Source organism: Corylus avellana, chromosome ca8, assembly GCF_901000735.1.
Source record: "Corylus avellana chromosome ca8, CavTom2PMs-1.0".
Taxonomy (NCBI): domain Eukaryota; kingdom Viridiplantae; phylum Streptophyta; class Magnoliopsida; order Fagales; family Betulaceae; genus Corylus; species Corylus avellana.
Window position 1 is genome coordinate 11,841,178 of NC_081548.1, and position 72,089 is coordinate 11,913,266.

The 72,089-nt window shown below is 35.8% G+C and overlaps 2 protein-coding genes across 7 annotated transcripts; one reads left to right on the forward strand and one right to left on the reverse strand.

Annotated features, from left to right (window-relative positions):
• Positions 1-27,143: 27,143 nt before the first annotated feature.
• On the forward strand, positions 27,144-40,686 carry LOC132190309 (uncharacterized). Of its 6 annotated transcripts, none has more exons than XR_009441121.1 (7): positions 27,144-27,433; positions 27,703-27,829; positions 30,567-30,635; positions 37,092-37,199; positions 37,884-37,931; positions 39,507-39,593; positions 39,861-40,686. XR_009441121.1 is itself a non-coding variant. In XM_059605261.1 (6 exons), the coding sequence occupies exons 3-6, from the start codon at positions 30,567-30,569 to the stop codon at positions 40,346-40,348; spliced, it is 408 nt and encodes a 135-aa protein (XP_059461244.1). In that variant the 5' UTR covers positions 27,144-27,433; positions 27,703-27,829; the 3' UTR covers positions 40,349-40,686. The 6 variants fall into 6 exon arrangements, 1 of the variants encoding a protein (XP_059461244.1); XR_009441117.1 differs by lacking the exon at positions 37,092-37,199 and having other exon boundaries at positions 39,861-40,031; positions 40,145-40,686; XR_009441118.1 differs by lacking the exon at positions 37,092-37,199.
• Positions 40,687-47,394: 6,708 nt separating this feature from the next.
• LOC132189642 (probable beta-1,4-xylosyltransferase IRX9H) lies at positions 47,395-56,986 on the reverse strand. Its single transcript, XM_059604391.1, has 5 exons — positions 56,747-56,986; positions 55,241-56,394; positions 49,143-49,392; positions 48,547-48,755; positions 47,395-47,651 (listed from the first exon to the last, which is right to left on the reverse strand). Exons 2-4 carry the CDS (start codon positions 56,140-56,142, stop codon positions 48,585-48,587), a joined length of 1,323 nt encoding a protein of 440 aa, XP_059460374.1. The 5' UTR covers positions 56,143-56,394; positions 56,747-56,986; the 3' UTR covers positions 47,395-47,651; positions 48,547-48,584.
• Positions 56,987-72,089: the final 15,103 nt, after the last annotated feature.

A 72,089-nucleotide genomic window follows, 5' to 3' on the forward strand; every position in this document is an offset into this window, starting at 1 on the left:
TGTGCTTGCTCTCGATCGTGGTTGCCTTGCATGTTGCCATCCTCGCCTGTAGTGCACTCAATCGCAGCTCCCCTGCGATCGATCGCTCTACCAGAGCCTTCCAAAATCCAAAATTGCTCTTTTTAAGTCCAAAACTTCTTAGATTGCTTCTTTTTCTTCCAATGACCTACAAAATCAAATAAAACACATAAAAGAACTAAAATGGCCTAATTAACTAAAACTAAAGGATTAAAACATGTAAGTTAAGGGCTAAAAATATGAATATTTTAACACTTAACACACCCCCAAACTTACATATTGCTAGTCCTTTAGCAATGCAAAACTAAAAACAAAAATGAAGAACAAATAACAAAAAGATAAATCCATCTTTCGTGGGATGTACAATTGCATTTAGCATATGCAACAAGCCTTTTAAACCACTAGGAATTCCCTACAGGACGAGTGAAGTCTCGTGAGGGTTTTCCATATATGTTACCCACAAACATTATGCACAGTTCATGTTATCCCAAAAATTAAAGCATCACTTCAAGATCATGATTTTCATTCACTAGCAAGCTTAAAAAGATGAACTCCATCTTCACAATGAATTGGAATCTCAAAATGTAATTACCTACAAAGGACATGCTAAAACATCACAAGTTTGAAAAGAGTGTAAGGTGAATTAGCATAAAATTATGAGGCTTCCAAATCTTTCCAATGTGTAATGTCTCCATATCTCAAAATTTACTGAAATCCCTAGTAGAATGAACAACCATGGCATATTTATTATTATTATTATTATTATTATTATTATTATTTTAGTTTTTTTTTTTTTTTGGTCAAGTTGTGCAATGTTTGATTCCCTTATGCTTTTTAATTGACCCATGTAGCGAGTGTTAAGTCAATGACTCCCAAACCAGATGGTTTAGCATTAGGTGTATAGACACCCCTAAGAACCTACTAACTCGAGTCAAAAAGGCTACAAAACCAAACTAACCTTGACATTGATCAAATCCAAAGTTTTCACATTTTGACATGAACACTCAATGCTTTGAGGCAAGAGATCTAGTTACTCAGTGAAAAGCCTATCAATGATCAATTTTTTTTTTATTAACATATATATGCCAAAGTGTCCATCTAATAAATCATCCAATTTCATCCAAGATACAGAAACACACAAATCAGACCGCATGTCATACCTCACAAATTATGTACTAATATGCTTATGTGATCAGATCAAACATGTGATTCTTCAACTGTCCTAAACAAGTAACCAAACTAACAAATTCACTCATCAAATCATGTGTTCAAAATTTTAAGCTTACTGATGAATTCAAGCCACAATTTTTTTTTTTTTTTTAAATAAACAAACAAACACACAAAACAAATAACATAAAATTGGGACAAAGTGTGTGTAAACAACATGTGTGCCCATAACCCCAAACTTAAATGACACATTGTCCCCAATGTGTCTAAATTAAGGAAAGAGTGTACCAGGGAGATGGACGACATAGTCTTGGAAAGCATGGCTCAAAGCATACCCCAAAACTTGGATTGAAGTACACTTGTCCCTGCAAAATAAGAAAACACAAAAAACAAGTAAAAAGAAACAAAACTAAAGATAGATAAAAAGATTAACTTAAAACACACTAAACAAAATAAAAATAAAAAGATAAACTATGGGGTAACTCCCATGAGCGCTAAGTTTAACGTCTTCAACCAGACGGTGGTCGTTGCTCAATGCTGCCCAAAAGATGATGCTCCAGATGTTGGTCGCAAACGTTTGAGAATGGACTACATCAATTCTTCTAAAGCAGCTAATCTTTTGTCCATCAAGAATTTATCCTCCCGAGCCTCTCTTCTTTGGTCAGCAAACTCTCTCCGAAGGCCCGCCATTTCTTCACTAAGTGAGTGGTACTGTGCTGCACGAAAAATGATTGGGACCTTTGCCTCCGCTGCTGCCGGCTCCGCTGCCGGTTCATCTTTTGCCATTGGCTCAGCCTCGCTCTCTTCCCCACCAGTTACTGGTGCTGGAGGTGCCCGGGGCATATGGGAGCAGTTCTTGTTCCATTGGCGAATGCCAAAGATGGGGGTAGTACTGACTGGCTCATCAGTTGTGGTGCCCTTGATGCCTTTCTTCCAGAGAATGTAGGTGATTAAGTATAGGAAAGGCAATCCCCATGAGTGAGTAGACTCAACTCCTCCAATGTGTACTCCATTCCAAAATTTGTGAATTTGGTTCCAGATGATATTGGGAATGGAGTACCAAGCATCTTTATGGAAGGCGTAGAGTGTTTGAAGAAATTGATCCTGCCTCTGAGTTTTGTGCCCTAAGGGAAAGACATTGCGGTGCAAGATGGAGTCCACAAACCAGAGCCGTGGAGGTAGCTTGGACCGGCTGCCAGCATTATGATGGGCATCGGCATATTGCCCTTGGCACATGTCCTCAATGATTTCCACCACATAGAATCTAGGCGGTTGCTCGGCAAGTTATGCGGCTTCTGGAGGGTGCTCATCATTGCATTGAAGTGCAGCAGCAACGTCGGCTCAATAGCTTGGCCTTCCACTTTGGAAGAGAGAGCAGCAGACCTGTCGGAATCATGGGACAAGTAGGCATAGAACTCAATCACTAGCTTTCAGTAGGCAGTGGAGGTGATCGGCTTGAAAACCTTCTTGAGCCACCGTCGCTTGAACTCGGCGACCGCCCATTGAGTCGCCTCAAGGTTTTGGAAGTCTTCGCGAATGGCGAAGGTAGTCTCAAATAGCAGCTCTCGCTCCTTAAAAGTGGGCAAGGGAGAAATGGCTTGGGTATCGGACCCCCGGGAGGATGAAGCGCGAGTTCTTGGCATGGTGGGCTTGAGTGGAAACTTCTGTCAAACACTTGGTAGGCACTTGTGATGATCAAAGTTGTAAAACACAGCAACTCTGCTCAAAAACCCCTGCCAAACAGCAAAACCCAACACAGAGAGGCAATGTGGGTGGATGAACACCCACAATTGCAGAAAATGATGGAAAAAATGGAGGTTGGGGTTAAAAGAGTTAGGGTGTTGATGGGTGATGTTGTGTGTGATATGCAGTGATGGTGGTGGCCGCAGGGGAGAATGGAGTCGTGCCGGTGCGGATTCGGTGCTGTGGTGGTGGTTGTACACCGGTGGAAGTGAAGAAAAGTGGTGGTGTACCGATGGAGGTGTAGGTGTATTGAGTGGTGTGTGTACGGCGCAGGGGAAGATATGAGGTGAAAGTGGGGAAACAGTGACCTAAAATAGGTCACGTGGCCTGCTGTCCGAGTGCGCTCGATCTCACGCATGGTGCGCTCGATTGCACTCGCACAGGGATGTGTGTGTGTGGGTGATGTGCGCTCGACCGCACGCATGGTGCGCTCGATCACACTCAGGGTGCGCTTGATCACAGTAACAGAATGGAACAAAAATGACCAGGGACTTGAAACACTAAAATACTAAAGTAAAATAAAACACACAGGAAAACAAAAACAAAATAAAATAAAACAAAAAACAAAATAAAAAGGATATGCTATGGGGTGCCTCCCACGAGCGCTAAGTTTAACGTCTTTAGCCAGACGGTGGTACTTTAAACTTGAAGCACCAATCTTTCCTTCTCTTGCACCAAAGGGAATGGATCTTTTCTACTGCAAGGTGATTCCAGATGTCTATAGATCGGGGAGGGCCACTTTGAGTCTTCTCAAACAATTTCTCATCCGAAAGGGAATCATGAACTGGAATAAAATAAGAAGAAAACTCAGGGGCCCTTTCTATCTTGATGTCCTCAATTTGCTCATCACATAACCCCAACAGACTTCTCTCTTGGATTCTCAGGAATTCGGGAATAAATGTTGAAGAATTTTCAGTGCTTTCTTCCTTTTCCCGATGAAGCTTCTCTAGAACCTTGGTTTGCTCCCCATTCCCCTCTTTCACTTGATTTTCAACCACCTCTTCTCTCCTCAACATGACAACTTCGCTCATGGTAGTAGGTGCACTCTTCCTCCATGTAATGCGCATTAGGATTGGGCACCAACTCACTTTGACACTCTTCTTCTTCTTCTTCTTTAAATGTATCAGATTTTTGCTTGAGGTGGGCCTCCATCCATTCAAATGATCGCTCTCTTTCCTCCATGCGGCTAAGATGAGCTGCCACATGTTTTGTAAAGTCAGCATACTGTTCTACTAAGGCAGCAACTGCTTCTTCTAAGGCAAACCTTTTTGGAGGAGGTGGTTCTTCTTGACATTGTTGATGTAGAGAAGAGTTCAAATGATCATATATGGGAGATGGCTCCTCTTTTGGTATTGTGGAGGCCGATAGGTGGAAGATGGCTCCTCTTGATATGCTTCTACTTCTTTGAGACTATTGCCTTTTGGTTTGAAGTAGGTCTTCATCTCCTCAGATGCTTGCTGTGTAATCTTAATCAATGTATTTATCATATCCATAAGAGAAGGTGGTTCAGCCTGACATTGCTGTTGTGGAACTGATTGAAAGGAATATGCATGATCATAGAATTGCTGATATGAGTGATGTTGCAGTCCATGAGATTGTTGAGCAAGAATTCCGAGAGCTTGAGCTTGCCAAGAGAGATTTGACTGTTGACTCCATGTTAGGTTACAGGAATCAAAATAGCGGCCGTTCCCCGGTCTAGAATACGATGTGTTCTTATGCCCAAAAATTTTGTTAGAAATTTGTCTTATTGAAGGACATTCTCTAACATGGTGATAAGGGTTGTGGCATAAAGAACATGGTCCATGGGGCATCGGAATGCCTCCCCATATATGTGAAATTAAAAATAAAATAACAAAAAAATAAAAGGGGAAATCTAAAACAAAATTTAAAAAGAAAACTTACTAATATGCAGACTCGAATGACCCTGCATGAAACAAAAGAAAAATCAGATCTATACTTAGTGTAGTAATTGTGTTGCTCTCTGGATGTGCGATCGATCGCATTGTGAGGTGCGCTCAATCGCCCTGGTTGGGTGCTCAAGCGCACCTCTAGAGGCAAAACAGGAACTGCGGAAAAAAAATAGAAAAACAGAAAAATTTAAAACAAAAATAAATTAAAGGAAATACCAAAATTGAAAATTGAAAATTAAAATAACACAACTAAAGGAAATTAACTTTAAACAAAATTTGCCGTAATTCCCCGGCAACGGTGCCAAAAACCTGTTGTCACAATTACCTACTTAAATTAATAGGCAAATAATTGGATGTTTTACCCGCAAGTGCACGAGGTCAACATAGTAGCATAGTGTGCAAATACGGGGTCATTCTCATGAGGATTGCTAAACTTTGCTTAAAATTAATTCCAAAAGTAAAATAAAACAAAGATTGGTTTTGAGTTGATAATGATAAAAAGGTAAGGCTTTGATATTCACCACTAATTATATTTAGCTAATATATCAATATGCCAATGTTTTGATCATGTTATGAATATCTAATGTTTGTCAACCTAAAAGCATTGGTGTCTACTCCTTAAACTATTGATTTTCCTAAGCAACGAATTAGGTATGGGTGTCTACTCTAATTTTTTTCTTTCTTAAAGGATTTAGCATGGGTGTCTACTAAGTTGTTCTTTAAGAAAGCATAAAACTGTGAAAATCGACAAACACATGAGGCCTAGGGCATGGGTGTCTACTCTAAGTTCCTCATGTTGATTAACCCAAGAACCCGGTGTGGATTTTTTTTGTTACTTATGTTAAACCCAGGACTCGATCATCCAAATTGATTTAACTAACTAGTCCATACCACATGCATATGTTGATCAGGCACACACATATGAGGAATTCATGAAAAGAGACATTAATTAATTTAGATATCACAACATGATCATTACAAGGGCGCCAATATTGAATATCAACTAAACATAACTAGGGCTTCAATCTAGCCCTACTAAATAAATTAGTTACACATAAGTTTGATGTTAAACATCTTCATAAAATAAAATAAAAGAAAGGAAAAGAATAAACCTGAAACTTGAACTTGAAGAGCTCCAATTCTTCTCCTTGCAAAGTGTGTCTATTCTAGAGGCTTAAAGGTCTATTTATAGGCCTTTAGGAATACTCTAGAAACCCTAAAAATCGTAGGGTTTGAGCCCTAGTTCGCACTAAGCTTCAAAACCCTAAAAATTGATCTTTCCTTATTAAGGCTGGCAGCTCTTAGCCATCACGCAGGGGTGTGTTCGATCGCAACCCATGTTCGATCGATCGCAGGTCTGTGATCGATCCTCCTTGTGCTTGCACTCGATCGTGGTTGCCTTGCATGTTGCCATCCCACCTGTAGTGCGCTTGATCGCAGCTCCCCTGAGATCGATCGCTTTACCAGAGCCTTCCAAAATCCAAAATTGCTCTTTTAAAGTTCAAAACTTCTGAGATTGCCTTTTTTTATTCCAATGACCTACAAAATCAAAGAAAACACATAAAAGAACTAAAATGGCCTAATTAACTAAAACTAAAGGATTAAAACATGTAAGTTAAGGACTAAAAATATGAATATTTTAGCACTTAACAGTTCAACATTCTAAGTATACCAATAAAATTCAAATCCCACCTTTTAGATCAACCAAAGTCTCAAGAATAACATGAACATGCATTTTCAAAATTAAAAATTTTTGGACAAAATGTGTGTGTGTCTCTCATACCCCCAAACTTGAATTGCACATTGTCCACAATGTGTAAAGAAAATGGAAAGATCATACTGATAAGTGCTGAATGTTACACATTCTAGCCCCTTAATTCACATATATTAATCTCTTAGTTTTGTTATTATTATTATTATTATTATTTTTTTTTTTTTTTGTGTTTTGTAGCATTTTTAGGGTACCGATCTATCCTTCCAACTTTGCAATTGCTTAAGTGTTGGCCATGGCGAGACCTTTCATCGCCATAGTGGAATTATTAAGCTCTTGTATAGTTTGACTATTGACCATAGTGGAATTCTTAAGCTCTAGGAAGATTTGTCTATTTGACTGTATGAACACTTTGAGTGTGTCTTCCAATGATAATTACGATTGCGGCACTTGTTTGCATGATGAAGAAAGGGAAGATCGGTTATCGAACTGTAGATATTAAGGATGGTGCAGGTCATGAAATTGGGGAGCATAATTTCTAGTAGCTTGAACTTGCCACAAGAAATCAGAATGGTTGCTCCTTCTCGGATTGTAAAAATTGGAATTTGCTTCAAACCCTAGGTTGGAGAAATTGATGCTCACTTGCTCATATGAAAAACCAGAAAATTGTCCAATGAATGGACAATTCCTAACATGGTGATAAGGATTAGAGCAGCATGACCATGGTTCATGTGGGTTTAATCAAAAGGGTTTGGAAAATGTGCCCTCCCATGAGTTGAAACATATTGCACCCAATTTTTGTTAAACTCATCCAAAAAAAAAAAAAAATTATCAAAAGGATACATGATCACACTCACTCCTTAACATGCAAATATCCCATATAAAACATTAACCATTCTTTTCTTTTTTTAAAAAAAAAAAATTATAGAAAAGTAAACAAAAACAAAAACTATTAAATCAAAAATTACTACTAACACAAAAGCATAAACAACAATACCAAAAAATTAAAAACTAAAACTTAAAAACTCATGAAAAGGACCAAAAATATATTTGGCAAAGTTTTCAGCTACTACCAGTCTATTGGTGATGTCCTTTGTGTTGGTGCGCTTGAGCGCAGGCTAGGTGGGATCGAGCACAGTTGCACTGATCCTTCAGTGATGTTGCCTGTAACGTTGGTGCACTCGAGCTTGCACATGAATTTGTCGAGCGCAGGTGCGCGGGATCCTCTGCTAGTGCTATCTGCTGCGTGGGTGCACTCGAGCTTAGGAAGGTAGGGATTGAGCGTAGGCCACGAGTGCGCTCGAGTGTACCAGATGTGCGCTCGATCGCACTTGTATTGGTGTGTGGAAGGCTAACCGGCAGAAGCTAGAAAACAGTGACCAAAAATAAATAAATAATTGCAAAATTTAAAATTATAGCTATAACTAGTAGAAAGATAAAACCAATTTAGAAATAAATTGTTTTCAAAAATCAAACAATTCCATGCCAATGGCGCCAAAAACTTGTGAAATTTTACATGTACTCGCAAGCGCACGAATCGTTTTGCAATATAGGGATGCAAGTGCGAGATCGAACCTGTTGTGCAAATTTATTTAACTCGCAAGTGCACGAATCAATTGTAGTTTAATGGATTGCAAGTGCGAGGTCGATCCCACAGAGAATTGTATTTTTGAAAGAGCAATTTATATCTAAACTAATTAAATCCTAATCTAGTTCCAAAAGGGTTTTGACTTTTGAGTTTTGAAAATTAAAGGATAAACATAAACTAAATAAAATAAGTAAATCTAAGGATAAAGGTACTAAGGTTTGGGAATTCACACTCACCAAATCATAACAACATACTTTATGTTCATCAATATTAATCCGAAGTTCTCACAAATTAAATCATAGATATGTTTTACTATACTTCAAAGAATTAATCAAAACCATCCCATGTATCCATTCATTGACCAAATCACAAAAGGAATCCAAATTAAATTGAAACACCAGATGTATCCGTAGAACAAATCACAAGGGATATCCAATTTTTATGAGTTAAAAGCCAAGCAATCAATCATATGAAATTATCTCAAATCATCAAATGTATCCTTGAATCACAAGAGATATCCAAGAATCAATCAATACAATTGATTAAAAGTAAAACAATTGAAATAAAAAACCCAATAAAATCAGAATAATAAAAACTTACATAAAGGTGATGTTGTTCTTCATCGGTGAGGCTTCATCCCCAACCTTAGTTGGGAATTTAGCTCCACATAAAAATAAAATCTAAACCTAAACCTAAACCTAAAGAAAAACTAAACAAAAGAATTTTGCTCTCTGGGATTGTGTATCTTTTCTTGAATGCAAAGAAGTCTATTTATAGGCTTAGGGAAGTCCTAGAAGCCCAAGTAAACCTAGATAATTCGGAGGTCTGTCTCCCAGTCAAAATAGAAGTCTGAAATCGGAATAGGATTCGTCTAGATTTGTGTCTTTTAATTGCGGGGCGATTTTGGCATAGAAACTGTACGAATTACGAAAATCCTATTTCACAAAAAATTGTAGTATTTTGAGGTAGCTTTCTAATGCCGTTTGAATCACTTCAATCCGATATTTGAGCAGAGAGTTATGATCAAAATACTAAGACGTATGCAGAATCTGAATTTGAATCCGATCCAAAATCTTATCCAATCTGAACTTTAATCTGATTTAACCTTTTCTTGGATTTGGTTAGACTTAACCACATCATCTAGGTCTTCTCAAAGTATGCTTTCTTCCAAACTTCGCATTTTTCCCTTTAAAGCTGTAGTTTTTCTTCAATGACCTACAAAATACTAAAAACACAAAACTAACACAAAATATTAAATAACGACACAGCTAAAGGATTAACTAATGTAAATAAAGGGGTCCAAATATGCAATATTTGGCACTTATCAGAACCCATAGAGAATTGTGTTTTTGAAAAGCAATTATATCTAAATCAATTAAATCATAACCTAGTTCTGAAAAGATTTGATTTTTGGTTTTGAAAATAAAACAAAAACTAAATAAGATAAAATTAATCAACTAAGATAAGGTACTAACGTTTTGGAATCCACACCCACCAAATCGTAGCAACACATTCTCATGTTCGTCAATATATATCCAAAGTTCTCACAATAAAAAACCTTATATATGTTCTACTATGCTTCAAAGATTAATTAAATCATTCACTGAATCCGTTCTTTACACAAATCACAAAAGATATACAGTTTAAATTAAATCATCAGATGTATCCGTAAATCACAAAAGATATCTAATTTAAACCAAATCATCACATGTATCCATAAAATGAAACACAATGAATATCTAATATTTTGATAAATAAAAACCCAAGCAATCAATTAAATGAAACTATCTCAAATCATCAAATGTATCTATAAATCACAAGAGATATCTAAGAATCATCCCACTAATTGAATTGAAGTAGAACAATTGAAATATTAAAACTCAATAAAATCGGATACTATTAACTTACATGAAAACATTGTTGCTCTTCATAGGTGAGGCTTCATCTTCAACCTTAGTTGAGAAATTAGCTACACATAACTATGAAAATAAAGGAAAAACTAATCTAAAGGGAGAACTACTCTTGAAATTTCCTACTTTGCAGCCTCTGTAGCCTCCTTCCCTTTCTTGAAGCTTAGGGATCTATGTATAGGGAGCAAACAAACCCTAGAAAAAAATCGTACTTTAATCTCCTAGTCAAATTAGGAAGCAATCCTTGTACAAATCGAAATAAGATTCGTCCAGATTTGCGTTCTTATATTGTGGGACGATTTTGGCATAGCAAACATCCCAATTAGGAAAATATTATTTTGATGATTTGTAGTATTTTGAGTTAGCTTTCGAATGCCGCTGGAATAACCTTATACTTGATCTGAAATATATGGTCAAAATACTAAGACGTGTGTAGAATATGAAATTTAATCCAATCCGATTTTGATTCCAATTAGATAAATTCCGATTTAATCATTTCCTTGATTTGGTTAAACTTAACCACATCATCTAGGTCTTCTCAAAGTGTGCTTCCTTCCAAACTTTTCATTTTTCACCTTAAACCCTCAATTTTCCTTTAACAACCTGCAAAACACTAAAAATAAAAAACTAATACAAGACGTTTGATTATAGTATAGCTAAAGGATTAACAAATGTAAATTAAGGTGCTCAAATATGCAATATTTGGCACTCAACAATACCTTAGAAGGGAGATTCTAACCTTTCAACAAAAAGGAGACCTTTTCTTCGAAGCATGAGAGCACTTTAACGAGCTACTTTTCAAGTGTCCACACCACAATCTATTTCAAGATGATCTGGTACAAGCTTTTTATGAAGGTTTAAATGATCCTAACAAAAGTCTTGTACATTCAGCTTGTGGCGGCATGTTAATGGAGAAAAGCAGTGAGGAAGCCATAGAACTCTTTGAGACTTTAAGCAAGAACTCCCAACAATTCTCATCCAGAGGGGGACAAAGACCCAAAGGGAATGGTGTATATGAAGTGAGCACAACTGGTTGAGTTCAAATTCAGATGGCTACCATGGAAAGAAAGCTGGATATGCTCGTAAAAGCCATGACCACTCACAACATTTCCCTCGTTCAACAAACTGCACAAGTCGAGGTATGTGCCATATGTTCCCATTCTAATCACTACATGGCCAATTTCCTTTATGTCTCCAATTGACACCCTATGGCTTCTTTATGGTCTCTCAAGACATCTAGCAGCTTCTAGTCTTGATCGTTATCCAAGTCAAAAGCAATGATCACTAGCCAAGATTTAGTAGGATCTAGATACATGAACTTTAGGGTGTCTGGTAGAGGCTTCAACTCCTGCTTTATTGGCTCAGCTACTAATGAAGATGGATCAAGGGAGGATGTCTCAGTGAGAGGAATCATGGCTTGCCAATCTCTCCACCATCTGATCAATGAATGGAAGAGGAAAGTGATCTTTTCTTGTCACAATATTTAGCTTCCTGTAGTCAATGCACACTCTCCCTCCTGACTGAACACGAGTTGGGACCAACTCATTGTCCTTGTTCTTGATCACCATAATCCCTGCCTTCTTGGGCACCATATGGATGGGACTCACCCATTTGCTGTCAGAGATTGGATATATGATTCCCGCATCCAGGAGTTTGATCACCTTAGCTCGGACTACCTCTTGCATGGCCGAATTCAACCGTCTCTGTGGCTCACGAGACGTTTTAGCATTTTTTTTCTAGGTGAATCTTGTGCATTACCACTACATGGCTAATTCCCTTTATGTCTCCAACTGACCACCCTATGGCTTCTTTATGCTCTCTCAAGACATCTAACAGCTTCTGTTCTTGATCGTTATCTAGGTCGAAAGCAATGATCACTAGCAGAGATTCAGTAGGATCCAGATACTTGAACTTTAGGGTGTCTGGTAGAGGCTTCAACACTCGCTTTATAGGCTCAGCTGCTAATGAAGATGGATCAAGGGAGGATGTCTCAGTGATTTCTCCAGTCTCAGTCTCTATCTCAGGAGTTGAGTCTAACAAGGCATCAGCTTGTTCCAATAATGTATCCATGTTCCAATCACCTCCAAGTGCAATAAGGCATTCTCCCAAGGGGTCTTCCATACTCGATTCATTGACAGTCTTCTCCACTATCTCCTCAATCAAGCATGTGCTTCTGACCTCCTCATACTCAAATGGCTGCCTGCTGGTATAAACAATGTTCAGCTCCACTGTCATATTCCCAAAAGATATCATCATGACTCCAGTTCTACAGTTGATTAGGGCATTAGTCGTAGCTAAAAAGGGATGCCCTAAAATGATTGGAACTTGAATCTCCACATTTACAACCGGTTCTGTATCTAAGATGATGAAGTCCATAGTGTAGTAGAACTTATCAACTTTGATCAGAACATCTTCAATGATTCCCCTCGGGACCTTCACAGATCTGTCAGCCAACTGAAGTGTAATTGAAGTGGATTTCAGCTCTCCCAATTCTAGTTGAACATATACTGAATATGGCAGGAGGTTTATGCTAGCCCCAAATCCATCAGAGCTTTTTCAACTCGGTTGTCACCAATCTTGTAAGCAATGGTAGGACATCCAAGGTCCTTATATTTGATAGGCATCTTGTATTGCAAAATAGAGCTGACCTGCTTAGTCGGGAAAGCTTTCTTGGGGACATTCGTCTTCCTCTTGATGGTGACCAAATCCTTCAGAAATTTGGCATAAGAAGGCACTTTTCTTGATGGCATCTAGGAATGGAATGTTGATCTGCACTTACTTGAACACTTCCAAAGGGTCATCGAACTTCGAGCTTTTCTTTGGTGCCATCAGTCTTTCTATATATGGAGCTTTGGGAACATACTTTCTAGAGGGATTCTCCGCAATCATAATGGTAGCATGGGATCCAGCATCTCCTGCAGGCTTGTCCTAGCTTTCCTTTTCTTTTACAACCTCATTGGCCTCTTCAGGCATGGCCACTTGGTTATCCACTTGTTTGCCTGACCTCAAAGTGGTGATGGCATATACATGCTCCTATCCATGAGTAGAGTTGGAAGTTTCCAATAACAAATTTCCCTTTTGGGTTAGGCACAAGTTGACTTAGGAACATTCCTCTTTCTCATTCCCCTACTTGATTGGCTAGCTAGCCAACTTGTATGTCTCTGCTATTGGCCATGGTGGAGTTCTTTAGCTCTTGTATGGCTTGGGAATTGAGTATGTTCATTTCTTGTATGGCTTGGAAGTTCTTTTCAGCTGATTGCACAGACTGGTCGACAGTTTGAATGAGTGCTTTCATCATGTCTTCCAATGATGACTGTGGTGCAATCTGTGGCACTTGAGTAGTGGATTGATACGCATGTGGTTGAGCTTGATAAGATGGCCAGAACTGATTCTAGGTTTGAGTGGAAGTACCTCCTTGGCTTAGGGGCTGATTCTGCTTCCAAGAAAAATTGGGGTGATTTTGCCACTCTGGATTGTAAGTCTCAGCAAAAGGTCCACTTGTGGGCTTTTTGTACTCATTGAAAGCATTGACCTACTCCGTCGGGTACTCTGTTGACAGAGTTAGGCAGTTTTGCATGAAGTACATTGGACTGGCACATAACCTGCATACGTCAACTTGGTAAGCAGCACTGTTCTTCACCTCGTAGAGGCCTCCCATCTTGGGAGCGGAAAGTTATCTATCCCAACTATTTTGAAAATCCCATTGTTGTGTGCGTTCGGACATTTCATCCAAAGTTTTGTAGGCTTCATCCCCCGTAAGATTTAAGAATTCTCCACCATTCATAGACTCAACCGAGTTTCGCTCCGTTGGAGTCAATCCCCTGTAGAAATATTGAACTATTGTTTCATTCTAAAAACCATGGGGTGGGCACTTCATAGTAAGCGCTTCAAACTTTTCCCAGTGAATCTCTCCCCCTCTTTCTTCCTAAAATTGGTGATCTGTTGATGGAGATCATTGATTTTGGAGATTGGGAAGAATTTGTTGTAAAACTTGCTTTGCAGCATTTCCCAAGAGGTGATGGATCCAAGCCTATTGTTGACTAGCCAAGATTTCGCCCTATCATGTAGGGAAAAAGGAAATAGCCGAAGATGCACCGAGACATTTTGCACATTAACAAAGTCAAACATATCCAAGAAGGACCTCATATGAACATATGGATCTTCGTTCTCTAACCCTTTAAATGAAGGAAGGGAATTGATCACACCCGGCTTCAAATCGAAGTGAATGCCATTGGTAGCCGACAGCACTATACATGATGGTGTGTTGGTAATAGTAGGTGCAAACAGCTGCTTGAGGGACCTAGGTGGAGGTCGTTCTCCCATCTTAGCAGACTTTTCCAAATCAGACTCGGAACTTTGAGAATTGGTAGGTGAGTTTGGCGACTGTCTCAGATTCTTTCTCGCCGTTCTTTCAATTTCAGGACCAAACATGGTTAGCTCCAGATTTAAAGATCTACGACCGAGCATGCAAATAGGAACTAGCAAACTAAAAACTGAACTGAATTGAACTAAATTAAATTGTACTAAATTAACTACACACAATTGCAACAAAAAAAAAAATAATGAAAACAGAAACTAAAAACTCACGAAAAAGGACCAAAAAATGGCTAAAATCAATGGAATTGCTACAGGTGCTGCTCACTGAGTAGGTGCACTCGAGCATAGGTGATGTGGGATCGAGCACAGGTACTCTGATCCGTAGGTGCGATCAAGCTGATGATCTTGTGCTGGTGCGCACAATTCAACTATTCTGGCCGCGAGTACGCTCGAGCGTAGCAGGGCTGCGATCGATCGCACTAGCAGGAGCAGATGCAATTCGGAGTTGCAAACCAAAAACTAAAAAAAAAAAAAAAAAACCTCTTCTTTCTGTTTTTTTTTTTTTTTATTTATTAGAAACAAAAATAAAAATTGCCAAAAAATAAAATCCTAATTATAACTAGAAGAAGAATTAAACTAATTTAGAAAGAAATTGGAATAAAAAATTTAACAACTTCCCAGCAATGACGCAAAAAACTTGTTGTGTCAAATTATAATACATGCAAGTGCACAAATCAATTGTAGTTAATGAATCGCAAGTGCGAGGTTGATCCCACAGAGAATTGTATTTTTGAATAACAAATTTAAACCTAATTCCAAATTTTGAGAGATTGTTGTTTGAATGAAAAACCAAAGGCATAAGCAATTTAAAATGAATGTAATCTAATGACGAAGCACTAGAGTTTCAAAATCCACAATCACAAATTCATAGCAACATAGTTCCATGATCTATAATATTTCCCAAAGTTCTCACATGTAAATCTTAGGTTTGTTTTACTATTGCTTCAAAGAATTAATCAAAACATCTCATGTATCCATTTATAACCCAAATCACAAAAGAAATCCAATAATTAATTAAATCATTAACTGTATCCGTAAATCACAAGAAAATATCCAATTTTTATCAAAACATCTATTATATCCAGAGAATAAATCACAGAGGAAATCCAATTTTTTTACAAAGAAAACCAAGCATCAATTGTATTGAATAATCTTAAATCATTAAGTGTATCCTTGAATCACAAAAGATATCCAAGAATTATTCAATCCAATTGATTAGAAGTAAAACAATAGGGCAATTAAACCATTAAATTGGAAAACGCTACATACATGAAACAAAGTTGCTAATCATAAGTGAGGCTTCTTCTTCTTCAACCTTAGTTGAAGGTTTAGCCTATCATGGTATTGAAAGACAAAACACAATTCATTGAATTCATCATGGAAAAATTGAGTACTTACAAATACGGAATTACAAAGTTGAGATCCAATAGCTAGGAAACCCTAAAACTCTCTTCTTTCTCCTCTAAAATCTCGAAATTTGCGGCCTCACTAAACTAATCTGATAATTATCTATTTATAGGCCTAAACTAGGGTTTGCAAGTTGAATTAAACTAAAACTCGCTCCCAGATCGGACAGGTGCACATGATTGCACACTTGGTGCGCTCGAGCGCACTCGTGCATCAATTCCTCTCTGTGGCACAAGCATACGCACGCAATGAGCTTTGGACTGGGTGTGTCTACGCTCGATCGTGGGGTGCTGGGCTTGAACACAGGTGCGCTCGATCGTGCTATCCTGGGCTCAATCATAGGTCCATTGGCAGCTTCTCCAAAGTGTGCAATTTTCACATAAATCCCGCAGTTTCCCCACAGCAACCTACAAAACACTAAAGACACAAAACTAACCAACCTAGAACATCAGATAATAACACAGCTAAAGGATTAACAATAGTAATTTAAGGGGTCCAAATATGCAATATTTGGCACACATCACATGTTTTGTACACAAAATAGTTGCACAATGTGGGAAAATAAATGGCTAGCATTATGTAAGTTAAAACTCACCTAAGTCGAACAAGTTCTCCGAGTATTCCTCCAAAAAATTTGGGTTCTCCAAATCTGTGAAAAACCTCTCATTATAAGTCCAACTAAAACGAACCTAAGACTCAAAAACAGGGGTCGTAGGGTACTCGGCCAAAGAGGTGTTCCTCTGAATGTCTCTGGTCGAGCGCTTGTCCCTAAGGGCGAGCGTTCGGCCAGTGAGGTTCAGGTAGAACCTCATTTGGTCCAAATGCTTCCCGAGCCTTTAACCAAAACAACATCTCCAAATAACAAGATTAAGCCTAAACAGAGAGGGAAACTTAAAACGAGATTAAAGCTTAAAACTCGTAGACATTAACAACTAGCTACCATAAATCAAGAAGCTAACATAACCAACCTAACAAAACACAAAGAAAGAGTATAGTGGTTACATCAACAAGGCAAGCTCTCCAAGAAGGACTCCTTCTCCTCCAAAGACACTCACAACCTCACACACTGATAAGCGCTAAAATATTCATATTTTCAGCCCTTAACTTACATGTTTTAATCCTTTGGTTTTGGTTAATTAGGCCATTTTACTTCCTTTTTGTATTTTTTATGTTTTTACAGGCTTTTGGAAGAAAATAAGCGTTTTTGGACAAATTACAAGCTTAAAGGGCAAATTGGGAAAACCTAGAAGATATGGTTGAGCTTAGCCAATCATGATTAAGTTTAATCAAATAGAGGAAAGGATCAATTCGAAATTTCTCACATTGAAGTCAAATCGGATTGGATGAAAAATTGAATTTTGAACATGTCTCGGTATTTTGATCATAACTTTCAGCTCAGATATCCGATTGAGGTTATTCAAGCGGCATTGGAAAGCTAACTCAAAGGGATACAAATCAATGTGAAATAACATTTTCCCAATTCGGAGCGTCGCAAGGTCAAAATCGTGCCGCAAGTTAAGACCGCAATTCTGGGCAATCCTACTCCGATTTGAACTTAGGTTTTCTTTATCATAATTGGACTTGGACTTAAAACTCCGAATTTTCTAGGTTTACTTGTGTAACAAGGACTCCTAAAGCCTATAAATAAACCTCTTAGGTTCTAGGAATAGGTGTGGAGAAAAGAGGCACAAGCTCTGGAAACGAACTGAAGGCTAAATCAAGAGGAGTTTGGGTTTTTTCTCTTCCACCCTTTTTATCTTTATTATGTAGTTTATACTTTATTTAGGGCTAGATTGAAGCCCTAGTTATATTTAATTAATATTTCAATATTGGCGCCTTGTGATGACCATGTTGTGCTATTTAACTTGATTAATACCTGCTTGCATGAATTCCTCATATGTGTATGCCTGATCAACATGTGCATGTGGTATGAACTTGTTAGTTAGATCAATTTGGATGGCCGAGTCCTGGGTTTAACTTAAGTAACAAAAGAATCCACACCGCGATTCTTGGTTTAATCAACATAGGGAACTGGGAGTATACACCCATGCCCTAGGTCCTGTGTGTTTGTTGATTTCCATAGAACATATGCTTTTCTAAAGAACAACTTAGTATATACCATGCTAAATCCTTTAGGAAAGAAAAGCGTTAGAGTATACACCCATGCCTAACTCGTTGCTTAAGGAAATCAATAGCTTAAAGAGTTAGAGTTTAACCCTTAAGTTGGCAAACATTAAATATGCATAACTTGATCAAAGCATTGACATATTGTTATATTAGCTGAATATAATTAGTGGTGGATATCAAAACCCTAATCTTTTTTAGTTTTTGTTTATCTTTTATTCTACTGAATTCAATCGTGACAATTGAATTTTATTTTTTAATTAAATAGGAATTTACTTCTAAACATAATTTACCAATCCTCGTGGGAATGATCTCGTATTTGCCTACTATACTATTGTTTTGATCTTGTGCACTTGCAAGTTAAAACGTACAATTATTTACCTATTAATTTAGGTATATTTTTGCATAACACACACACACACACTCAAAAACCAAACCAACAGAGTTTCTCTAAGGCTTCAGAAGCTAAAATGGAGGTTTAGAGGCGTAGAGGGGTGGGTTTAAATAGGGAGAAAAAGCTGAGGACATTGCAAAAAATCTCTAAAAAGGGGTGAGCGTTCGTGTACTATTTATCCATGGGTTTTTGAGTTGTAGGTGGCGTGCGCAGGCAAAAAACAGCGGTCAACAAAAAGTCAATGAGCACTCATTCTGGTCCCCACACGAGCGCTCATTTACTATTCACTACAGGTTAAGAAAATGCACAAATGTACGATTGGGTATTGCACAAGGGGCATAACACTGTTTAGACGAGCGCTCGTGTGGTCCTCAGGGTGAGCGCTCGTGCACTTTAGCTCTGAAATCTAAAAATTTCAAAAATGCCCCTCCAGGTGTCCCTAGTGACCCAAAATCCAAATTATCCCCCTGACTAAGCTACCTAAGCATAGTAATTATTTGGGTCACTACACCATGTTCCGCGACACCATCCCCACAAGCGCCGTTGTTACTTTCAGCCACCGCCGACAACCGCAAACCTCATCACCACTCATCCCGGCTGCAGGTCCAACACGCACTAGACCCATGAGCTCCCACAATGCCAACCCACAAGCCGTAGCCCCGCACCGCCACAATTTAGTTCCTCGGATCATTGCCTACGCAAACGCAAAACCCATCTTCACCTCAAACGAAGAAGCATCTTGAAGAAGAACGGCCTGTTCACGAACTTTATTCATAACAACAAAGAAGAAGAAGACATTTTGTACTCTTTGTTTGGTCTAGGAAAAGGAAAAAGAAAAATAATTGTGGTTAAAGTCAAAGACCAAGTTATCCAAAAAGAAAGGATGGAAGTATAATTTCCTTTTTAATTCTTTTCTTTAGGTGGGACTCTTAGTCATATATAAATATTTTTTTATTGGTAATTAGTTTAAATTTTTAATTCTATCTAGTTGGACCTTGAGAACAATCTGATTTTAAAGGGGTAGGAATGATAGGGATAAGATAAGGTTAAGTTGGAATTATTTTACAACTCATTAGGATTAGATTAGATTAATAGTTGAGTTGAAATAGGATTTTAATTATTTAGGATTAGGTTTATTTGAATATTTGATAGGTTATCTTTTAGGTGTTATCAATTGTAGTCTATTTATAGACCATTTTATTAATGAAGAAAGTAGAGAATGAATTAGACGAATGTCAAATTGTGGTCTTCTTCTACCCTGAGTGGAGTATTGTGGTGTTCTTCTACCCTAAGTGAAGAGTTGTGGTCTCTCCTATACGAAAGGAGCTCTCAAATCTCATCTCACATCCCTACCCAACCTCGAGTACCTATCATCATGTAACCTGGAACATGTCAGGTTTTCTTATTCGCACAGTCATTCTATCCTCGAACCCATATTCTCAGTGCCCATGTTTTTCTTTATTGCTGTTTTGCATAGACATTCCTTGTTCTATTGAAGTGTTTAAGCTTATGCAAAAACATAAAAGGTTCTACGTTTACTAGAACATATTAATAATGTGACTCCTTCTTTGTTCTTTACTCATCGAGGAAAGATCTATTTATGAATCAAATTAATATAATTGACAATGCATAAATGTTTTTTGAGAAATGCTTTATCAATTATATATATATATATATATATATATATATTCATTAATGGCGACCCCTAGGTGTTGATGGCCACCTTCAATGTCGACAATTAGTTTCAGTTCTAAACTTTTAGCGCCAACTAGAAAATTTTCTTAGCAGAGCAATTTGTCACCACTATGGGTCATCATTAGCGTTAACTTTTGGGCCAACGTTTATAAGCATCAACCGATAATCAGCGTCTAAGTAGTAGTGTTGACTATTGTACTTTTAGCTGGAGGTTGTAGTTAGTAAAATTTACTAACCACCTAGGCAGTTAACCGCCAGTTAACGGTTAGCGAATAAATAACCGCCTATACTAACCGTTTTCTACAAGTTGGGCATTTTGGGACAATTTTGAGAATTGGGCTTTTTTTGATTCCACTATAAACATTTTTTTTCCTTTTTTTTTTTTTGGCCTTTTCAAGGCCATTTTAGCATCAAAATTTGCTATATGTCACAAATTGGGCCGAATTTGCTACAAAATGAGCCCATATTGAAGGAGTCCAAAAGTAATTAATAATAATTAAAAAAACAAATCTAAAATAGTACACCATAAATTTATATTAGTTTATATTTACTTGTACTAAAAAAAATCCTTAAATGCAAATAAAATTTCCAAAAATATTTACCAATGTTTTAAACAAGGAATTAAACACAACATACAAATAAAATTACAACATATGTCAAAAGACTAGAAAATCTTCACCAAAATATTAGTGTGCAGGTCCTCCCGTCTCCTTACATGGGAGTAACAGTCTTCCATTTTACCAGCTTCTCAAAATTCAAAGGACTTTTAATGCATCCAAATTTCTACATGAAAACGAGTACAAGGAATCAATATAAAAGTTTAATTTGTAAAATTCCTATAACAAAAAACAAAAAATAATAATAATAATAATAATAATTAAAAAAATAAATAAAAAACAAATCTGATAGGAATAGCCAGCATCAGTTTGTTTTCATAACTTCAATATGCAAACAAATCCCCCAATGCCATTCGAAGCCATTTGATTATTCTTAAAAAAAATGAGCAGATGCAAAGTGGGCCAATGCTGTTAGCTTCATCTGTGGGTGGTAATGGCCATAAAGAAATTGTAATATATCTCCTAGATATATATACTAGGACTGTTTATTCTGCAACTCAATGTAGAATGTAAAGAATCAATCACAATATAATAGCTAAATCTTTCCCACGTTGTTCCTTTCTTTAGGTGACCATCTATAAGACCGATCCTAAATTATTCTTAAAACATATGAGAATGAGGTTTTATGTATTGCAGAGAGGAAGGAGACCTAACCTTTATATAGAAAACCTAATGGATTCTTCTCATCACAGACTCCTAACATATGGTTTACCAAATCAAATAGGACTCATAGTCCTATACAGCTAAAGTACACAAAGTTTAAAAACTTAATGATCACTCAACAATTACACATTCAATATTCTAGCAAGCCAAAACTCACAATCAATGGTAGTCCAGTTAAGAAAATATTCCAACAATCCGATCCTTGGAAAAAGACTTGTACTCCGACAAATTTTTTTTTTTAAAAAAAAAAAAAAAAAAATCAGGAATTTCAGTGCTTAGCAAATAGGGCAAACATAAATTGAAGAAATCTCAAAATCAAAAACCTTGGGTTTAAAATAAATTCTAATCAGTGAGAAAATGTTCTTATCTCGTTTAATTGGTAAAAATGATCTCAAATCTTCAACAGATATGGCCGAAATCCTTGTTCAAATCGTCCTGAAAATAAAATATCTGAAAACAAGAGAAAACAAGATAGACATAGATAAGAGACAAAGACACTGTGAGATCGAGGTGAGAATGACTATACCTCATTTGTTCCCGCCGGAAGTCATCCAGGTCCTTCGGATCCTTTGTCTGCTGGTTAGTGCAAAAAATAGAATATTTGAGCCCCTTAATTTGTAGTTGTAAATCCTTTAGCTTTACTATTTTCTGATGTTTGTGTTAGTTTTGGTGTCTTAGTGTTTCGTAGGTTGCTAAGGGAAAACTACGAGTTAAATGTAAAAGATGCAAAGAAATTGAAGAAAAGCATATCTGGAGTTCGGATCGAGCGCACTATAGTTGGGCTAGAGCGCATAAGTTGCGCTCGAGCCTAAACATCAGCGCACGAGCGCAACTACTCCGTAGAAGACCCGAAGAATGCCCGAGTGCGATCGAGAGCACCTAGAGTGCAATCGAGTGCACTCGTCCAACCTGGCAATACTGAAACCCTAATTAACATTATAAATATCATTCTTTTTATTGTAAACGCACCGAGGGTGCGCCGTTCAGTCTAGAACTTCGAGTTTTTGTCGTTTTAGCACTTTGAATTCGATTTCCCTTTGTAATTTTTTAGTTTTCATGATTTCAATTCATTTTATTATGTTTTTTGTAATCATAAGAGGCTAAAACCTTCAACTAAGGTTGAAGATGAAGCCTCACCATTGATTAGTTTTATATTTCTCGTGTATGTTCATACAATTCCGACATTTATATATTGCAATTGAGTTATTAGATTAAACCATTTTAATTGATTGTGTAATTATTTGTTTGATTAAACGTTGGATATTCCTTGTGTTTCATCCAATGGATACATCAAATCTTTTTATTGAGATTGGATATCCATTGTTTTTCGTAATTCAAACGGATATATTGGATGTTTTGGTCTCAGTTGGATATTTGTTGTGATTTGTAATTAGGATGGTTTCATTGAATGTTTTATTAAAACAATGGATTAATTGCTTGTCGGATGTATGAACAAAAAACATGAGAATGTATGCTGTAATTTGGTGAGATGAATTATGAAACCTTAGTGCTTTTTATCATTTGTTTTTAATCAGTTTTTTTTTTTTTTTTTAATTTATCTTTTTGCACGACAAAATTACACAAAATTCGGAACTAGGTTAAAATAGGATTGGCTTAGATAAAAATTGATTTTCACAACACAATTCCTTATGGATTCAACCTCACACTTATACACACTATATTGCAAACGACTCGTGGGCTTGCGAGTACATTAAAACTCACAACATTTGCCTTTCTCTCTTCCTTTTGTTCAAGGGCTTTTTCACCCTATCACTAACGAATACTTCGTCATCTCTTCGTCATCTGAAAACAACTAATTGTCCTCCTTGTATTATTGAAATTCCGGCTTTCTATTGCTTTTCTTCCAATATCTATTGCAAACGAACTGATTTGTCTTTATGGTTTTCGACCCACTCAACTGTGGCAGGAAGTATAACACAACTCCTTCCGTGCTATAGGTCGGGATGGCCACGTTCTCTCTCAAGGGAATCAGTATGTATACTCCTTCTAAGTAAGAAAATCGTGGCGGCGTGAGAGAGAGAGAGAGAGAGAAAGAGAGAGAGGGGCAAGAGGCAGGCATGAGATTTAGGGTTAGGGCTGAAAGAGAGGTGTATATATATATATATTTAAAAAGCGGTTGACGAGTAGCGGTTAGTGGTTTTTACTAACCGCTTTTGAAAGCAGTTAGTGGTTAGTGCGGTTATAGCGGTTAGCGGTTAGTAGGTAGTTAATAATAACCGCTTTTTCACTCCTACTTTTAGGGGCAACATCTGAACATTTTTTTTGTAGTTACAAAAGATAACTTTCCAATTTGGTTTTCATATTTAGAACCTCTTCATCCTTAACAGCCAACAAAAGAAATTGAATGGATACGATGGACAGTTAAAGTGGCAGTTGACTCCATCACATAAGCTAATAAAAAATAAAAAATAAAAATATAATAATTTAATTAATACTTTAACAATATATTGCAATGCACGTCGAATGCCAATGTATATAAATAAAATAAAACAATACAAGAAGAAACAAATTCATGGTAGCTTTTATAGTTTTTATTCAGCTTCTTGCGATACAAATTTTATAATAGGAGCTTGTGAAAGAGTGTGATACATAGAAAGCAAAATAAAAGGTGAAGAAGATGATATGAATTATGATAGATAATCTGTCCGAGTCATTTTGATGCGAAAAGCGCATGCAGAAACAGCATAACGCATAAGCTTATAGAAAAAGAGAATGAAAGCCAGATAGAGATTGGTCTTGAGTGTAGCCCAATGCAAACAACACACCGAGAAACCATCATATAAATCCATTACAGCAATTGAGAAGAGCGTGAGAGAAAACGCAAGGAAGAGGCCAATCAAGACGACCCAGACAAGTAGAAGAAGAACGCAAGCGATGAATGAAGCATGTAAAATGGTGACGAGGACAAGGTCTATCATCCTCCTACTCCTCCTTCCTTCCTCCAGGGGAAATGATTTTTACAAGAGCAAGCAAGGAAGAAAGCTCTACTCCATACTCCATAGGGAGGGAGAGGGAGAGGAGGAGGAGAGAGAGAGAGAGAGAGAAATTAAGGAGAATGAAGTGATTCCCACTCATTCCATGCACGAAATTACTCTTAACACCCTCTCAAATCCCTTTATAAATGAACAAATTAGAAGACGTACCATTTCATTAATAGTACATTATTCAATTAATTTTTCATCGAGTGATTAATTAATACGATGTGCTGGGATTCTCGAAGAAGAATATATTCAATGAAAGCAAAGGAATAGCTTGCCCAAGTAATTGGACGAATAATTGAAAGGAAAAGCGTACGCCAAACGGTGGGGCTCATTTCAGAATAAATAAATCAATAATCTTTCTTATAATTGGGAAGATAAGCTTGAGTACTTTGTGCAACTTTATGGGAACATTAATATAAATAAATAGACTTTTAGATCATTTTGATTACTTTTTGGAAACTCACACTACACGAAATCTACTCATAAGGGGCGACTTCATAGTCGACGCTAATGCTCGTATATTAGCGTCGACTCTCAACAGTCGACGCTAATGGTCAACTATTAGCGTCCACATTTAAGTAGACACTAATAGTTGGCCCAAAAGATAAGTATTATCGTTCGCTTTACAGTGGACGCTAATACGTCGACACTAACATACTAGCGGGAATTATATCAGATGCGGGAAAATTATTAGCAACGACAATATAACTATTAGCGTCCACTTTTAGTGGACGCTGATGGTTTAGTATCAACGTCCACTAATAGTGGACGCTAATAGTCATATATATAAATTAAAAATAAAAATAAAAATAAAAAAAAATTAACTGTCCTCAATAGAAAGTGGACGCTGATGATGACACTAAAGCTCTTATAAAAAAATAAAAAAAATAAAAAGCAAATTAAACTAAAAAGGTCAACAGCGTCCACTCCTAGTGGACGCTGAAGACATATCATTAGTGTCCACTCTGAGAGTGGACGCTAATAATTGTGCATTAACGTCTACTAAAGTGGACGCTAATAGTCTTACAAAAAAATAAAAAGCAAATTAAACTAAAAGGTCAACAGCGTCCACTCCTGAAGATATATCATTAGCGTCCACTCTCTAATAAGTGAGCATTAGCATCCACTCTAATGTTCTTGTAAAAAAATAAAAAAAATAAAAATATAAGATTAACAGCGTCCACAAATAGTGGACGCTGATGATATATTAATAGCGTCCACGTTTATAGTGGACGCTGAAGATGTGGTATTAATGTCCAATTTAGTGGATGCTAATAGTCTTGTAGAAAAAATAAATAAATAAAAAACAAATAAAAGTTGAAGATTATAGGTTCAATTGAACATCTAAAAATGATAAAATGTCCTTTATACCCTCAAAACTTTTAGAAAATTATAAATTTTCTCTTAATTTGAAATTAAAATTAATTTTAAAAAATTCAAAAAATAAATTAATTTCAATTTATTGTAGTCACTCAACAAACTTGACACAAATTGAAGATTCAATTTAACATCCGATCAATCCTAGTGAATTAGTTCAATTGATTGTGATAAGATCAAATGATCGATTAAACTTGATACAAATTGAAGGTTTGATCGAACATCCAATCGATCTTAGTGAATTAGTTTAATTGATTGCGATAGGATTAAGTGACGTTCAAAATTGAAACAATTGAAATTAAAGGTTCGTTCAAACATCCGTTTGATCTTAATGCATTTGTTCGATCGATCATGATAGGATCAAATGATCGATCAAACTTGAAACAATGGAAATTGAAGGTTTGATCGAATATTCGATCAATCACAATGAATTAGTTCGATTGATCGTGATAAGATCAAATGATTGAAACAATTGAAATTGAATGTTTGATCAGACATCCGATTGGTCATAACTAGTACATTCGTTCGATCGATCGTGGATAAAATCAAATGATTGAACAAACTTCAAAGAAATTAAATGTTCGATCGAACATTGAATTGAACTCTAAGCATTTTATATTATATCAGTACATTAGTTATATTGATTGGGATACAATCAATAGAACTTGACATGATTGAAGGTTCAATCGAACATCTGATAAAATCAATTCCGATCAATACTAATACATATTAGTCTGATCGATCGTAATGCGATCAAATGATCTATTAAACTCTTTGGATTTTGTATTATCTTTATATATTAGTTATATCAATAGTGACAAGTTCAAGAATATTTCTCCCATTGAACATCGAATTTGATGCAATATCTCCCTTCATTCAGGTTTGGCGTTAAACTGTTAAATTATTACATATCTTAAAAATTTAAGCTAATAATTAATTATAAGATAAATATCACCTTAATGATCTTTTATACTAAAAATGTATTAACTTTAAATTTGTAGTTAATATTTTAATAATAAAAACATATTTAACATTTCACTTATCGAACATATAATTTGACGCAATATCTCCCTCTATTAGGATTTGACATTAAAATGTGAAATATATATTATCTTAAAATGTTTAATTATTAATTAATTATAAGATAAGTATCACATTATTAATTAATTATAAGATAAATATCACGTCAATTATCTTTTACCCTAAAAATGATAAAATGTCCTTTATACCCTTATACTTTTATAAAATTTTAAATTTACCCTTCATTTTAATTAACATTATTTTTAAAAAATTAAAATAACTTTTTTTTTTAAGAATTAAAAAAAAAAAAAAAAAAAAAAAAATTCAAAGTGACCCACCTGGGTCACAAGGTGATCCAGCAGTGAGTCATAAAATGACCCAAAGCTGGGTCACCCATTAATTCTTTTGGCGCTGGCGGCACAGAACATTTAGGCGCTGACTGAAAATTTATTGGCGCTGCGTTAATTTCCTTTTCCTTTTCCCTAATTCTATAGAATTTTCCCTCTTCTTCGTCTTTCACCTTTCCCTCTTCTTCATCTCTCACGTTTCCCTCTGATCTTACATCTAGCAGTTATCTTGGTTTGATTAAGAATCTGATTTTTTTCTCCCTTTTCTTGGACGGTTAAACTTTGCACCTCTTGCTTCCTCAGAATTTTGTGGGTTTATCCACTGCTGATGGTTATATAAAATGTGGTTCAAAAACAAATGAGGTATGCATTCCTTGCCAGAGTCACTCTAGTTTTTTGATTAGTAATTAAGAAGGTTTTTTTTCTTCTCTGTTCTCTTCTCATAAATTGAAGGAAGTTCAGCACCTGTTGAAAATTGAAGAAGATTCCAAAAAGCTTCCTGTATCTATTTGGTTCATTATATCTACATTTTATTTTATTTTTTTTATTTTAACTCTTCCTTAATCTGCCCTTTATTCTTAAAAAAAAAAAAAAAAAAAAAAACTAAAAGCGCATTCTCGTTCATTTCAAAGGGGTTGCAAGGGGTGCGGGATTCTGCAATCGGCGCTCACGTTGGGTCTCTTCATCTTCTTCTTTGATCTCTCGCGTTCTCCCTCGGATCTCCTCTGCAATCCGTGGCCAGCACCCTAGAACCCGCAGGTTTGTTATTTTACGTTTTTTAAGATTATAGGAATTTTGTGGGTTTGGATGGTTTTTTGAGTAATCTTGTGGGGTTTATTTATTCATTTTTTTTTTTTATTGTGTTTGATCTAAGGGCGTGAATCTTGAAAATATTGTGGCTTTTGACAGATTAATTTGCATTGGATTTGCTATTAATTGGAATTTTAAGCCTGATATATGATTTTGATTGTTGAATAGTGGCACTTGTGAAGTATTTTCTCTTTCTGATATTGTTTACTTTTTCTGTCAAATTACTTTCTGTGGTTGACTTATAAGAACGAAGGTTTCTTGGTTCCTCACTTCCTCTCTGTGGAATCAATGGTTAGTCTTGTTAGTGGAGGACATCTGATTGGAGTCATTCGAAAAAAGAAAAAAGAAAAAAAAGAATGTAATTGATTTTTGAATTTTATTGCTTTCTCGAGCTTAAGATTCTAAGTTCTATGGCTGGTACAGATTAAACGCCCTGTATGCTAGTTTTTCTTTTTCCCTTTAATAAAATTTCGGCTTTAAGATGGAGTCTTGATACCATTAGATATAGGTGGTTTCTGCAAGAAGGTAAATCTTTTAAGCAATTGACTGTTTACTTTGTAAGTCTTGTTTCTATCCGCCTGTCCTTCCCCCCTCCCTCTTTTCCTTTTCTAGTAAGTGCAAAGGATGGCTGAAAAGTGCCAAAGAGAGGCAACCCTTTGGTTAAGCTAAGGGGATTATCCCTGTTACATATTGATAACCTGGCTCTAACCAGTCATGGTTAAGCTATTTTCTGGATATCAAAGCCCACATTATCTGATTGGACCCTAAATTATGTTAATTTTGTGTCTTTTCCTTTTTGGGAAAAGGATAAATTATCTAGGTTAGCACTCATTGCCATCTTCTGAAGTTGTTTGTGTATGCATTCTAGACAATAATATTTTGACTGAGTTTGGTTTTCTTGAATTAGACATGATAGATTGCTCACCAACCAAAAAAAAAAAAGAGAGAAGAAAGAAATTAGACATTTGAACGAGAAACATGGTTAGGGGTTGGACAAAATTGCGAGTATAATATCTATTAGTAATTTATAGATCCTATTTTGAACATGGATTTCAAGCAAAACATGTTCTTTGAACCAAATTTTTCTCAGGTACAACAGAACTAACTGGAAAGGTGGTGACTGCTCTCTCTCTCTCTCTCTCAATCTTTTTACAAACCTAAGACAATGCAAAGCATTTATCCGTTCAATAAAAGTAGTAGTATATTCAACCTCACCAAGGTGAGATTAATCTTAGGATTGTCCAACATGTGTATAAGTAAGTCATTTTCCTCAATGAGATATCTATTTTGTTTTTCCTTGTTTAAGCTTATTTTATTGATAATATGACCTGTTCTACCATCTAATTACTATAATCTTTTGTGAGTTAGCTGCACTTGATGGTGCATCTTAAATTTTGATGGTGTTCTATGTTTATTTAAATTTAATTTGTTTTGTAGTATTTCAGGTTTTTTAGATTATGCTTGTGTTCCATCTAGGTTTTACAAATTGATGTTTTGCAGAATGTATTTTATGGTTGGTTAGTTTATGATTGCTTTCTTAAATGAAAAGCGTTTTTCATGATATTTTCGAGTTTTTATTTTAAAAAAATTGTTATTCATATATTCGCGAAAAAAAAAATTCAAAAGTGGTTGCTGATTTTCGAATTTGCATAATACCCAGAAATGGAAGAAACTATAGTTTCGAATGCCCTTGTAAACAAGCCAAAAACCATTGGTTCCTCACGTCCCCGTTAACATGTGATTGGAGTCATGTCAACCACTAAGAAAAAATTAACATCAACCAATCACATGTTAACACATATCAACAAGTTGTAAAAAAAAAATTATAGGTCTAACATTTTTCCTTTGTCTATATGTCTGTCTCTATATCTTGGTAGCCCATGCTAGTTTCCTCATGTCGTTTTGGGTATATATATGGTTGGTTATTGTATTATATTTTTGTGGAAGCCATACTGCTACCAGGAGAGAAATGGGACAAAGCTTATATATCCTGCTTTTTTCTTCTTTTCTTTTTTTTTTTTTTTTTTTTTTTTTTTTTTTTTTTTTTTTTTTTTAATATTCAAATTGGGAAAGTGAAAAAGGAAAATGCAAGGGCGGGTCCTTCAATTCTTTTTGTTTTTTTGTTGTTACACATGTATTTCATGCTTTGGTCTAGGTGGTCCTGCCTTTCTGTCAAGTTAGGATGCACTTGCTTAATGGTTCGGTTGTATCTAACCTGGGTGGGAAGAGCAAACATGAGAGCTTTCTTTCTGTTTTCTTCACTTTGCATGTTCCTTTTCTTATTGCTTTACAACTATAGAACCATAACTTTGGTGTTGCAACCAAGCAAGTGGATAATATAGCTCTATTTATTTAGCCTTTAATGGCAGTCATGCAAGGAATTAGGGAGAACTTAGTAATTTTATTGACTTATGAATCTTACGGTTTTCGGCTTGTGTTTGCAATGATAGGTGTCGTTTTGTACTTTTAAGCCATTATTCATGATATGTTTGGCCTTTATATTATATCATTTTCATAATTAAAGGATAAAGAGGTATAAGATCATATAAAATTAAAAAATCACCATTTTTTCCCTTTACATTCTCAGCAAAATAATGGAGAATCTGAATATCTGGTTGAAGCATTTTAAACTGATGTTTGCTGCTTCTTTATTTATTTATTTTAAAATCTCTTTATTTGATTGAAGATGAAACTTTCGAGGGAACAGGATTCTTTGGCAATGACTGCAAAGAAACTTGGCCGTGATTTGGCAAAGGTGAGGTGCTAATATTTGTGTGTGGTTTAATTTTAGTCATCTTGGTGTTCATTTAATGGGGTTATTTTAATTTCTGTTCCATATATTGTGCAACTCATCTTTTTTGATTGAAAAACAAAACAATTACTCTAGAAAGAACGGACACATGTAGTTTTTGCTGCCTTTTCTTTTCTTTCCATGATTGATTAAAAAAACTAGTAGATGGATTTTGTTGGGAAAGAAAGTTGTCAGAATAGAATGGTAACTTTGGCTCAATTGATGCAAAAGTAGCAATATTTCTAATTTGTCTGGTCATAGTCAACATAAAAAATTATACAAATGGTTAGGATCTGTTGCATGTTGTAAATCGTTTCTTTTGCAAAATTGTAAAAGTTAATAGTTCCTTGACAAAAAAAAAAAAGAAAAAAAAAAAGGCATTAAGTCATAAACCTTATTGAAGAAGTCTGCAGCTCTAAAATATCTTTCTGGTTGTGTTGGGTAACCCAAGATGAGTTAAAATTAGTATATGTTGGCTCATCATGACTTACAGAAACTGTATCTTCAGTGAAGAGGGTGAAGTAGCTCTTGATTGAATATCCTTTTTGTTATTAGTCATTCTGGACTTATATTGCGCAGAAAATTTGGATTGTAAGGGAGGATAATTCCATATTTTTGGGTCATGTTGTATTTGGAGTTGAATTGTAAGCCTTAAATGTATGTATGCTATTAGGAAATAAACCATGGCTGTTCATTTCCTCCCAGCCCACTATTTTTTTATTATTATTATTTTTTTTGTCTGGAAGGTGGGTAGAAAGGAGAATTAAAAATTTGGCTGCACCTAGTGAAGGAGAATTAAAATGTTTGATAAAAAAAAAAAAAAAAAAACCATTATCAAACATTGTATATTGTAATATATAGTCTTTGTTTTTTAAGTCAATGTTCACCTTATTTTAAAAGTAAATATCATTTCCTCTTCATAGTAAACAATAATTTAAAAGTAAATGGAATTCCCTTCAAAAAAAAGTAAACGGAATTGTTTGTAGCATTGTCTATATATATCCATTAATTATTTCTTGTATCATAAGTTCCATTATTGGCATTTGAGCTCACAACTAACTCCCAAGCTGGGCCAAGCACATATGGGCTGTTCCAGACACTGCGACACACCATATACAATTTAAAAGTGTTGACCAGAAGGTTAATTAGCAGTAGGATTTGAATGAAGTCAGTAGTTTTTGAGAGCCATTTTGCCCAAAGCCTTGGGGGTTTTTTTCATCTTGGGGAGTCAAATAATTTCTTCAATTAACTAATTAAGGTCTCATATTTCTTCTGCTTTAAACATGTGAGCTATGCAATGGTTTTTGTTGTTATTGTTATCTGTAAGCTAAACTGGATAGCTGATAATTACCCCCATGATTCTGCTTGTAGTTTTGATGGGGATTCATTTATCAGTTCTTTATATGAAGAAGTTTTAGTACAAGGTTGAGTTGAAGTTTTCTATGAGGATTTTTGAATTGGTCTATAATATTAAACTAGGACTTGGACACTAAGTAGAATGGTCTTGAAGTTCCTTTAAAAATTCTTGGCGTATGAAACCCAGTTTATATATAGACAAAGGCAATAGCAACTAATTATGCACCTGGACAGTTCCATATTGTTAGACAATTAATGAGATAATCCGCTAATTGTCTAAATGATTTAATCAATACTTTTTAACATACCTTAACTATATGCATTCTATGAACCATTACCTTTGGTTAATGAGGTAATCCACTACTGTTACATAGATACATGTGCTGCTATAGGTTGGCTTAGTCTTTAGGCGATTTCATCTCTATAAGCCAGTTAAAGAGTTGGCAGTAATTATTAGTTTGCTGCCATGTCCTGACTTGATTATTGTAAGTAGAAGCTTAACACTTCTATTGCTTTCTTAATTAGATACATGGAGCATATTTAACACGAGAAATGTTATTTTTTTATTTATTTTTTTAATTTCCCATCCATTTTCCATTTATATATTTTTCAAATTCATCATTAGACATGTAAGATTCACATTTAATGGTAAATTTGAAAAGGAGATGGAGGAATAGCATGTCTCATATGACATAAGGACGACCTAATTTTTTTTTTTTTCAAGCTTTCTTGTCAGCAACATAACTTCCTTGTTGGCATATTTATCCTTTACAAATTAGAAAATCTTCCTTTTGATGTTTTGAGCATGTTCTTTTGGACATTGTGAATTGTAATGTTCATATTTATCTTATCGGTAGACTGAATTTTTGTATTTGTAATCATTTGACTTTAGATTTTTTAATTTGATAAGTAATATCCATGGCTAGAAACTTTTGGTTGCCTTTTTGGTATTCTTTTGTCATGACTTTTTATTGTTTTTTTTTAATTAGGATCATTTATATATCTTTTGAATATGACCTCATCCTTTAAAATTGCATCTTTTTTTTTTAAATAATAATAATAATAATAAAACATTATTAGGGTCGAATTGACCCTAATATTGTTTTATTTTTTTTAGAATGTTAGACCCATAGTGGACGCCAATGGTGCAACCATCAGCGTCCACTCTAGTTCGGACGCTGATACTTATTTTTTTAATTTTTTTTGGATCCTTAGCGCCCACATTAATGGACACTAATAGTTCACCATCAGAATCCACTCCAGTTTGGACACTGATGGTTGATTTTTTTTTTTTTTTTTTGGGGAGCATTAGCGTCCACTTTAGTCGACGCTAATAGTTAACCATCAACGTCCACTATACTTTGGACGCTGATGGTTGATTTTATTATTATTATTTTTTAATTTTTTAGGACCATTAGCGTCCACTCAATATGGACGCTAATAGTCCACCATTAGCGTCCACTTTGAGTGGACGCTGATAGTGTAGCACTAGCATCGACTCTGCCTTCTGTTGACTCCAACTTCAGCAACAAAAATATACGACTTTTAGCATCCACATTGTCGACGCTAAAAGTGATCATTAGCGTCCACTTATAAGTGGACGCTGATAATCACACATTTGATCATTAGGGTCGGACGATTAGCGTCCAACCCATTAGCCGACGCTGTTGTCAACAGTGTCCACTTTAGGACTTTTAGCGTCCAAATAATGTCGCCCCTAAAGACCTAAATTCTTGTAGTGTCAATTGCATCAACACAATTAAACCATTTGGTGGATTTTATGAAGTGGATCAATTTTCTGCTTCCATAACCTTGAACCATTCAATTAGAGTAAAATCTTTCATAATCTTTCAAAGGTTAAAAATTACGTCTATTTTATTGGAAAGAAAAGCATAAATAAATAAATAAAACTGATGTTCATTTGTTTGGCCTAGCTAGCTAGTTTCCTTACAACTCCTTCAAGTATGATAGGTTGGTATGGAAAGATATTATTCTCTTGTGACTTTCTAACAAATCCGACCGTCATATCATGATCATGTTCTACCCAAACATTGTCAAAATTATTGTGATCAAAATTGTCATGGATTGGTCTACCTGATTAAACATATATATGGTATGCGATCCATTGCAGTATTTTTAACCACACACTTTGTCTGCAATCAGTTTTTCTTTCTACTCATGTCCTTCTTAAGAAATAAGAAAAGAATAATATAAGGATTTGTCAGTAGTGCAAAATTTGCCTCTTTTCTTTTACGATTAGCTAGAAAACACCACAAACATGGCTGCAAAATGTTGGTACATTTTTTGGTGCAACAGTCTCCGATTGGTGAGATCTGCATGTTATTCATGTTCTTCACGGCGTCTTCAATTCCGTTGGTCTTCGCGCTCCTTTAATTCTTGTAAAACAATAGCTTATCAGGAGAACTCACTGGTGGGGACCCGCGGGTCTCACTTTGATGCCTAAATTAGATCCTTTATCGTTTTTGATCTGTAAGAATCCAAAATGTATTGCGTACCATAGGTTTGATAATTGATACCTATTTATAGAGTTGATAATCCGACGCTGGAAATGGCAAATAAGTGGAGGATTCGGGATATAGGAGCAACTGACTAGTGAATTAATAACCTTTTCCCCTCGACTGTTATGGTCGAGGTGAAGCTGCTCTCGTAATCAATGAGTATTCGAAGATATGTGTAACCGTCAATGTGATCAATGCGCATCCATTCTTGTAGTTATGATATTCCCATCATTATTAGTTTTTGACCGTTAGAAACGGAATATGCGCTCCCGATCATTAATTTGGCGGTTACGAACGAGATATATGCTTGGATGTTAATCTTGGCTTTAGATATTTGACCTGTATTTTAGGGGTGTAACAGTTACCCCCCCAAATTCCTTTATCCGAGGAACGTGGATAAAAGGAAGTTTAGCATGTCTTGGGGATTCCACAGCCTGTTCCACCCAAGACCCAAGGGTAAAAATCGAGACCTGAGCTTCAATACCCAAGGGTTAAATCCGACCCTCTCTTCGAAGACTTGGTTGAAAAACCAAGTAATAATCTTCTTTGATCTGAGGGTATAAGCCGAGACCCCCTCTTCAAGACTTGGTTGAAAAACCAAGTAATAACCTTCTTTGATCTGAAGAGTAGATCCAAGACTTGAGGATAAAAAACTGACCCTCCATTGATGAGTCCAGAGAGTGAAAATCCGACCACCCTTTTCAAAATCCAAGGATGAAAGCCTTCCGGTGAATCCAAGCTTAGGATTTTCATCCTTCTTGTTTTTTTATCAAGGGTTTCCTCCCTTTTTTTTTTTTTTTTTTTTTTTGGTCAAGGGTTTCCTCCGTGTCTCGATTTTTTTTTGTCAAGGGTTGTCTCCCTGTCGTTTCGAGAATAGGATTTTCATCCTTCTTTTTTTTTTTTTTTGTCAAGGGTTTTCTCCCTGTCTATCCGAGAATAGGATTTTCTGATTGCCTACTTGAATCTAGGGCTTGAATCTTTCTTTTTTTTTTTTTTTTTTTTTTTGGTCAAGGGTTTTCTCCCTGTCTATTCGAGAATAGGATTTTCTGATTGCCTACTTGAATCTAGGGCTTGAATCTTGTTTTTTTATCAAGGGTTTTTGAAATCCTTGTCTTGTTTTTTATTTTTTTCAAGGGTTTCCTTGTGTGTGTTTTTTTTTTTTTTTTTGTCAAGGGTTATTCTCCCTGTTTTTTTTTTTGGGTGTTAAGGGTTGTCTCCTTGTCTTGTTTTTCTTTCTTTTTTTTTTTTTTTGTCAGGGTTGTCTCCCTATCTTGTTTTTAGAGCAATTTGGTTCCTCGGTGTCTTTATTCTCGGGATTTTGTGATTGTCTTGTCTGGAACCCTTTAGTCGAATGCTTCCATTATCATCTCCTTCTCCAGCAATTTTGAATATAAACCATGCATTCACATAGGAACTACAAGCGCATAGTAATATAATTATCAAAACAATTACCTCCAACCCTATTGTTTTATGAATTTGGAGTTTAATCTTATGAATTTTCATGCTCGAAATTATGTTCGAGGGTTGTTAGGTCCGAGTAGTACTGCCATGCTGCTTAGAGTATCCTGCTCAGAGGTAGGATGGAGCAGATTAATTTCTTGCAACTTCGGAATGTCTTCCTGGGAATTTGAGATGGTTCCCCTGGATGCTCAGAGTGAGATCTCTGCTCAAATATAAATCGAGTGCTCTGAATTTCAAGGACTGCTCTCATGATCAGTAGGCAATCATTTGTGAGGACGTGTCGCAGTGGCGTCTCCATGGGTCTACCGAGTCCATGTATAAAACAAGTGGCTTTGGTTGTTTAAGCAAAATCAGCGCAGCCATGAATCTTGGACTGGCATAGTTTTCGGTTTACTGCTCGGACTGGGTGTCACTGCTTATTCTCCTCTTTGGTTGTCGTAGGTTTTGTGTAGAAACTTATCCCTCAACTCAAAGTCTCACCAAATTGCATGAGCCAAGCATCCTCTAATCGTCTCATTGGAATGCGCCTCCCACATATTAACATTGGGAGAGAACCGACAATGAGAGTAAAAGGGGAATATGGCTCACAACGGCAACGGTCTATCTTTCAGTGAACCTCAAAAGCTCTTCTTTACTAGGCAAGGTGTCACCTTGCGTCTGCCAGGCTTGCCTCTCCCAATACTGTTGATCCATCTTGCCTTTGACCAACTAGTTCTGACCATTCAGACTTGGAGAATAGTGAATCCGGATGACAAATCCCGTAATTTAATGCCTTTACCATCGTAAGAGAAAACAACAAGGAAAATAAGTTAAGCCCATTTAATGGGCTGTGGGTAATTCCTTCTTGACATATAGCAATTTGGTCACTTTCTAGTGCCTTTTTGTAAAATCAATGGTAAAAGCAGGCCATAATATCTCCCACTATTCTTGAGCAATGGATTGACTTTCAATGTCTGACCTTCTTGAATATTTAATTAGATAAGAGATTGCCTAATGCCATTTAGTAAGCCAAACTAAAAATGCATGGAAAATCTTATCTTGTTCATCTAATGATGGTGAGCGCTAATCTAATGATTAAATGCAGATCCGTGATGCTTGAGGGTTTTTTGATGTAATGCTCTGAGGGGAGATGGTGCTACTATCAATTGGCTTCAAGGATCATCCCATCGTCAATGGACGGATGCCAATTTTAGTAAGTAAAAATGATATGTCACCCAGAATCAATCCACTAAATTATAGGAAGATAGGGGAATTGATGTGTAAAAATATAAAATCTTCTAGGATTTGCATTTTTCTCCTCACGTATGTTCTTCAATAAAAATTAACGAGATGAACAGGAAAATTTATCTCATTGTCAAGATGTAGGCTAACACCGATTTGGTGCTATTGGGCGTAGTTGAGTTGCATGAACATACATCCACGCAGATTGATTACAAATGAACATGTATCTGTCTTGGGGCAAAGATTTTTTAGGAAGAAAAATCGTCGGCCGGTATGAATGCGTGAATCCAAATTAGATCTCACTTTGATGCTTAAATTAGATCTTTTCTCATTTTTGATCCGTAAGAATCCAAAATGTATTGCGTACCTTAGGTTTGATAATCAATACCTATTTATAAAGTTGATCATCCGGCGCTGGAAATGGCAAATAGGCGGAGGATCAAGGATATAGGAGTAAGTGATGGGGGAATGAATAACCTTGTCCCCCGACTATTATGGTCGAGGCAAAACTGCTCCCGTAATCAATGAGTATCCGAGGATATATGATAAGTGCCAAAATATTCGTATTTTAGCCCTTAATTTACACATGTTAATTTCTTAGTCTTGTTATGTTGTGCTATTTTATTTATTTTTTGTGTTTTCTGTATTTTTGTAGGTCATGGAAAAAAAGAAAGCGTTTCTGGAAAAGTTTCAAGCTTCAAGGGTAAATTGGAAAGACCTAGAAGATATAGTTAAGCTTAACCAATCATAGTAGAAGACCTATATGATGTGGTTAAGTTTAATCAAATAAAGGAAATGATTAAATCGAAATTTCTCTAATTGGAGTCAAAATCGGATTGTATTCAAATTTGAATTCTGCACATGTCTTGGTATTTTGACCATAACTTTCAGCTCAAGTATTCGATTGAGGTTATTCTAGCGGAATTGGAAAGCCAACTCCAAATTCTACAAATCATTGTGAAATATTATTTTCCTAATTCAGACTTATGCTATGCTAAAATCGTCTTGCAATAAAAGAACGAAAATTTGGACAAATTCTATTTTGATCTGTACTAGGATTACTTCCTAATTGAACTAGAAAGCTAGACTCTAAATTTCTTAGGATTACTAGGGCTTCTAGGACTCTCCTAAGTCCTATAAGTAGACCTCTAAGCATCACAATTTAATACACAATATAGGAGACAATTCTAAACTTGCTTTGAGAGAAGAATTTGGAAGCTACTTCCAGAAGTTTTTCAGTTTCTTCTTTCTCTTTTATTTTTAGTCTTTATTTTAATTACGTGTAACTAATTTTTAGTTATGGGCTAAATTGAAGCCATAATCATGTATTTTTAGGATTTCAATATTGGTGCATTTGTTACAATCATATTTTGATATATTTAAATTTATTATTTCATACTTAATTGAATTCCTCATATGAATGTTCCTGATCAACATATGCATATAGTATGGATTAGTTATTTAAGTCAATTTAGTTGATCGAGTCCTAAGCTTAATAAAGTGACAAAAGATACCTTTGCGGGTTCTTGGGATAATCAACATGGGGAATTGAGGGTATATACCCATGCCTTAGGCCTCATGTGTTTGTCGATTTTCACATATTTATGCTTTCTTAAATAACAACTTAGTATATATCCATGCTAAATCCTTTGAGAAAAAAAAAAAAAAAAAAAAAAATTAGAGTGTACACCCATGCCTAATTCAATGCTTAAGGAAATCTATAACTAAAGGAGTATACACCCATGCATTTAGGTTGGCAAACATTAAATATACCGGTATGATTAGCGCATTGGCATATTGTTTTTTTAATTAGTCTGATTCGTGGGGGATATCGAATCCCTAATGCTTTCATTTATCTTTATCTCTTTTTATAATATCAATTTCATGACAAAATTGGTATTTAATTTAGAAAATCAATTCTAAGTAAAATCAACAATCTTCGTGGGAATGATCTCGTATTTGCTGCACTATACTATCGTTTGATCTTGTGTCTTGCGAGTTAAAACGTATCAATGATTCGCCAATTAATTTAGGTGGGTATTTGGCACAACAAGTTTTTGGCGCCGTTGCCGGAGATTATTTAATTTTGTTTAGAATTTTTTTTTTCTTCAGTTCATTTTATTTTATTTTATTTTTAGTTTTAATTTTCTTTTTACTTGGTTTTTGGAATTTTAATTCTGTTCTGCAGCGGTGCGATCGAGCGCACTGCTGCAGGGCAATCAAGCGCAAAGTCAGACAGTCGCGCTGAAGACGCTATGTTTTCTTTTCTGTTTTGTAGTTTTTCCCGATTGCGATCGAGCGGCCCACCTTGTGCGATCGAGCGCACTACCAGACAATAGCTACGTTCCAGCACTTTGGGCCATTTGTGAGTTCTCTCTTTCATTTTTGTTTTTGTTATTTAATTTTCTTTTTGTTTTAATCATGTTGAGAGACAATACACCTTCGGTGTAAAGAAAATGATTTCTGCATTTTATGGTGTTTACTGCGACGTAAAATTGTGGTCAACGGAAATCATTTTCACTTTGATAAAAAATTCTTTTTCAATTTTTGAAAAATGGTTTATGGTTTTCAAAACTGAAAATCATTTTCCGACTTTGAGCATCTCATTCTCAAATTGACGGACCCCGTCAAGACCCTCCCAAGACCCCATCGAGACTTGACCGGGACCAGCCCAGGACTGCGCAGGGACCTGTCCGAGACTTGACCGGACCCGCCCGAGACCCCGTCTGCGCTTGACCAGGACCTGCCCAGGCCACCCAGGGACCTGACCGGGACTCAGCCCGGACCCGCCCAAGACTCGATTGTTAAGTGCTAAAATATTCATATTTTTAGCCCTTATCTTACATGTGTTAATCCTTTAGTTTTGGTTAATTTATGCCATTTTAGTTCTTTTATGTGTTTTCCTTAATTTTGTAGGTCATTCGAAGAAAAAGAAGCAATCTCAGAAGTTTCGGACTTAAAAGAGCTATTTTGGGAATATTGGAGGTGCTAGTAGTGCGATTGATCGCAGGGGAGCTACGATTAAGTGCACTACAGGCGAAGACCACGAGTGCAAGGCACCTGCGATCGAGCACCCAGCACAACAAGATTGATAACAGTCCTACAATCGATCACACATGAGTTGCGATCGAGCGCACCCGTGCGTAATGAGCAAGTCAACCGCCAGCCTTGATATGGAAAGTGCAATTTTTAGGGTTTTGTAACTTAGTGCGAACTATGGCTCAAACCCTACGTTTTTAAGGGTTACTGTAGTATTCCTAAGGCCTATAAATAGACCCTTAAACCTTTAGAAGAGAGACACAATTTCCAAGGAAAAGAATTGGAGTTCTTCAAGTTCAAGTTTCGGGTTTATTCTTTTCCTTTATTTTATGAAGATGTTTAACATCAAACTTATGTGTAACTAATTTATTTAGTAGGGTTAGATTGAAGCCCTAGTTATGTTTAATTAATATTCAATATTGGCGCATTTTTGATGATCATGTTGTGATATTTAACTTAATTAATTCCTGCTTTCATGAATTCTTCATATGTGTGCGCCTGATTAACATATGCGTATGGACTAGTTAGTTAAATCAATTTGGATGACCGAGTCCTGAGTTTAATAAAAGTAATAAAAGAAATCCACACCGAGTTCTTGGGTTAATCAACATGGAGAACCGGGAGTAGACACTCATGCCCTAGGCCTCATGTGTTTATTGATTTTCACAAATTCATGCTTTCTTAAAGAATAACTTAGTAGACACCCATACTAAATCCTTTAAGAAATAAAATAATTAGAGTAGACACCTATGCCTAATTAGTTGTTTAGGAAAATCAATAGCTTAAGGAGTAGACACCCATGCTCTTAGGTTGACAAACATTAGATATACATAACATGATCAAAATATTGGCATATTGATATATTATCTAAATATAATTAGTGGTGGATATCAAAGCCCAACATTTTTATTATTGTCAACTTAAAATCAATCTTTGTTTTATTTTACTTTTGGAATTTATTTTAAGCAAAATTTAGCAATCCTCGTAGGAATGACCCCGTACTTGCATTATATATTACTATGTTGACCTCGTGCACTTGCGGGTAAAACATATAATTATTTACCTATTAATTTAGGTAGATATTTGTAACAAGAAGTTTTTGGCGTCGTTGCCGGGGATTGCGGCAAATTTTGTTTAGAATTATTTTATTTTAGTTGTGTTTTTTTTTTTTTTTTGTAGTTACTATTCTGCCTCTGGAGGTGCGCTCGAGCGCCCAACCAAGGTGATCGATTGCACATCCAGAGAGCAGCACAGTTACTACACTAATTGTAGATCTGATTTTTTATTTTTTATTTTTCTTTTTCATGCAGGGTCAGTTGAGTCTGCATCTTCGTAAGTTTTATTTTTAATTTTGTTTCTTTTTAATTTGTTTTTTTTCTTTTAACTTTTTGTTATTTTATTTTTAATTTTACACATGTGGGGAGGCATTCCAACACCCCATGGACCATGTTCATTATGCCATGACCCTTATCACCATGTTAGAGAATGTCCTTCAATAAGACAAATTTCTAGCAAGATTTTTGGGCATAAGAACACATCATTCTCTAGACCGGAAACTGATCACTATTTTGATTCTTATAACCCACTATGGAGCCAACAGTCTACTCTTTCATGGCAAGCTCAAGCTTCTAGAATTCAAGCACCACAACTTCATGAAGATGAGCCATCTCCACAGCTCTATGATCAATCATATTCATGTCTTAGTCCCAGTTTGAGGCAATCCATTTTCAAGATCTCATGAAGAGAAACCATCTCCCATACATGACTATTCATATTGCTCTCCACCTCAACAATACCAAGAAGAGACACCTCCTCCGAAGAATTATGTGTTAGAAGAAGCGCATGCTAGTTTAGTAGAAACTGTTGATGAGAGTTTTTGTGAGCCAAGTCTTGAGGATCCAATGGGAGAGCGTTTTGATCAAATTGGAGGTGACCTAGACCTGGACAAGCTACTTGAGTATGCTGAAACTTCTAATGAGCCATGTCTTGAGGATCCGGTGGGAGAGTGTTTTGATCAAATTGGATGTGACCTGGATCTTGACAAATTCTTCAAGCAAGCTAAGATGTGTAGTGAGCCAAGTTTGGAGGATCCATTGGCAGAATGCTTTGCTCAATATGAATTTGATTTGGACCTTGACATGATACGTGAGCAAGCTAAGGCCTTATTGAAGTCCACTCCTGAGAACAAGGTGGAAGAAGAAGATGAGCAAACTGAGGTTCTAGAGGAGCTATATTGGGAAAAGGAAGAGAGCACTGAAACTTCTTCAACATCAACTCTTATGCCCGAATTACTAAGAATCCAAGAGAGAAGTCTGTTGGGGCTATGTGATGAGCAATGTGAGGACATCAAGATAGATGAATTCCATGAGTATTATCCAGTTCATGATTCCCCATCAGATGAGAAACTGTTAGAGAAAACTCAAAGTAGTCCTCCCTGATCGATAAACACTCGGAAGCATCTTGCAGCAAAAAAGATTCATTCCCTTTGGTGCAAGAGAAGGAAAGATTGGTGCTTCAAGTTTAAAGTACCACAGTCTGGCTAAAGATGTTAAACTTAGCCCTCATGGGAGGCACACCATAGTTTATCTTTTTATTTTGTTTAGTGTGTTTTCAATTAATCTTTTTATTTATCTTTAGTTTTGTTTCCTTTTACTTGTTTTCGTGTTTTCTTATTTTGCAGGACAAGTGTACTTCGATTAAAGTTTGGGGGTGTGCTATGAGCCATGCTTTCCAGACAATGTTTTCCATCTCCCGGGTAAATTCTTTCCTTATTTTAGACACATTGGGGACAATGTGTCATTTAAGTTTGGGGGTATGGAAAAACATGCTGTCTACACACACTTTGTTCCAATTTTATGTTATTTGTTTTGTTTGTTTATTTGAAATATATATATATATATATGCATGTTCATGTTTGCCTAAAAATTTTGGTTAATCTGAAAGAACTGTGGTTTAATTTCATCTGTGAGCTTAAAATTTTGAACACATGATCTGATGAGAGAATTTGTTAGTTTGGTTACTTGTTGAGGACAGTTGAGAAATCACATGTTTGATTTGATCACACAAGCACATTAACACATAATTTATGAGGTATGACATGGGATGATGTGTGTGTTTCTATATCTTGGGTGAACTGAATGATTTATCAGATGGATACTTTAGCATATATATATGAGATGAAAAAAAAATTATTATTATAAATAAATGATCATTGATAAGATTTTCACTGAGTAACTGGACCTCTTGCCCCAAAGCATTGAGTATTCACGCCAAAAAGTGAAATTTTTTGATTTGATTAATGTCATGGTTAGTTTGGTTTGTAGCCTTTTTGACTCAAGTTAGTAGGTCCTTAGGGGTGTCTCTTCACCTAATGCCCTAAAACCATCTGGTTTGGGAGTCATTGACTTAACACTCGTTACATGGGTCAATTAGAAAGCTTAAGAGACAAAACATTGCATAACCTGACAAAAAAAAAAAAAAAAAAAAAGAAGAAGAAAAAGAAATATGCTATTGTTGTTCATTCTAATAGGGATTTCAGTGAACTTTGAGATGTGGAGACATTGCACATTGGAAATACTTGGAAGCCTCATAATTTTATGCTAGTTCAATTTACACTGTTTTCAAACTTGTGATGTTTTAACAAGTCTTTTGTAAGTAATTGAATTTTCAGATTCCAATTCATTGTGAAGATGGAGTTCATCTTTTTAAGCTTGCTAATGAATGAAAATCATGATCTTGAAGTGATACGTTAATTTTTGAAATAACATGAACTGTGCATGATGTTTGTGGGTGATATTCCTGGAAAACCCTTACGAGACTTCACTCGTCCTCTAGGAAATTCCTAGGGGTTTAAAAGGCATGTTGCAAACACTAAATGCAATCGTACATCCCACAAAAGATGGATTTATCTTTTTGTTTTCTGTTTTACCATTTAGTCTTTAGTTCTGTATTGTTAAGGGACTAGGAATATGTAAGTTTGGGAGTGTGTTAAGTGCTAAAATATTCATATTTTCAGTCTTTATCTTACATGTGTTAATCTTTTAGTTTTGGTTAATCTATGTCATTTTAGTTATTTTATGTGTTTTCCTTGATTTTGTAGGTCATTGGAAGAAAAAGAAGCAATTTCAGAAGTTTCGGACTTAAAAGAGATATTTTGGGAATATTAAAGTCCCTGGTAGTGCGATCGATCGCAGGGGAGCTGCGATCGAGCACACTACAGGCGAAGACCACAAGTGCAAGGCACCTGCGATCGAGCACACCTGTGTGTGATAGGCAAGTTAACCGCCAGGCTTGATATGGAAAGTGCAATTTTTAGGGTTTTGTAACTTAGTGCGAACTAGGGCTCAAACCCTACATTTTTTAGGGTTTCTAGAGTATTCCTAAGGCCTATAAATAGACCCTTAAACCTCTAGAAAAGACACAATTTCCAAGGAGAAGAATTGGAGCTCTTCAAGTTCAAGTTTCAAGTTTATTCTTTTCCTTTATTTTATTTTATTTTATGAAGATGTTTAACATCAAACTTATGTGTAACTAATTTATTTAATAGGGCTAGATTGAAGCCCTAATTATGTTTAATTAATATTCAATATTGGCGCATTTCTGATGATCATGTGATATTTAACTTGATTAATTCCTGCTTTCATGAATTCTTCATATGTGTGTACTTGATCAATATATGCATGTGGTATGAACTAGTTAGTTAAATCAATTTGGATGACCGAGTCTTGGGTTTAATAAAAGTAACAAAAGAAATCCACACCGGGACCGGGAGTAGACACTCATGCCCTAGGCCTCATGTGTTTGTCGATTTCCACAAATTTATGCTTTCTTAAAGAACAACTTAATAGACACCCATACTAAATCCTTTAAGAAATAAAAGAATTAAAATAGACACCCATGCGTAATTCATTGCTTAGGGAAATCAATAGCTTAAGGAGTAGACACCCATACTGATGCGAACCTCAATCGACACACTTTGAGACCCAACAAACAATATTAGAAATTAACCCAAGAAAGCTAAAATCAGATGTTTAGATAGAAAATCCCGACCCAACGTTTATAAATGAAACGCGAACCAAAGGTATAAAAAGTAACAACCTTCGACCCAACGTTTATAAACGAAACGCAAACCGAAGGTATAGGTTTGAACGCCACAAGGAAGAATCCTTGATAAGTTCACAAGTTCTCTGAAGAACTAATAGAAGAAGCAAAGCTCACTTTTTGTATTTTTCATTGATCATTTCCATTACAATGAGTGCATGCTATTTATAAGCATGGCTGAAAATATGACTACCTACTTGCTATGGAAAGGAAATTAAATTGGTTCCAACATTGGAAAGTAAATAAAGTAAAAAAGGACTAACTAATAAAAGCCTAAAATTAAGGTTGATTTGGTCTGAAATTTGTAGCTCCTCCATGCCAAAAATAGACTGAGATTGGCAATTAAATCATGCCAAAGGAAGGTCTTGAAATAGGTAAGTCAATCAACCAACTAATTGGCATGTAATTTGGCAAGTCAATCATCCAATTAATTGGTATGTAATTAGATAGCCAATCAGCCATAATCAACCATTAATCCATGTCATTGCTAAGGAAATTTTGTGCAATCTGCTCCATGAATAGCTTGGATCAAATTTATTACGCCTTCATCTCCCTTTGGGCCAAGCTTGGAATGCCCCATTTTAGAATCAGCCCAAATCTTTTGAATCAGCCCATTAAGTGCTTCTTTGATCTTCTTGGATCTTGCTCTAGTAATAGGCCCAACTGGAACATGCAATGGATCATTTAATGGTGCTTGTTGAATCTCATCACATACCCTTAGGTTGACAAACATTAGATATACATAATATGATCAAAACATTGGCATATTGATATATTATCTAAATATAATTAGTGGTAGATATCAAAGTCCTACTTTTTATTAATCATATGATCTAATTTAATGAGATCATATGATTATATAATATCAAATTAAGTAATTGACATTAGATTCAACAATGTGTTACTTATAAGGGTGTTAAGAGAGCAAGTCGCTCGGGCGCGAGTTCGGGCTCAGCTCGCATAAGCTCGGCTTGTCCTCGACTCAAATCTTAAATGAAGCGTTTCGTGAACACGAAAAGCCCAAATGAGGGTAAAAAAATGCTATAGTAATAAAAAAACCCAAAAAAAGCTCAATTTTGAAAAAACGGTTAGCGGGCGGTTGACTATTTCACTAACTGCTAACCGGTGGTTAGTAGCTAACCGCTAACCGCTTGCCGTTAGTGAAATCTACTAACCGCTAAGGCGGTTACGGTTAGCGATTTTTGCCAATAACTACTAACAGTAACCGCCTTGACACCCCTAGGAATTGAGCACCAAACATGCCTACAAGGAAGCATATAAAGAAAAGCTGGGTGAGTTACGTGGAGGAACCAAAGTCCAGCTCCCCTGCCAAGGCCAAACCCCAAACGCGTGGATGAGGACTTGTACAATATCTCACCTGAGCTCCTTTATGCAAAACCTAAAAATGTAGAACCTGAAATACCTTTTCTCCTACCGGCTAAAGAATGCTTCCTAGAAACTCGGTGTCCATTGCAATGACAGCGTAATCGTCAACAATATTCCGAACCAAAACAAATTCATCTTCAAAATTATCATTCCAAACTTCCCAAATGTGAATCGAATCGCTTTTTGAAAATAAATCAACATTATGTTCATGCCAGCCTCTGGGGGTGGTCAACGTGGCCCACGAGGCACCCCAGCCACCCCCTCTTCTAGCCCCTTCCCTTTTTTTAATTTTGTTTTTAATTTTTAAGTTTTAGTTTTTATATATTAGGATTAATTATATTTTATATATTGTTTTTATTATTGTAACACTTATTGTAATTTTATTAGATCTGACGTGGTACACTAACCGAATTCGTTAAAAACTTGACAAAATTAGATAGTAATGACTATTTGTTATATATTTTTGCATGCTATAAGGACTAAAACCCATAACCCATCATTTTCTGAAGTATTAAATAATTTTTGTAAAGAAACAGATGCACATGCCTGTCATGAGAACTAACTAAATTCAAAATTGCTATTTCACTATGCAGATGAAGATGAAGATGGTTTGCAGCCTCACTACTCCTTCCTCTCTAGTCAGATTGAATTTCACTGCTAGGTAGATTGATATTGGATAACTCATACAATTGTACAAAGTTTTCTTTTTCCCCCCTTGAGAATAAAGGAAACTAAACCTAATTTGAAGCCTAATGGGAAGAAAATTTGTGCGCAAAAACTACATCTTGTCAAGGGGAACTGTCTCAGCCAGCCTTATAAGATTGGCACTCTAAACAGGAATCAGCCAAAGCGAAGATAAACAGTAGCAGGGATGATCTATTATTCTTGACTATCTTTCCTGCAATACAGATAAATTATGTCAAAAATGAGATTGAGAGAGAGAGAGAGAGAGAGAGTAGAACAGGCATTCTTAACAGTAGCCAACATAATATAGAATCAATCCATCTTCACAGAGGCGTGTGAAACCAAAAGCTATAAGTCTTTCTTTACGGTTTCGTATAACATGTAAAATGCTTTTGCATGTTATTTAAATCACTTTATGTTAAAGTATTGATTAAATGATTAAATTTATCTCTTCTTATTAACTTAAGCTTTTAGAACATGTGATAATTTATGACCTGTTTGGGATTGCATTTGAGGAGCTTAAAAGTGCTTTTAACACTTAAAAAATCCGTTTAAAAAAAAAAATATTCGTTTAATAAAGAAAAATTTAAAGCACTTTTGAGGGTCCAAAAAGTCTAAAAATGGCCAAAACGCACTTTTGACAAAAGCTTAAAAATGAAGCTTTTGCCCAAAAACTCTTTTTGATTTAAAAGCTCTATTTCTTGAACGCAATCCCAAACAAGACCTTAACATTATATCAGAGTCAGAATCATGAGTTCGAGCCCCGACTCCACAATTCACCCTCCATTTAAATTCAATATTCCACGTGTTGGGTCTCACCTATTAAAAGGGAGTTTAAGCCCACTCATGAAGAGAAATTAATTAAATGATTAAATTTATCTCTTCTTATTAGATTAAACTTCTAGGACAAGTAGTGATTTAACAATTTAAACTAGTCCTTCTAAACAAAATAATCCTTTCCGCAATCCTGTAGTTGGTAAGCAGGAAAAAAATTCTATTATTTTTCATGAAATTATGTATCACATCCTTTCCATTTGGCATCTAAACATTCCATAGGAGAAAATAAAATGGCAATTTCAACTAGTTTAAGTTTCAAAGATTTGACTTACCTTCAGTACCCAAATTGATTCCTCTCACATCAAGAACTTCACGTAAGCGGAAGAATGACATCTAGATTATTCTTCATTAACCATTTGCTGGGATAGAAAGAAGCAGATGAGGTGAGGTAAATATTCCAAACCATGATTCTTGAGCAGTCCTGGAGTAAGGCTTCCATCTGGGTTTCATCTTCCACAACTTGTTCAATAAATGTGCTAACCTGCAATGCAAATCAATTAGGTTAGCAAATAAAGCCAAGATCATTCTAGCTCATGTGGTCATGGCATCTCAAGCAATAGAACGGATAAAATATGGACTTGTCTCCAATGAAAAAAGGATTAATCAGTTAAAGTTGCTGTTAAATATGGTATAAGTGGGCTAGTCTCTCTGATAGATACCCTTTGTGGTGGGTGAAGCTTATAGCTCCATCCCATTACAAATTATAGGACCCATCAATCATGTCATGGAGCCAAAAATAATTTCTTTTGGAAAAGACCAAAATGACCATTTTGGCTGCTTATGAAACAGCAGCAATGCAATTCACATTACAACAAGTAGTACTATTATGGCTTACAGGATAACCAGAGTATAAACAAGAAAGACTAACTTGGAAGCCCTCCTTGACTGTGTCAAGTTGCCTAATAGGTTCCAGAGTGGGCCGGTGCCATCTCTTGGGATGCCACAGTATTGTACTATTGAAGGCAAAACCAGGCATTTCAGCATGGAATCTCTTAAATCTCATATGTGATTCATTAATGTACCATCCAATTACTTGAGTTTCATTACAAACAGGCCCCTCCAATATAGCTTGGCTTCTATTACCAGTTAGTTTGGCCACCGTCCATGTTCCAAATCTCCTGCGAGCCAAAACAAAAATGGGGCTATCAAAACAAAATGCACAACAGAATATATAACTGTGATGAAAAAATTGTGAAAAGAGACAAAAGGATGGTCTATCATATAATTGCTATAAAACCTAAGGTATGAATAGGGAATGAACAACTGGAAATCTTGCAACCAAGAGAAAGAGCCTCACTAGTTGTTGACATCTAAAACAGTACATAATTTTGATGTAGCAGAAACAGTAAAAAAGATAAAACATGTCTCTCTCTTGAATCCTTGAACACACAAGGAAAAAGAACAAAAAAGAAACTCTTCTTTTATTTTATTTTATTTTTTTTGATAGGTAATAAACTCTTCTTTTATTAAAAACCTGATGCGAACCTCAATCGACTTGCTTTGAGACCCAACAACAATATTGGAATACGGACCCAAGAAAGCTAAAATGCAGATTTTGATAGAAAACCTTGACCCAACGTTTACAAATGAAACGCGAACCAAAGGTATAACGAAACAACCCCGACCCAACGTTTATAAATGAAACGCGAACCGAAGGTATAAAGTTTGAACGCCACAAGGAAGAATCCTTGATAAGTTCACAAGTTCTCTGAAGAACTAATAGAAGACGCAAGCGTCACATTTTTTCTAATTTTCATTCATGATTTCCATTACAATGAGTGCACGCTATTTATAAAGCATGGCTGAAAATATGACTACCTTCTTGCTATGGAAAGGAAATTAAATTGGTTCAAACATTGGAAAGTAAATAAAGTAAAATAGGGCTAACTAATAAAAGCCTAAAATTAAGGTTGATTTAAGTCAATCAACCAATTAATTGGCATGTAATTTGGCAAGTGAATCATCCAATTAATTGGTATATAATTTGATAGTCAATCAGCCATAATCAACCATTAATCCATGCCATTGCTAAGGAAATTTTGTGCAATCTGCTCCATGAATAGCTTGGATCAAATTTATTACGCCTTCATCTCCCTTTGGGCCAAGCTTGGAATGCCCCATTTTAGAATCAGCCCAAATCTCTTGAATCAGCCCATTAAGTGCTTCTTTGATTTCTTGCATCTTGCTCTATTAATAGGCCCAACTGGAACATCCAATGGATTCTTTAATGGTGCTTGTTGATTCTCATCATTCCCCTTCTCTTCAAAGGATTCGTCCTCGAATCATCAGCTACATCAAAAGGAAGAGGACAATTTTTTTTTTTTTTCTTTTTGACGTCTCCTTTTTTTTTTTTTTTGGAACTTGGTGTACGACGCGCACAACAACAAGATATAAGGAACACAAACGGAACAAGATAGGACGATAACAATAAACAAAAGATAGGATGATAATGATAAACAAAAAAAAAAAAAGGATAGTAAACCTGATTTTAGAGCCTGTGCTTTGATACCAAATGATGCGAACCTCAATCGACTTGCTTTGAGACCCAACAACAATATTGGAATACGGACCCAAGAAAGCTAAAATGCAGATTTTGATAGAAAACCTTGACCCAACGTTTACAAATGAAACGCGAACCAAAGGTATAACGAAACAACCCCGACCCAACGTTTATAAATGAAACGCGAACCGAAGGTATAAAGTTTGAACGCCACAAGGAAGAATCCTTGATAAGTTCACAAGTTCTCTGAAGAACTAATAGAAGACGCAAGCGTCACATTTTTTCTAATTTTCATTCATGATTTCCATTACAATGAGTGCATGCTATTTATAAAGCATGGCTGAAAATATGACTACCTTTTTGCTATGGAAAGGAAATTAAATTGGTTCCAACATTGGAAAGTAAATAAAGTAAAATAGGGCTAACTAATAAAAGCCTAAAATTAAGGTTGATTTAAGTCAATCAACCAATTAATTGGCATGTAATTTGGCAAGTGAATCATCCAATTAATTGGTATATAATTTGATAGTCAATCAGCCATAATCAACCATTAATCCATGCCATTGCTAAGGAAATTTTGTGCAATCTGCTCCATGAATAGCTTGGATCAAATTTATTATATCTTCATCTCCCTTTGGGCCAAGCTTGGAATGCCCCATTTTAGAATCAGCCCAAATCTCTTGAATCAGCCCATTAAGTGCTTCTTTGATTTCTTGCATCTTGCTCTATTAATAGGCCCAACTGGAACATCCAATGGATTCTTTAATGGTGCTTGTTGATTCTCATCATTCTCATCAAAACCACTCAATATACTTAACTCAATGTGATCTATCCATGAAATAAGAACAAATCCTAGTCCAAGGTTACTAGAAGTTCTTAAGAAAGGAAATACAACAAATCCTAAAATTTCTAAGAATACCAAATGATACAAAAGTCCTAAATTTACCAGGAAAAAAGAATCCTAATAGTGTTAGGAAAATCTGAAAAATAAAAAAAAATAAAAAAATTCCTAGCACTACTTGGAATTACAGAGTAACTTGTCCTACATCAGTCCCTTGCATGAAATTAACTCGTCCTTCGGTCAGCTTCAATCCTCCTTTATTGGAATCCTAATTAGGCCTTTCCAACATTTTTTTCCATGATATCTCACACAAAAGAACAAATAATTCCTTTGCTCAAATCCATTTATGCAAAATCTTGAATATAGCCAATAGTTCTGAACGTTGTTTCGCCTTAGTTGACTACAGAAACAATCTGTTTTAAAATCAAATTCAAAAGTGGCTACCCCATGGAGGAAGTAATTTTGTAGGCAACCTTATGTTTGTTTTTTAACCACTATATTTCGTACTCCACCTTTGGTTAGTGGAAATTCTTAATGGTTGTCTCTGCCTATAGATATAAGCTTTTCACAAACCAAACCATGTAAATCTTGGTATCATATGTAATTGACTTATTTTAGTCGGCTCTTTTCTACTTCTTTGCAATCCAAAATGTCAATTTGTGACAACAATATCTTCATGCAAAAATCTCTAGATTCTGATGGTCGTTTGTGCCAAATATTAAATACGCTTGTTTCAGCACAATCTTCTTCTCATAGGCTGACTACCTATGAGCAGGTTTATTAACACCATCACAAACAGGCCAAATGCAAGCCCAATTGTCACTGCAAATCTTATTGTTTCCACCGCTCACTCACTTATGCATCCATCGTTAGCCAAGCAAGATCTGCTTGAATATCACAAAAAGCATACTGCGTCACATACAAAGCCTGCTACATCTCATGAAAAGCTAGTTGCCTCTCAAGTTTTAAGTCCATGAATTCGAATCTTATAAGAGCCCATAGAGAATAAGAAGGCTTTGATACCAATTGACGTTACAGAAGCAATAGAAAGAGAAAAAAGAAAATGTATCTCTTTTGAATCCGTAAACACACAAGGAAGATGAACAAAGAAGATACTCTTCTTTTATATAACTACTCAATACCAAACTTGATAATCCCTATCCATGAAATTAGTTTTAATACAAAGCCTTTGTATAGGCAATAAGTCCTAATCCTAAGCTTGCTAGGAGTTCTTAAAAAAAGGGAATAAAACAAATTCTAGAGTTATGTAAGAAAACCTGACAATACAGAAGTCTTAAAGGTCGTAGGAAAAGCCGAAAAAATAAAGAAAACAATTATAATTGTGGCCCAAGTGTAGACAATTTCGAGCCAAATGCCAACCGTGTATATGATAGAAGTCAATTGTTCTTGACTCCTTTAAATTTTTGTTTAAAGATCAACTGAACCCAACATGTACATCCTTGGGGCAAAATATTAAGTTGGCAGGCTTTCTTGTGGAAGATTATTATTAAAAGAGACCATATACCCTTTCTAATCGTTGCATGAGTTGATACACCTCTAATCAATAACGGCTTATTGGGTGAAGAACACAAATAGTATTACTGGCAATATGAAAATGAAATGGTTGCCAGAAGTACCTTCAAATGATAGCGTCTGAGGAATAAATTAGGAACTTTCTGCTCCATGTAATATAGCTGGCACCTATATTGAGCAAAGGTCAGATTTTTTGTCTTGTCGCCCCACCACCACTCCCATAACACAAAGAGAGAGAGAGAAAGGAACCTAGAATGGGATCATTGCTCTCAAGTAGCATTGGCATTGGTCTGGATGCAAACTTGGCCAACCCTTTATGACAACATTTAATTATTGTTTACTCAACTGCTGCTAGTCCAAGTTCTTATAATAATAAACTATACAACTATTTTACTGCTTTGACCCACATTCTGTATTTGTTGCGTAGCATTTTAAACCATCAAGGATGACAAGCCTTATGACATCATTTATACTATTCTCACAGCACTCTATGTAACAGTCCGCTCCAAGAGATATGATATTGTCCTTATTGGGACTCAACTCGCACGGTTTTGTTTTTGGGTTTACCCCAAAACGCCTCATACCATTTAGAGAGAGTATGCTATATAAGCACATCCCATTTTTCACACCCAAGCAATGTGGGACGCTACAATCACCTCATCTTGGGACCCAGCATCCCCACTAGCGACCCTCATGGGCTTGTGCACACTCCCCTCATCTCAAGCTGGGCTATGACTCTGATACCATATGTAACAACTCGCTGCAAGTGATATGATATTGTCCGTTTTGAGCCTCAGCCCACACAGTTTTGTTATTGAGTTTACCTCAAAAGGCCTCATACAATTTAAAGAGAACATGCTCTATATAAGCACATCCCCTTTTGTACACCCAAGCGATGTCGGATGCAACCAACTAGATTGATTATATTGATCAACAACCTCCACAATATGCTTCCAATTTTCTCATTCTTGTCTGAACATTTGTTTCTTGTATTTTCAATCTTTCTAAATTATTCTTCCCATTCATTTCCTCTAAATAATCCCAACCCACATAGCTTCCATATTTCATCATTTTTGGTGCACATCGAAAGCCCCTTGTTCCATCACAACATGGTAATTAGGAAATAATCACCAAGAGCTTTTGTTGAGATGGTATGGTAAAACTTGCCACTGCGGCCACTAGCTTACATTAGAATGGTGCAGAAACTGAGGTCTTATTTGGTAACGGTTTTGAAAACATTTTTTCTGTTCTCAAAACCAAAAAAACACTTTTTTTCTCGAAACCTAACAAACATTTCATAACACAAAACACTTTTCAAGTGTGGACCACACTAAAAAACACTTCTCACCTTTATATCATATCAAAATACTTTTTCAAACCAAAACCAAAAAACACTTTAGCACATACACTAAAGTTACCACTATTAAAGATGCAATAGCTACGCAAGGAATCTATGCTTTTATGGTTCTGGAGTGGTAATAAAAATAAAAAATAAAAAAATAAAAAAATAAAAAAACTCACTTAGAAAACTGCAAAAAGGAAGCACATATATCTTATTACTTTCAAAAATTCATGTGCATCTTGCATGATAATCATATCATGGAAGGAATGAACTCCATTATTATTATTATTATTATTGTGGTTTCAGAGGATAGGAATCTGCCTAGATTTGTATGCTTTGATATAAGTTAACTATACTCTAAAGCAGCTAGAAACCACGTTTTAGAAACTTGTTCTTAAGACACATATAGCACATTCTAGAAGAGCCAAGCAATAACTAGTTATAGAAATGGAACATATTATAACCATTTCAAATCTGCTCTTTCCCACAAGAACTTCCCATATGCATGTGTACTTAGGGGCGCCTCATGATTTTTATAAAATTTGTCGATTACTTATCAAAAAAAAAAAAAAAAAAAAGAAAAGAAAAGAACTTCCTATATGATAACACTCAAGTCAGATCATAATTTTCTCTTTTTGGCTAACTCCAAATAAGACCCAAATAAAAATTATCACAATTGTACAAGGCTTCAATTGCATCAAAAAACAGCATGAGGGTTTTTAGCCCTAGAAGCGGAAATAAAATAAGTACCTGATCTGCCTCATTTGCTCAAAAAGATGGGCCAAGTAAACATTATTGTCATCTGCAAAGTAAACAATTCCATCGAGACGGTGAGTTTCTATGTGAGACAGTGCCACATTTCTTTGATGAATGTATGCATCTTTTATGTCTGTTAGATTTTTATTGCAAACAAGATGCCTGTACATAACCCCAGTTCTCCTCAAGATCTCAGCTGTTTCTGCAGATTGGGAGGTCATCTCCACAACAATCCATAACAGAGGAGGTGGGACCAACTTTAATGTCTGAGCTAAACGTATTAGATCATAGGCTTGAAATGGCCGGGCATTTGTTGGTGTCACTATTATCAAAAGCTTCCGCGAAACCAAATTTGAATCTTCATTGAGTGGTTGGCTATCAAATTTTTCCTCATGGGTCTCATCTATCAGTTCCAAGTCCTCCACTTCTGACTTTAATATTGCAGAACGTGTCATGTCTCCACTGTCTAATTGTGCCACAGTTTTGGTCACATTTTCATGTGTCTGAAAATTCCTAATGGTGGATATTACCTCAAATGAGAGAGCTTGATGCTTTGACATGGGATTCATGGATAAATTCATTGAGGCAAGAGGGGTAAGTCCCATAAAAAACCCAACCATGAAACAAATGAAAAAATGGAGAAGAGACCTCTTCCACATTTGCACCCTCGATTTTGACCTCTCAAGAGGCCTAGAAGATCTTGGTGAAAGTACACTGAAAACAAAAGCTTGAGAGTCCAATGAACCAAACAAAGAAGATAACAATCCACCGGAAGGTGGATAATGCTGAGGAGAAGATGAGGACCTGGACAAGGGAGAAGCAACTGAACAGACTTCCCCATTTTGTAAGGCTACAGGTCGAGGCACTGGAGACAAGGTTCTTCTGATAGAAGCCATCAAGAGGAATGATTCCAAATCTTACTAACTTCAAACCAGCTTAAAGAGCTACCCAAAATTAGAATTACCACTAAGATGCATCTACGTCAATTACAAACTCAATCTCCTTCCCACTGAACACGATAAACAGACAAAAGTTGAGCCCTCGTTTCAGCATTTTGCGTCGAAATTAATCTTAAATTCGTCAAACAAATTGAGCCAATTCAATTTTTACAAGTACAATACTGAGGTTCAGCTCTGTGCTGCATGCATCTGAGATGAGACAAAATTTATAATTATAGTTGAAGCCTCAATAGCAAGCCCAGATAAACTATAACACAAAATTTCGACCAATCCCCTCCGCACGAAGACATTCTCAAGCAGATAAAACACCAAAACCAGTTCAAAATGCAACCTTACGTCCCTATCTTACCAATGTCCTAAGAATCAACAAATTCAGAATGGAGTTCTTGATCTACAATTAACTTCCCAAAAGAAGTACAAGCCAAAAGAACCATCAATAAGCTCAAAATTCAAACAAGAAAAAACCCAAGAAAATGCCCAAGATATCATCAGCTTTAGTCCCCCGAAAACAGAGAACTTTCGGACGGAAATGCTACATTACCTTTGAATGACACATGGGTCTTCTATCGTTGGGGACAAATGATACGGGAAAGAGAGAAGCAGCAGCCTCCGCCTTGTTCACATCTACAGAAAACGAGGGCCTTTTGTTTCCTCCCATGGAGTCAAGCAAAGAGTGAGTATGCAGAGAGTAGAAAGAGCGATCGGAATTGAGCGTGTGTCTACCTTGCGAAGGAAAAAGAGACTCAACTTCTTCGAGCAGTCACAGCGTTCTCTTCCAATCACAAAGATTCCAAACACAATAAAATAATTTTGGAGTTACTGGATTATGTAACTGGACACGAGTGGACAACTCATACAGGGCCCGCCTGTTTGAGAAACACGACCGTTTGTCAGATTTTTCCATGTTTTTTTTTTTTTACCCAAATCATATAATACATAATATTCCACCATATACGGGTATTCCACTGGCTATCTATTTTTTTTTTTTTTATTAACTTTTCAAATAGCTCTTCCATATCTTAGAGCACTAGCAGCAGGTTTCCCTTTAATTTTCTCTAAATTTAAGACACAAAACTACTTTTTTTTTTTTTTTTTTTTTAATCTATGAAAATATATTTCACAATAGTTTTTCTTACATGTCTGTATATCATTAAAATATTATTTTTTTACAAAATACAAGTTCCCTACCTACCCGAAAGACAATTGTTTATATTAAAATAATATATAATGAACCACTTTAGTTCCCTTACACATTGGAAAGAGAAATTATAGGGATACTAACTATTTTACCAACATATGTGTACACATGATATGGGACTTATTCATTGGAGATGATCAAAATAATAAATAAAGAGTTCCCTACACATTGGAAAGAGAAATGTTAGGGGTACTAACTATTTTATTAACATATGTGTACACATGATGTGGAGGATATTCATTGGAGATGATCAAAACAATAAGTAAAGAAAAATGCTATAAATACCAATGAATAAGCCCAACATCATGTTAGTATTCATTTGTTATTTAAAGAGTTAGTACCCATACCATTTCTCCATTAAGAAACATTGTAACAACTCTTGAAAGTTGGTTAAATGTAGCGAATCAGATGTGAGTAGGTTTTACTTATACATTATTAAAATAATGTATAAGGAACCACTTTTGGTTCCCTACACATTGGAAAGAGAAATGTTAGGGGTACTAGCATATATGTACACATGATGTGGAGCTTATTCATTGGAGATGATCAAAACAATAAATAAAGAAAAATGCTATGAATACCAATGAATAAGTCTAATACATGTTAGTACTCATTTGTTATTTAATGAGTTAGTACCCCTACCATTTCTCCATTAAGAAACACTATAGCAACCCTTGAAAGTTGGTTAAATGTAGGGAATCTGATGTGAGTAGATTTTATTTATACATTATTAAAATAATCTATAAGGTACCACTTTTGGTTCCCTTCACATTGGAAAGAGAAATGTTAGGGGTACTAACTATTTTACTAACATATATTTACACATGATGTGGAGCTTATTCATTGGAGATGATCAAAACAATAAATAAAGAAAAATGTTATGAATACTAATTAATAAGCCCAACATCATGTTAGTACTCATTTGTTATTAAAAGAGTTAGTACCCCTAGCATTTTTTCATTAAGAAACACTATAGCAACCCTTGAAAGTTGGTTAAATGTAGGAAATCTGATGTGAGTAGGTTTTGTAGTTTTTTTTAAAATTTTTTTCCTAAACATAAGGTAGGGAATAGCATATAAGACATCTGCTGCTATTGCTCTTACATAAATATGCAGTATGCTACATAAGCCTTATCATCGTGCGTTAAATAGAAAAAGTGAAATTATTTGAATATATACTTTCTTATTTTTTTATTTTTTATATTAGTTGTTGTTGGTCAAATTTTCTTGGTTCTCACTCTAATTTTTACCGGTTTTTGAAAATACCTAAAGCGGTTATAACTGCTGATCAGATATATATATATATATATATATATATATATATATATATATAAAACAAAGGCAAAAAGGGTACTTAAGCCCCAAAAAGTAGGCACAATATCCAAAATGCCATCTTTTAAAGACCCGGTTAGTAGTGTTGATAACCTAGGCAATTACTGGAGCCGGTTATATATTTTGTCCAACCAGTGACCCAGATCGCGTTTAGTGGTTTTTGCTAATAACTACTAGCCACAACCGGGTTTTCACTCCTACCACAACCTTATACTAACTCTTTTATTAATATATGGATAAACATGATGTGGAGCTTATTCATTAGAGATGATAAAAACAATAAATAAAGAAAAATGATATGAATACCAATGAATAAACTCAACATCATGTTAGTACTCATTTATTAGTTAAAGAGTTAGTACCCTTAGCATTTCTCCATTGAGAAACACTGTAGCAACTCTTGAGGGTTCGTTAAATATAGGAAATCTGATGTGAGTCGGTTTTGTAGTTTTTTTGAAAATTTTCCTAAACATAAGAAAGGGAATGGCATATAGGGCATTTGTTGCTAGTGCTCTTAACATAAATATGCAGTATGCTACATAAGCCTTATCATCGTGCGTTAAATAGAAAAAGTGAAATTATTTGAATATATACTCAATTTTTTTTTTTTTATTAGCTTTTGTTGGTGAAATTTTCTTGTTTCTCACTCTAATTTTTACCAGTTTTTAAAAATACCTAAAGCAGTTATAACAGCTAACTGGGTGTATATATATATAGTAAAACTAAACCCAAAAAACTACTTTATCATAGTGTCTGCTTTTATAGAATCATTCCTAAAAAAGATTGGGGGAACTTCTCTCGAACCCAAGAAAATTGGAAGATTTTCCCATCCCGTTTTACTATTATGATTACAACCATTAAGACATGCTTACTGTTCTAATTTTTCTAAAAAAGAAAGATCCCTTATCAAAGTTCGTTGGACTGAAAAAATGATTGAAGAACAAAAGCATATTTTGTTTTTTTGATTTTCTTCAAAATCATTACTTCACCAATAATGTTCTAAATGTTGTTAAAAAATCTCCTGTTAAAGAAAACAAAACTATTGTCAAAGCTTCTCATCCACCTCTTGAAAATTTACTAATCCGTACTTACGGAACTGATACTACTATTAAAGCCTCCGCTTTTAAAACTCTCGATCCTGCCCACACTGAAACTAGAAAAATCATTGAGCAAAACTCTATAAAAAGGAAGAATCCCCCTCATTATAAGGCAGAAGCTTTCAGCCTAAACACTTAACTCATTCTGCAACTACCCTGCTACTATTTGTAATCTGTTATGCTCTTGTGTACTTTCACTACTTCTAAACTATGATTGAATCTGTAAATACTCTTGCTAATCAAATCTTTTGATATCTTCTCATTGTCAATCTTTTCCATTTCTCTTTTATATGCTCCAATTTCGCGCTTACTCTGGAAATTCTTGCATCATGCTTATTTTACTTCCAATTACCACCTACATGGATGGTTCTACTGCTTTATTTTCATCTTTTTCATCTTTATTTTCAATTAATTTCAATTATATATATATATATATATATATATATATATATATAAACAAAGAAAACGACGTCGTTTTTTTTTTTTTTTTTTAAAGGCCAAAAACATCTAAATTAAGCCCCAAAAAGTAGGCACAATACGCAAAATGCCATCTTTTAAAGTTGATAACCTAGGCAATTACTGGAGCCGGTTATATATTTTGTCCAACTAGTTACCTCGATCACAGCTAGTGGTTTTAGCTAATAACTATTGACCACAACCGGGTTTTCACTCCTACCACAACCTTATATTAAATTTGACACATCATACCTAGAATTAATGAGAAATTTTAATTATATTTTCAAAAATAGTAAAAATACAAAAACTAAGAAAAACAAAAAAAAACATGTAAGGTGGTGGATTATTGAATGTTTGTTGTTTATCCACGGTTTTTTTTTTTTTTTTTGTTACTTTTATTACTTTTAATGGTATAATAGAAATTTTGGGTAATTATTCTTTCCCCCCATGAACTACCACTTGATTACCATATATACTCCATCAACTACCAACTTTACATTATGACCCCATCAAACTACCATTTCGTTACCAAAACTCCCTTCCGTCTGTCAAGGTCATTAAGTTGGATGGTCAACCCATCACGTGCGTGTCACATGCCTTGAATGCGTATTCATTTTTTTTTTGGTAATTATCATTTGCCCCACATGAACTACCACTCAATTACCATATACTCCCATTAACTACCAACTTTATGCGCACGTGATGGGTTGACTATTTGACTTAACGACCTTGACTGACGGAATGAGGGTTTTAGTAACGAAATGGTAGTTTGATGGGGTCGTAATGTAAAGTTGGTAGTTGATAAGGGTATATGGTAATGAAGTGGAGTTTCATGGGGGAAAGGATTACCCCTAGAAATTTCCTACAAATACGTGCCTCTAATAACTTAGTAACATATTTATGTGAGAGTATCTCCAATGGCTTGTTTAAACCCTAAATATAGCTAATATGAGGTTTTTTCACCTCCAACAGATTATCTTCTCATTATCTCAAAGACAATTTTTGTTACAGTAAAACTCTACCAGTAAATTTTCACTCTAGCAAAATGTTCTAATTTTTTAATATTTTCTCTCTCATCACTGTGAGTCCTTTGTCTTCCTTTTCTCCATCTCTATGCCCAACGCTTGCCTTTTTATTTTTGAGCTTCATCTTTCGTTTATAGTTGGCCAATGTGATAGGATCCAAGGAAGAGAAATCAGAAAAATAATAAAAAATAAGAGAGAAAGAAATGATAGTCATCGCTTGGAGAGGATCAGACCTCCAATTCTTGCTTCCAAAGGTAAATTTTCTTGATAAATTTGCCATACGACACCTACAACTTTAATAAGAGAAAATCAAACTAAATATGGAAATAAGAAATTGAGCATAACAATTAAGACAAACATAACTTGCAAGAAATATAATCTATAGAGGGAAACTAATGCAGCAACCAAGCCAAGCATAGGGACTAAGCCAAGGGAAGGATTCTAAAATCCTCTAGAATCCTATCATTCCCCCACCCTTAAACATAACCTTGTCCCCTCAAGATTGATTACCAAAGAAGTCAGGAAACCGCTCCTTGACTATTGTTGTGACAAATACCCACCTAAATTAATAAGCGAATATTTATTGCGTTTTACTCGCAAGTGCACAAGATCAAATGATAGTATAGTTAGACAAATACAGATTATTCTCACGAGAATTGTTGATTTTGCTTAAAATTGATTTTTTAAATTAAATATTAGAATTGTCACGAATTGAATTATTGAAACGATAATGGAAGGGTTAGGGTTTTAACATCTACCACTAATCAGACTAATTAAGATAACAATATGCCAACGTTTCAATCATATCGGTATATTTAATGCTTGTCAACCTAAGGTAGGGGTGTCAACTCAATCCCGGTTCCAGGTTATTGGCTCAAACCGGGAATTGGAACAGCGGGTACCCCGGTTCCTGATTTTGGGAAACCGAAATCGGGTAACTGGGACCCGGTTAACCGGTAGGCTGGTTGTACCCAATTAACCAGTCAGCCGGTTGTACCCGGTTATCCGGACTGAATAACCAGTTTTTTTTAAAAAAATTGTATTTTTGGCTTATTTTAGATATTGGGCCTAAAATAAGCCCATTTGTTGGGATACAGTTGGCCTATTTTTAAAAAACTATTAGCCTTTTTGTCCCAAATAAACTGGTCTTTGTTGTAATTGCTCCAAATAATAATAAATTAAAAAAAAAACTAAACAAGCACAAAATCCTAAAAAATCAATGTTTTTGCCTATACAGACCTCAAAAATAAAAATTCAATTTTTTAAAATGTCCTAAAAATCATTTTAAATTGAGTACCTAAAAAAACAATAAAAACAAGTATTTAAACAAACCAACAACCACAAGAAATACCCCCTTACTACAACAATTCAAAACACCCCAAAAAAAAAAAAGCAATAAAACAAGTATTTAAATAAACTACCAACCAAAAGAAATATCCCTTACAATAAAAATAGTTCATAAACATATTGCAAACACAATACACGAGCTTTAGAAATCATCAAATCATCCAACATGTCAAAGGAGCTTTAGAAATCATCTAGCTAAATCCTATATATAAAAAAACATACAAAGTTAAGAATGGTTAATATTAAAATCATAACATTTTAATATCATAATACATAAAATGCCAAACTATGAAAACATAGTAAATAATAAAAAGTAATATCATAATACATGGTGCATTCTAAATGAAGAGAATTTAACAAAAATAGTTGTACTCGTGTAGATTTTAGGGTTTTTTTTTTTTTTTTTTTTTTTTTTTTTCCTTAACCGATAGGATCAAAGTGTAATTTTGTTAGTATGCAGCAAATGGGATTTCAGAAAGTCTTTTTGACATCACTCATTTGGGACTCTTAATTCTTTGTTTAGTTGAAATGTTCATTTTTTGAAGCATTACTTGTTGATTTACAAATTTTCAGATGGGTTGTCTTCATCATTTTTTTTTTTTTTTTTTGGTTTTTGGCCTCAGTATGGGTGCACATAAGTTTTTATAACATCGTTTTGATCATCATCTTGCTTGTTATTTCCTTCGCGAATGTCTATGCAGAGATGTTTGCAGGCATAATTGTGAAACACAACAACTTATTTGTTTGTCTATAGATCCTTTCAAGCTTGTATATAATTTTGTTCATGATTTGATGGATAATCCCAGTTTGATTCTTACACGGGTGAGTTGCACGGATTTTTTAATTTTCAAATTTTTATCGTAATAAGCCAAATCCATAGTGTAACACCCCGAGAATTTAATTAACTGGTAATTAAATTATCAAGTGCCTCCCAGACTCAACCACATAACAAGTCCACGGGAATCTATTTTCCTCAATCAGAGTAATCATGTGGGGGAAGTCCATCAATTTATTTCGATCTGTAAGCATTTATCATTACAATTAGAGCATCACTAAAACCTCAGTATAAGTTGAGTCATCAATCATACATGATACTACAAAGAATAGCTACATCCTCCTAAAATATACAAATACATCCCCAATGCTAGATACCACAAATAACCTTCATAGTTCTACAGTGGGTCTTCAAGTCATAACTCAATCAATACCCTTACCTCCAATGGCCGCATCTGTCTCCAGGTCCTGTCTACTCAATCCTAGATAGCTCCTCTATAAAAAGCCGTCATGCTCCCTTGGTGTAGTAAAGTAAGGGGTAAGTTCGACGATTTAGTAAGTAGGTAATCACGTGCTAGTGTGTGATAGTGAACAGTTTATATCCAGATAAAAAGGGTAAACATGGATATTGTTATTCACAAAATATTCATTGGGATGCCTTCACAATATTATAGCTATAAACAACTTTAACTGAACCATTACTTTGTTTGCAATTACTTGTGCCATCTACAAAGTAAGACCAGATTTCCATAACATAACTCGCTCTGTTTAACCCATAGAGTAAGGTTGTGCTTGTCCTGCACACCCTTTTTCGGCAAGGATTGGTCCGCTCATCCCCTTTCAATGGAACCCTAACCCCCTTTACTTAGGGTTAATGGCTTACAAGGCCACACCCAACAAATGGTGTGTTGCACTGCCTCCGATCATATACACATAACACACACACGGTACCGGTGTCACCACATTTATCACATCATAAACAGCATCACATCACACATAATATTATAAAGTAGCCCAATAAACAGTTGATGTATATTTTCGAGACAACAGTTATAAAAATAGCTCATGTCACACTTTTCATGCATAAAATGGTATTTTATTTAGTTCAAGAGATAACCCGGGTTTGTCTTTAAAAGCATTATGTATAAAATGCACCGGGTCATTATTCATGAAAATACTAACACAAAATAGCCCACTTACCTCAATCCTCAAATTCTCTTTCGACACACACCGATGTGTAGCATTCTATTAATGCGGTCGATCCCTTGAAAACCCTCTTCGAGTCTTTATATAAAAACCCTACATTATTGTCACATAATACTCTAGTTAGAATAATACCATCTACAACCTCTTCTAGGATCCTAAACCCTAAGACAATTGCAACCCCTAGACATAAACAACTTCTAGAACCAACATCTGTCACCTATAAGGACAACCCTCAAAATATATTTTGTTGCGTGCATGCAATGTCATAACTTTAATCCATAGAACGACTCGCCTTCTTAAGCTAACAACATGACACACAAAAACACTAATTAATAGGAACCCAAGGTACTCCATCATAATAACGACAACAAAACCATAATTGGCCAATTACAAAGCGCATCTCCATACTTTTGGTCTTTAATAGAGAATCCTAATTCTCTCCTCCACTTGGTCATAACCATATAAAATCAATACCCTAAAATTAATACCTAACTGGCTACCTCTAAATCAAGCATCAAAACTCTATTTGTTAACAAGCCAATTGTCATAAAATAATAATCCAAGAATATCATAACCGGTCAACAACCTATAAGCACCCATATTAAACCCTCAATAGCTAGCCACCATATTTAATCCCCCAAAAATCACAAGGCTTTAAAATAATCAACAACCTAATTGCTAACCTTAAATAAGGGATTAAAAGCCATAATCATCTAATAAAATGCCTATCTTCAATAACCCAAATGCTAATAGACAACTATTTTAAACAAGTGATTAAAAGCTAGAACTAAGCATATTCTATAAACTATAAAAACCCCCCAAAATCACAATCTAGCAAAATGAGGCATGGAAGCTAATGGAGTTTGAGTTTTGAGTTCGCCGAAAACGTCACTGCTGCCCGTCGCCGTCCGGGAAACGCCCCTCTTCTTCTCTCCCTCTCGATTCCTTTCTCTCTCTCACTCTCTCTAGTTTCACATAAGTGCATGGAGCAAGGCTCCCTATTTAATAGTAAATGAGGGGGGTAACGTCCCCCTCTCTCCAGCCTTCACGTGGGAGGGCAGCAAGCAACACGCCTGTTGCTGCTTGCAGTGCCCTCTTTGTCTTCTATCTTTAGTACCTCTCTCACTCACACATGCTGCACTCTCTCTCTTTCTCACACACTTCACGTGAAGCCTTATTTCTTTCCATTGTCTCATTGTTACAGATCCTCTCTCTCTCTCTCTCCCACATTTGTACTTCTCACACACACACACACGTCTCTCTCACTCTCTCACACACGCCCAAGCTCACACCTTCCTTGTGAAGGGTGGCAGCAAGCGTGTTGCACAGCTTGGCTTCACGTGAAAGCTCATTTCAAAAATTCCCTAAAAAGCCCCTACCTAATTCTATGTATTACAAAATTGCCCCTCTTAATATATTAAACCACAAAAGACCCATTATCCCCAATAAAACCTCTTGTATTTTTCCTTTTTGTGGTTTGATATAATTATCAAGATAAATCTCCAAATCACAAATTAAATCCTCTAATACTATAGAAAATCAAAGCCTATAATTATCTCTTCATTAGCAAATTCATGTCATATAAAATCACCAATTAAAACCTGTAATAGTAAATGTCGAATTATTCTTAAATTATTTCCTCCAAAATAGGAAAATAATTTTGGGGTATTACACTCTTCTCCCTTAAAAGAATTTTGTCATCGAAATTTGTGCGTTGCTCATACCTAAAATCCCTCATACCTAAAATCCAAGTCCTAGTCATGGATCTCTAACCCGAAAAGAATAATCGTTTAATCATAGCACAATAATCATGTAGTCCATAGCAGTACCATCTAAGGCTAGAAGGTCTACTAACCCCTCTTTGACCTTAATCATGTTCAAGGATCCAAGTATCCGATTGCTCGCCTATTTCCTCAAGCCACATATGCTATCAAGTTATACCTAAGTCACTTGTCTCATGCATCATTCGTAGTTCCATCTAAATAGTATCTTCAAGGTTTTAAGCTCAAATAGAATCATCAGTCCTTTATCCTAACACCATCACATGGAGCATCAGCAAAATCATGAGTCTTACCATTAATGACTTAGTCTTATGTCCTAACATCATCACATGGAGTATCAGCAAAATCATGAGTCTTACCATTAATGTAACTAGCATCGTGCATTAATGAAAACATTACAAATTTAGATCTAAAACCTCAAGTCAGATGCAACCACATAGCAAAATAACTCTAGCTATTGTCTAAGCATATTAAACATAGCCCAGCCTTTAATCTCAAGACAACACAAAAATCACAGACCCTAAGCGATGCTAGTGACTATGCTTATCTCGTGCTCCTCTCATACTCTTCTTGGTAGAACCACACCGGTTCTGTTCGGTTGGTTGCAATTTCGTGCGAAGTGTCCTATCTTCCTGCATCGATAACATACACTCACCCACATCGGCTTTGTCCTCGATGACATCGGTCACATTTAGGGCACCTTGTTCCTTGTGGTGTTGTCTGAGGGACCTAACATCTATGTCCTGAAAGGTGTCCCAAATTGCCATCGAGTGCTACTTCCTCCGAGGGTCCTAGTCCTTCTATAGGTGGTCTTTGGGGCAGCTGCCTCTTTTCCTAATCTGCCTTCAGTGTCGCGGTTTCCTTGAGGTCCTCTTCCGCAATTGATGCCTTGTTTATCAATTCCACAAAATTCTTAACTTCATGACACATCACCCAATTTCGAATCTTCTGGTTCAAACCTCTCTCAAATTTTTTGGCTTTCTTCTCCTCATCAAGTATCACGTAAAGAGTAAATCTGGATAGCTGCATGAACTTAGCCACATACTGGGCTACTATCATGCTTCCTTGAACAAGGTCCATGAACTCATGAGCCTTTGCCTCTCGTACAATCCGAGAAAAGTTTTGCTTGTCAAACTCTTTCTTGAATCAAGTCCAAGTGATTACACTTTCAGATCCCAACTCCATGACCCATAAGTTCCTCTATGCTTCCCACCAACGTTTAGCTTCTCCTAAGAGCTTGTAGGCTGTATACATAACCTTTTGTCCCTCTGTATAGCCAGTTAAGTTCAAGAGTTCCTCCATATCATTCAGTCAGTTCTCTGCGCTGATATGATCACCCTTTCCGTAAAACTATCAGGTTTATGATGGCAGAAATCCTTTAGAGAACAGCCATACTCTGTAGTTGGCTGTCTTGCCACCCTATCACGATCTTAAGCCAAAACTAATTGGCTGATTGCATCCATCACCCGATCCGTTCCTGGGTTTGCTGCCTCGTGGACTGGAGTATCCATGGGGTTTTGATGGACGACCTTGACACTCCCTAATTCCAGAACGCTAGGCCTAGTGGCTGGATTCATTCGGAGTGGCATTCTCTGCAACGAGAAGCAGAGTTAAGACCGACTCGATCAGAACCAAGTGACCAAACCTATGAACTTAGTCCTAGCTCCTACATTCTAAGATAGTCAACCCAATAGCAAACAAATCCTATTGTTACTCTACCCTTTCAGATCATGCCTAATTTCCTGGTGTGAAACCAAATCATAGCCTTATCTCTAACTACTCCACTGAGATCGCTCCTAGGCCTTGTAATAACACCTCTTGAACTAGGAAGTACTAGTCCTAATGTTAATACCATGTCAGTTGCTAGAAATCATCAAGTCTTGTAATATTATTCTTTTCAAATCCTTGGCATTCCTATGCTCTTATTCCACCCCAAATGCTCTAATAGATTATCACCTAAATGCTCTAATAGATTATCACCTAATACTTAACAGATCACTTCCTAAAGTCCAAAGAGCGAATGCTCTGATACCAACTGTAACACCCCGAGAATTTAATTAACTGGTAATTAAATTATCAAACCACATAACTGGTAAGTCCACAGGGATCTATTTTCGTCAATCAGAGTAATCAACCCGTGGAAGTCCAAGAATTTATTTTGATCTATAAGCATTTATGATTACAATCAGAGCATCATTAAAACCTCAGTATAAGTTGGGTCATCAATCATACATGATACAACAAAGAATAGCTACATCCTCCTAAAATATACAAATACATCCCAAATGCTAGATACCACAAATAACCTTCATAGTTCTATAATGGGTCTTCAAGTCATAACTCAATCAATACCCTTGCCTCCAATGGTCGCATCTATCTCCAGGTGTTGTGCAAAAATCTACCTAAATTAATAGGTAAACATTTGTACGTTTTACCTGCAAGTGCACAAGGTCAACATAGTAGTATATGGTGCAAGTACAAGATCATTCCCATGAGGATTGCTAAATTATTTTTTAAAAATAGATTCCTTAAGCAAAAGCAAAACAAAGATTGATTGTTGAAGTGATGATAATAAAGGGTAGGGCTTTGATATCCACCACTAATTATATTTAGCTAATATAACAATATGCCAATGCTTTGATCAAGTTATGCATATCTAATGTTTATCAACCTTAGGGCATGGCGTATACTCCTAAGGTTATAGATTTCCCTAAGCAACAAGTTAGGCATGGCGTCTACTCTAACTCTTTTCATTCCTAAGGGATTTAGCATGATTTATACTAAGTTGTTCCTTAGGAAAGCATATGTTTTATGGAAATTGACAAACACACGAGGCCTAGAGCATGGCATATACTCCCGGTTCCCCATGTTGATTAACCCCAGAACCCGGTGTGAATTTCTCTTATTACTTATGTTAAACCCAGGACCCGGCCATCCAAATTGATTTAACTAACTAGTCCATACCACATGCATATGTTGATCAAGCACACACATATGAGGAATTCATGCAAGTAGGTATTAATCAAGTTAAATAGCACAACAAGATCATCACAAAGGCACCAATATTGAAATATTAACAAAACATAACTAGGGCCTCAATCAAGCCCTACTAATTAAATTAGCTACACATAAAGTTGATGTTAAACATCTTCATAAAATAAAAGAAAAGAAAGGGAAAGAATAAACCCGAGAATTGAAATTGAAGAGCTCCTATTCTTCTCCTTACCAAGTCTATCAATTCTAGAGGCTTAAAGGTCTATTTATAGGCTTTAGAAGTCCTAGACAAAGTAGTAAACCTAGGGATTTCGTAGGGTTTTGAGACCTATTACAAATTGGAGTTGGAAAACCCTAATATGGAAATAATGCCAATCCAGCCACCACTTTATAAGTCTCCTGCGCATGGGTGCACTCGATTGCAACCCGTGTGTGCTCGATCGCATGTCTACGATCGATCTTCTTCTGGCATGCGCTCGATCGCTCCTGGCCTGGATTGTGCTTTGTCTTCTCGGATACTGCGCTCGATAGCAGTACCAAGGAGCTCCAATTGTCTCCATCTTCTCTTTTGAGCTCAAATCACCTAGTTTTACTTCATTTTCTTCCAAAAGCTTGTAAAAGTATGAAAAACACAAAAAGAAATTAAAATAGCCTAATTAATTAAAACCAAAGGATTAAAACATGCAAGTTAAGGGCTGAAAATATGAATATTTTAGCACTTATCACCAGGTCCGGTCTACTCAATCTTAGCTATCTCCTCTATAAAGCGCTGTCATGCTCCCTTGGTGTAGTAAAGTAAGGGGTAAGTCCGACGACTTAGTAAGCAGGTAATCTCGTGCTAGTGTGTGACAGTGAACAATTTATATCCAGATAAAAAGGGTAAACATGGATATCGTCATTCAAAAAATATTCATTGCGATGCCTTCACAATGTTATAGCTTTAAACAACATTAACTGATGAGTGCCAAATATTGCATATTTAGACCCTTTCATTTGCATTTACTAAGCCTTTAGCTTTATTATTTTCTGATGTTTTAGTTAGTTTTAGTGTTTTAGTGATTTGCAGGCTGTTAAGAGAAAAATGTGGCTTTAAGGTGATAGTTGCAACTCATTCTGGGGCGTAAGACACTTCATGGAGCATTGGTAGCAAATTGGGATCGAGCGATGATTCGCACTCGACGAGTCCCACTAAAAAGGCCATATCTTGAGTTGTATACCTCGGATTGAGGTGATCTTGGTGTTATTGGAAAGATAACTCAAAGATCTACAAAGTCATATTTCACAAGAGTAGGCAAATTCTGACTGAAAGTGCGCTCGAGCGCACGTTTAGTGCGATCGAGCGCACTCGCGCCCTACACAGCAACATACATGTTGCACGAGTGCGATCGAGCGCACTCGGCCGACCTGGCAACGCTAAAACCCTAAAATTAGCTTATAAATATCATTCTTTTCATTATAAACAGATGGAGACGTGCCGGGGGCGCCGTTCTTGTTCGTTTTTTGTGTTTTCTGGGTTTTTGTAGCTTGGAACTTGAATTCGTTTGTAAGTTTTTAATTTTAATGAAGTAATTTAGTTTCTTTATGATTTCTTTTGTCATGAAAGACTAAATTTTCAACTAAGGTTGAAGATGAAGCCTCATCATTGATAAACATACATGTTCTTGTCGTTTTATATATACAATTAGACTATTTTATGAAAGTGTTGTTCAAAAGCCAATTCAACAGTTTGATTAAGTTTAATTGATTAAATGTTGGTTTTATACTCATGCTTAATTTAATATTCATTGTGTTTCGTCTGGGGGTACATCGAATGATTGGATTGAGATTAATATCCATTGTGATCTATGGATACAGTGGATGATTTGATCTCAATTAAATATTCGTTGTGATTCTTTTAACGGATGGATTCAACGAATGATTTAATTTGCATGTTTACAACTTTTGAACAATGTATTTGGATTGACTATTGTATGCATAAAATGCAAGACATGTTGTTTGATTTGACGAGGGGAATTCGGAAACCTTAGTAATTTGCCATTACTTATTTTTAAATTGTTTAGTTTAGTTTATGATTTTGCACGACACAATTACAAAAATCGGAACTAGGTTAAAATAGGATTAGTTTAGATAAGAATTAGCTTTCATGACACGACTCCCTGTGGATTCGACCTCACACTTGCACACACACTTTACTGCACACGACTTGTGTGCTTGCAAGTACAATTAAATTTGTACATCAAATTTTGGCGTCGTTGCTGGAAAGTTGTCTGTTTTTGTGAAAATTGATTTTTGTTTAAATTCATTTTATTTTTCTACTAGTTATTTTCTTTTTACAATTTGTTTCTTTTTATTTTCCTTTTTATTTTTTATTTGTTTCTATTTACAGTTACTAACAAAAAAAAAAAAAAAAAGAGAAAAAGTTGTTTGTTTTTGTTGTTTCTGTTGCAGTTCTTCCGAAGGAATTAGTCCCTGCCAAAGCGTTCGATCACACATTACCTGCGCTTGAGCGCATTCGAGCCTAACGCAACAAGCATCCTGCGCACCTGTGCTCGACGCTTCTGCATGTGCACGCGAGTGCACACCCTGCGCCCATCTACGCTCGATCGCACCTTCCCAGACTGCACTAAAACGGGCCAGCACCTTGAATTTTGCCAAACTTATGTTTGGTCCATTTT

Coding starts and splice junctions, on each gene's coding strand:
- LOC132190309 (XM_059605261.1), top strand. CDS start 30,567: ATGAAACTTTCGAGGGAACAGGATTCTTTGGCAATGACTGCAAAGAAA. Junction 37,932..39,506: donor AAAAGTTTCAAGCTTCAAGG/GTAAATTGGAAA, acceptor TCTGTTTTGTAG/TTTTTCCCGATTGCGATCGA. Junction 39,594..40,144: donor TCCAGCACTTTGGGCCATTT/GTGAGTTCTCTC, acceptor TTAATTTTGTAG/GTCATTCGAAGAAAAAGAAG.
- LOC132189642 (XM_059604391.1), bottom strand. CDS start 56,142: ATGGCTTCTATCAGAAGAACCTTGTCTCCAGTGCCTCGACCTGTAGCC. Junction 49,393..55,240: donor GAGCAAATGAGGCAGATCAG/GTACTTATTTTA, acceptor TTTGGCTCGCAG/GAGATTTGGAACATGGACGG. Junction 48,756..49,142: donor CAGTCAAGGAGGGCTTCCAA/GTTAGTCTTTCT, acceptor TTTGCATTGCAG/GTTAGCACATTTATTGAACA.